The sequence below is a fragment of the Physeter macrocephalus genome, chromosome 15, assembly GCF_002837175.3.
Source record: "Physeter macrocephalus isolate SW-GA chromosome 15, ASM283717v5, whole genome shotgun sequence".
Classification (NCBI taxonomy): domain Eukaryota; kingdom Metazoa; phylum Chordata; class Mammalia; order Artiodactyla; family Physeteridae; genus Physeter; species Physeter macrocephalus.
The window spans coordinates 19,061,670-19,133,758 of record NC_041228.1 but is presented as its reverse complement, the minus strand read 5'-3'; the positions used below and the strand labels follow the sequence as shown (position 1 = coordinate 19,133,758).

General features: G+C 41.3%; 1 protein-coding gene across 1 annotated transcript; it reads left to right on the top strand.

The window, feature by feature from the left end:
* The first annotated feature begins 22,212 nt into the window (after positions 1 to 22,212).
* On the top strand, positions 22,213 to 48,746 carry MAL2 (mal, T cell differentiation protein 2). Its single transcript, XM_024129430.2, has 4 exons — positions 22,213 to 22,416; positions 36,012 to 36,182; positions 44,101 to 44,256; positions 46,548 to 48,746. The coding sequence occupies exons 1-4, from the start codon at positions 22,285 to 22,287 to the stop codon at positions 46,617 to 46,619; spliced, it is 531 nt and encodes a 176-aa protein (XP_023985198.1). The 5' UTR covers positions 22,213 to 22,284; the 3' UTR covers positions 46,620 to 48,746.
* Positions 48,747 to 72,089: the final 23,343 nt, after the last annotated feature.

The following is a 72,089-nucleotide window of genomic DNA, read 5'->3' as shown; positions in this document are numbered from 1 at the left end:
AAATCTCTTGCTGTAAAAATCCTGTTCCACTTACATCAGGCATACTGTATTCAGTGAGATATTAACAAGGAGAAAATCCATCACTACCTCACAAGGTTACTGGAAAAAGAAAAAATAAAGAGCAGATATGTGTGGGCCGGATGCACCCGATACAAATAGGTGCAACCCTAAATACATCACTTCTTTAGCTTAAATAATCACTTAAAACTGTATCAGACTTTCTCTTAGGCAGATACAGCCATGATATGTAAATGTTTCTAAAAACCTTGACCTCAAAATAGTTTAGAAATCAGTATAATTTTAATTTTTGTTACTAATAAGGGTGAATATTTTTCATCTGTTTATTAGACCTTTCATCCTTATTTTATGAATCATTTCTTCTTACCCTTTGCCATTCATCTATTTAAAATACCATTTTGACTATCAAGCAATTTTTTTAAATGGCATCATGTAATACTAGTTAGCAAGCAGTGAAACTGGCATTCTCATCCAAGATTGGTGAGAGTACATAACACTTTGGGAAGCAATCAGATTTATGTATCAAGACAGTTTCATATCCTTTTACTTAATAATATCACTTTTAGGAATATGTACTAAGAAATTCATCTGAAGCACATAAAATATTTAATGAACAGAGGTATTCAAAATATGAAGTATTTATAATAATGCAATACTGAAAACAGCCTACAAAGCCACAATAGGCAAAGTAACCTCCCATGAGTTTTCTATATACTATGAGAAATGCTTATATTTTCTAAAAGAAGTTCTTTAGATGCTATTATCACCACTGTGCAAATAAGCATAGGAAGGTGACTGGGAAGAAAAAATACAAGCATTGGCTGATAGGATTATGGATGATTTCTTTTTCCTCTCTAATGTGTTTTCCATATTGCCTGCAAATGAATGTGTATCATTTTTTTGTTTACTCTTCATAAGTTTCTTTAATTGGCAAAATATACACAACATAAAATTTGCCATTTTAACAATTTTTAAATGTACAGTTAAGTATCATTAAGTATATTCACATTGTTGTACAACCATCACCACTATCCATGTCCAGAACTTTTTCGTCATCCTAAACTGAAAATCTGTACTCATTAAACACCAACTCCCCATTCCCTTCTTTTGTCTTTTTTAACCTCTTTATTGGAGTATAATTGCTTTACAATGATGTGTTAGTTTCTGCTGTGTAACAAAGTGAATCAGCTATACATATACATATATCCCCATATCTCCTCCCTCTTGTGTCTCCCTCCCTCCCACTCTTCCTATCCCACCCCTCTAGGTGGTCACAAAGCACAGAGCTGATCTCCGTGCTATGCGCCTGCTTCCCATTAGCTATCTATTTTACATTTGGTAGTGTATATAAATCCATGCCACTCTCACTTCGTCCCAGCTTACCCTTCCCCCTCCCCCTGTCCTCAAGTCCATTCTCTACATCTGTGTCTTTATTCCTGTCCTGCCCCTAGGTTCTTCAGAACCATTTATGTGTATCATTTTTAATGAAACACATTTTCTGTCATGAAACCTGAGATGCCATCATTAGAATTGCATTTCTTTAGATCTTGAAGTATTGGATAACCAACTCCCATGTAAAGATGGCTTACTGATTGATGGATGGATGCCTGACTAATATCAATGGCAAGTGGAAAGTGGTAGGTAATAGGTTGGTTGTAGAAATTTTGTGTTAGAGGATGTATCAATTAAGGATCCTGTGTGCAATTGAGAGAAACATACTTTGACTATTTTAAACATAAAATGATTTTCTTAAAGGATACTGAGTAGCTCACTGAATCTCCAGGAGAACCCAAGAATAAAGGTAGTAAGTGATGCACCCCAAAATGACACTGAAAATCATTCTAAATCCCTGATGAAGACATCTCTGCTGCCTCCTCTGGGCTGCTTCACTGCCCTGTGCTTCACAGATAATCAAAGCTACCACTGCAACCACTGCAAATTCAGTATTTATGCTACAGAGACAGTCACTCTCATCAGGATAGAGTCTGTGTGGTCTCAGCTTCATTTTAACACTAGTTCTATGTCAAAGTTGGAAATGAGTGCATGTAATAGGTGGTACCTATGTAACTTGCTCCATCCCGTCTACAAGGGAGATTAGAAAGTATCTAAGTACCACATCTTCTTTATCCATTCATCTTTCAATGGACATTTAGGTTGCTTCCCTGTCCTGGCTATTGTAAATAGTGCTGCAATGAATATTGTGGTGCATGTGTCTTTTTGAATTATGGTTCTCTCAAAGTATATGAGTGGGATTGCTGGGTCATATGGTAGTTCTGTTTTTAGTTTTTTAAGGAACCTCCATACTGTTCTCCATAGTGGCCAGTGGGAACTGGCTGTATAGCACAGGGAGCTCAGCTCAGTGCTCTGTGGTGACCTTGATGGGTGGAATGGAGGGTGTGGAGGAGGGAGATCCAAAAGGGAGGGGATATATGTATACATATAGCTGATTCACTTCGTTGTATAGCAGAAACTGACACAATATTGTAAAGCAACTATTCCCCAATTTTAAAAAAAAGAAAAGAAAGAAAGTATCTAGCATTTTTAGCTTATACAATGGGAGGTGGGCTCTTTCTCAATGAGGGATGAAGTCCTGAAACTTAGGAAGGCGATTTCTGTGCTGTTGACGAAAATGAGAACAAATGTCCACAGCAGTGATGTATCACTCAGGACTTATGAGGCAACAGCTCCATCATGGTGCCCTAGAGACCTAGCATGCATCCACAGAGGCAAAGGCTTGAACCACAGCTTATCCGAGTCTTGGCAGAAGAACATGTGATTCCCCAGGTACATGAGGGGATGAAAGGTCTCTAAGAAACAGCTACTAGGCCATCGACCATTTGCCTTCCCATCTCCCTCCTTGCCTCCTGGGTTTCTAATGAAGTGTAGGACTTTTGCTCCATCCTCCTCAGAACTGAGATGCAGAATAGAAAACTCATTAGCTGTCACCTAGAACTGGCTCTTCAGCAACAGTGTATTTCACAACGTGGGTTTCTTTCATCTGCTCCTTTTGTTTTGATGTCATCCTTTATGGTGTGTGGGACAAAGACCTGGGGAGCTGACACCTTTGGCTTACTCTTCTGGTTGTTCTCTGTGTAAGTAATAAACTGTCTAAATCTAAAAGTGGTTTATTGTATCTTTACGTGTCATATCAGTTAGTCACCATCCTTGGCTTTCCCTTGTGTTATATGTGTGCCCAACCCAAACCTACTCAAAGAAGAGGAAATGAATTGACCCTTTTAACCGAAAACTGGATCCAAGTGTTCAAATTAAATTATGATGCATTCTCTCTCTTCATTACAGACTGTTTACCTCTGTTTGTTATTGCTTTTACACTATCTAGTGCCACAAGATGGTCCCAGGGACATCCAGGTTCACAAAATCTTTAGAGGTAATAATCCAGTGGAAACAGAATTTCTCTTCCCCAAACATTCCAATAGGGGCCACAAGATTGAACCTCACAGGACTGATTTGAATTATGAATGAAATATGAAGATAGGCTAAGACTCTGCCATGTTCTTACCCTTGTAGGTAAGAATGGTATTATCCCTGCCCAAGCTACATGGACTGAGATTTGGGAAGTATAGCTCATCAAAGGAAATGTAATTGCCTATTACCAGAGGGGAAAGGGGATGCTAAAGGGATCTAGGTGGCAAGCAGCACTATTTACAATAGCCAAGATATGGAAACAACCTAAATGTCCATTGACAGAGGAATGGATAAGGAAGATGTGGTATATATATATATATATATATACACAATGGAATATTACTCAGCCATAAAAAAGAACGAAATAATGCCATTTGCAGCAACATGGATGGACCTAGAGATTATCATACTAAGCGAAGTAAATCAGAAAGAGAAAGACAAATGCCATATGATATCCCTTATATGTGGAATCTGAAATACAAGACAAATCAACATGTCTATGAAACAAAAACATACTCACAGTTATAGAGCACAGACTTGTAGTTGCCAAGGGGTGGGGGGGCGAGAGGAGGGAAGGATTGGGAGTTTGGGATTAGCAGAGGCAAACTATTATATATAGGATGGATAAACGACAAGGTCCTACTGTATAGCACAGGGAACTATATTCAATATTCTGTGAAAAGCAATAATGGAAAAGAATTTGAAAAAGAGTATATATGTATATATGTATAACTGAGTCACTTTGCTGTACAGAAGTTAACACAATATTGTAAATCAACTATACTTCAATAAAATTTTTAAAAAAGGATCTAGGTGGCAGAAAATTATGATGGTCTAGTCATAGCTTCACTGACAATGGAAATCAAATCCTGCTTCTTGCTGTTGGTTTTGGTCTCTATGCCAGGGAGCACATACCTGATCGGGCAATTATGGATCTCATGGTCACTCCTTAGCCAAGGAACATTAACCTTTGTATCAATGAGAGAAAGGCAGTTCCTTAAAAGCAAAATTAGGCTGCTGATACCAGGAGGAGGGACAACGGATGCTGAATGGTCCTGCAAAGACCTAGGTAGTAAGGTGCTCAGGTAGAATCTGTCTCTGCCACAGCTGTCCGGGATCCCCATACCTAGGGTGATGTATGTAAAACAGTGCTACACAACCTCTTCACAGCCTATTTTCAAACACTTCTGTTTGCATTGAAAGGATTAAAAGGCACAAACCACGGTTAAAGTGTCCAGAAATCATTACAACGCAAACACTACGACAGGATCGGAGGTACCACACACTTTCCTGGCCTGTCCCTCAGGCCCCGGCCCCCATCTGGATGAGACTGTTTACTTCCCCAAGAGAGTGCCCTTTTATTCTCACAAGATCAAGTTGACTTTTGTCCCAGTACAGAAAGGTTTTGTGGGTTTAATCCTATGCTACCCTCCTGCCTCTTACTCACAGCTCTTCATCAAATCCCACGACCCTCTCAACCCAAGGTTCCATTTGGCAGAATTGCTAAGACCACAACAATATTAGGAAATGATTCCTTGTATTCTTTGTGTGTATTACGTGTAGGTGCTGCTCTAAGACTTCAGGTGTATTATCTCATTTACTGCACAATGTGGGATTTTGTGCTGGTCAATTTTAGCTAAGCTGGAACTTCATTTCCTAGAGTCCTTTACTTATAGAGTTCCAGGTCAAGATTGGCCACAAGAAAGATTTGGGTGAGATTTGGTGAGGTCCAAGTGAAGCTGCAGCCACTGTGCTCTATCATCATTGATTAGAGGTGGTGAGAAGCAGAGGCAGAGATGCTGGTGGATTCCAGTCTATTCTTGATTTTTCCTCTTCCATGCCAGCTCTCCATCCCAACTGCTGGCCCTGCTGGCCAAAAGGGACCACAGGCTAGGGTTGCCAGATTTAGCAACTAAAAATACAGGGAGGTCGAGCTAAATTTGGATTTCATATAAGCAGCAATTTTTAAAAAAGATTTGAGTATTGATATGTCCCATACAATATTTGGGACACACTTATACCAAAAAATTATTTGTTGCTTATCTGAAATTCAAATTTAACTGGGCATCCTGCAGTTGATCTGGTAAACTGTCAAAGGCCTACCTCAAGGGTCATTCCTAGAACTCATAGAGGCAGCAGCCACAAAAAGCCAACAACCTCCCATAGACTTTTACCAGCTGGAGGTGCCCAGCTTCTGGAAAACTTCTTCTCATTCACCCAAGATGGGGAAGCTGGTTAACAACTTTTTTCTGATCTTTTCTGACCTTTATTCCCCTGATTCTTCCCACGGTGTGTAAGAGTTTCTGCAATGCAGTCTTTATTCCATAGCACTCGTGGGTATCTACTCCCTGATTAAATGCTAATACTCATTCTGACATTAGGAGGAAGGTGCTATTATTATCCCTTTTCAACAGGAAGAGAAACTGTGACATGACACAAAGAGGTAAAGGTACTTGCCCAAAGTCACACACCTGCTAAGTGGTGAAACTGGGATTTAAACCCAAGCATTTTGATTGAATAGCTGCCTTAATTACCATAATTTATTGTCATAGCAGAATTTAAATATAGAGAGAAGTATTATATAATTTCCTTAAAGGTATATATATAGACAGATACAATATATATTATGTACATTTAGTATACATAATATACACATACAAAATATAGAAAATATAGCCTATATGATAGCATGCATTTCAAATATTATATTTCACATGCATACAAACTATGTAACTAATTAGATATAGATACAGATATTCAGCTTATATATAGAATTTAGCTCCAAAACGTCATAGAAACTGATTTTTCAACTCTTTTCACTGGTGGATATCAAAATGCCACCTGTGTGAAATTGAAAACATACATACACACGTACATACTGTCAACTGTATACCTTTGGTATTTTGACATCCATTAGTACCAACAGTTGAAAAACCAGTTTCTATAAACTTGTAGAGCTACACTGTCATTTAAACAAAAAGGAATGAGTGAAACTGCTTTTTTGGGTAATCCTGGTGACTACTGGTGACTCCAAAAAAGAAAGAAAAACACTGAGCTCATTAATGTTCAAATGAGAATGCCCTGGAATTGAGGTTGATAAGTACTTGGCATGGGAGGATCCCTGAGACAGTTTAAGGCTGTGAAATAGATCCAGTGTTTAGAAGAAAATGATAGATAATTCTACTTAATGAGTACACAGAATAATAATTATTATTATTAGGTTGATAAGTACTTGGCATGGGAGGATCCCTGAGACAGTTTAAGGCTGTGAAATAGATCCAGTGTTTAGAAGAAAATGATAGATAATTCTACTTAATGAGTACACAGAATAATAATTATTATTATTTTTGTGTGTGTGTGTGGTATGCGGGCCTCCCTCTGTTGTGGCCTCTCCCATCGCGGAGCACAGGCTCCGGACGCGCAGGCTCAGTGGCCATGGCTCACGGGCCCAGCCGCTCCGCGGCACGTGGGATCCTCCCGGACCGTCCAAGTGAAGCTGCAGCCACTGTGCTCTATCATCATTGATTAGAGGTGGTGAGAAGCAGAGGCAGAGATGCTGGTGGATTCCAGTCTATTCTTGATTTTTCCTCTTCCATGCCAGCTCTCCATCCCAACTGCTGGCCCTGCTGGCCAAAAGGGACCACAGGCTAGGGTTGCCAGATTTAGCAACTAAAAATACAGGGAGGTCGAGCTAAATTTGGATTTCATATAAGCAGCAATTTTTAAAAAAGGTTTGAGTATTGATATGTCCCATACAATATTTGGGACACACTTATACCAAAAAATTATTTGTTGCTTATCTGAAATTCAAATTTAACTGGGCATCCTGCAGTTGATCTGGTAAACTGTCAAAGGCCTACCTCAAGGGTCATTCCTAGAACTCATAGAGGCAGCAGCCACAAAAAGCCAACAACCTCCCATAGACTTTTACTAGCTGGAGGTGCCCAGCTTCTGGAAAACTTCTTCTCATTCACCCAAGACGGGGAAGCTGGTTAACAACTTTTTTCTGATCTTTTCTGACCTTTATTCCCCTGATTCTTCCCACGGTGTGTAAGAGTTTCTGCAATGCAGTCTTTATTCCATAGCACTCGTGGGTATCTACTCCCTGATTAAATGCTAATACTCATTCTGACATTAGGAGGAAGGTGCTATTATTATCCCTTTTCAACAGGAAGAGAAACTGTGACATGACACAAAGAGGTAAAGGTACTTGCCCAAAGTCACACACCTGCTAAGTGGTGAAACTGGGATTTAAACCCAAGCATTTTGATTGAATAGCTGCCTTAATTACCATAATTTATTGTCATAGCAGAATTTAAACATAGAGAGAAGTATTATATAATTTCCTTAAAGGTATATATATAGACAGATACAATATATATTATGTACATTTAGTATACATAATATACACATACAAAATATAGAAAATATAGCCTATATGATAGCATGCATTTCAAATATTATATTTCACATGCATACAAACTATGTAACTAATTAGATATAGATACAGATATTCAGCTTATATATAGAATTTAGCTCCAAAACGTCATAGAAACTGATTTTTCAACTCTTTTCACTGGTGGATATCAAAATGCCACCTGTGTGAAATTGAAAACATACATACACACGTACATACTGTCAACTGTATACCTTTGGTATTTTGACATCCATTAGTACCAACAGTTGAAAAACCAGTTTCTATAAACTTGTAGAGCTACACTGTCATTTAAACAAAAAGGAATGAGTGAAACTGCTTTTTTGGGTAATCCTGGTGACTACTGGTGACTCCAAAAAAGAAAGAAAAACACTGAGCTCATTAATGTTCAAATGAGAATGCCCTGGAATTGAGGTTGATAAGTACTTGGCATGGGAGGATCCCTGAGACAGTTTAAGGCTGTGAAATAGATCCAGTGTTTAGAAGAAAATGATAGATAATTCTACTTAATGAGTACACAGAATAATAATTATTATTATTTTTGTGTGTGTGTGTGGTATGCGGGCCTCCCTCTGTTGTGGCCTCTCCCATCGCGGAGCACAGGCTCCGGACGCGCAGGCTCAGTGGCCATGGCTCACGGGCCCAGCCACTCCGCGGCACGTGGGGTCCTCCCGGACCGGGGCGCGAACCCGGTTCCCCTGCATCGGCAGGCGGACGCGCAACCACTGCGCCACCAGGGAAGCCCCCAGACTAATTATTGTAATGAAATATGTTTAATTAAAAAGAAGTCTGCTTTCTAATAATTATACTGACTGTACACCAGTTTGGAAAACCACAAAGATTGATAAAGACAATACACATAAAGGTTGCAGGGAAAGTTTACACAAGGAGCGTAAATAAGTGTGTTTATAACTGTCGTTTAAAGTTAGCATTCTATATAACACTCCTAGGCCCTTTTAATATACTTTAAGGCAATGCTCAGTTGAACAGAGAAAAGAGCACTGGGAAATAAAAGAAAGTTGTACAAATATAATTTTAATACACTTTAATATGACTTTGGAGAAAATACATTTTCATACACATTTGTAGAAAAGTGTGAAATTCTAAGACTTTTCATTCAGGGTATTGGCGCTAAAATCCATTCATGGATCAAAAGATCAACCAAGCCCTTACAGCTCCAATTTGCGGTGGGACTTAGGAATAAGGTATAAAGCACATTTTCATGCCTACTTCAGTCCCAGCCCCACTGATGGCTCAGTGGGCAGAGTGTACTTTCTTCAAGCAGCTGGAGGACAGTAGAACTGGGAGTTTTGATCCAGGGCTACAAAAAGGTGACCCCTTCCGCCTCTGATTCCTATGAGTATATAATAGTGAGCATGTGAGTGTTGGAGTATGGGTAGTGTTATCAGACATAGCTTCAAGAAAATTTTGATCTGGAGGATAATCCATCATGATTCATTTCCTGGGCATTTTCTGCCCCTGAACCACCCACTTCTCTTGCCTCTTCCCGAATGGTGGGATAGAAGCAGTATTGTTCTGGAATCAGTGGTGTGCTGGGGCCAGCCTATACCTGCTCATCAGAGCTGACTGCCAATTTTTTAAGAAACTTGCAGGCTGCTTATTACATATAGCCATAATTAAAATTTAACTTATATAACCTTACAGGTAGATAAATTATACTAGAAATACAGGGAACAAATACTCAACATTTCCTAATTATTTTGCTATGTTTTATTATCTATGCTCTTGAGATTACCTCCACCTATCATACCTGTACAGTGAATATACAATGCGCTGCCTCACACCTCTTTATAGCTCCACTTTCAGTGATTTCACCTTGGTAATTTGAAGTTGACCCCGGCAGAAATATTTGCACCATGGAAATCAGCATGTGCTACAAATCAGAGCTCCCCTCTGCTCTGGATGGTTGTTAAACACTTACCAGCACACTGGCTAGAGGCCATTCTGGGAAATAAGTCATGCTGAAAAAACCCTGCGTTTGGAGGGTGGCACTTGAGCTCTGGTTGCTGTGTGGACCAGAAGAAAGTGATAACAGGTGAGTCTGCAGAAGAAACCAGATATGATCTAAATAGGTTGTCATTCTGCGGAAGCTAGGCAGAGAGAAATCGGAATCCTGGCTAGGAGCTGTTGAGATGAGAACTTAGAAAAGCAAAAAAAGCAAGAAGGTCTAAAGAACTGGGTGGGTGGTGAAACCACAGAAAAATGATTGAACTAAGTAGATTAGCAGGTTTCATAAGGTGGATCCTAGGCACGGACAGGGAAGAAGCATTAAAAGGCAGGGAACAGTGATCTCCACATTTACCCTACATCATTTCCAACAAAACCCTATTTTTCTGAAATTCTCTCTTCTTTCTTTATTCAAAGCTCTAAAACCTTCGGTGTTCAACCTCACATTAAAGAAGAAAGAAGCCAGATTAAAACAATTTACATGAAGGTATAATTAACATTCTTTAATACTAGAGCAGATGTTACACACACACACTCATGCATACACACCTCTGTACTCACACACCCCCCACATTCAGGTCAGCTAGAAAGCATTCACTGGGAAAAACTATTGGATATAGAATTAGTGGCATATATGTAGGTTCCCAGTTGTTTATTCATTGCAACAATCCCAGATGTGACTCCGACGACCCTAAACCTTGAGCCGTGAACTTGTAAGCTGCATGAATAGCACTGGCTTTTATACATTTTTAACTTTTAAGCACTGATTCTTCCCTGGTATGTTTCCCCGCTGCAATGGTGCAGAAACTTAGCTTCAACTGTATCCTGCCTGTTTAGTATTTATGGGGGGTGGGAAACGGTCTCTGCTCTGGGCGCTGGGGTCCAGACCTTACAGTTCCAGTTATATGATACAGCAAACTAGCAGTAGGAGTTTCAACATCAGGTCTATGCCTGTGGGAAAGTATCAGTCAGTCCTTCAACCAAAGGTTGAAGCCCAAGCCTTGCATTTGACTAGGATTGCTAACCCTAAGAACTGAGGTGTCACCAGCTACTATGGAGTTTGCAGGGGGCCAGCTCCTTTCCTGGGAGGCTAGTCTGCAGAGTACTGTTCTTAGACTCATTTATCCTTATTTCTCATTGACATATAGCCTGGAATGTAAGAGATTCTGGGAATGTAAAAGATGAGTTCATTAACACATTAATTAGTCTCTATTATATGGAAATTCAAGGATTTCTTGTTAAAGAAGACAGGTCTTCTGCTGCCTATTTCCTAGTCATTTTAGAATATCTCATCCCCCTACCAGAACGATTATTAGCAAATTAACACCCTTTTATGAACACCTAGAACAAGAATAAAAGATTTTTTTTCCCCAAGTGCCAACTTCTGATGTATCACTGATGTCTGTCATGGGTACCAGGTAGTAGGTAGAATAACACATGCCAAATATTTGTCATGTTACCTAACTTTTCTGTTAATTGTTTTTCCTTACTTCAAAAAAATGTATTTTTGTAGGCATCTGTTTGTCTCCTGAAAAACCGCAAGCTACAGATTTCTACTATGATCTTTCAAAGGGCTATGCCTTCATATGTGCAATAATTAGAGGAAAATCAGCTTAATAGGCTATATCTATTCTTGGATAATTTTTTAGTAAGGTCAGATCTGATTATGTCTAAGATTTGAAGAACATTGATGGTACAAATTCCCTGGGGAAAGATTTCTTTCCCACTTCCGGTGTGCTGAGGTGCTCAATGCAAAACTGGCCGTTCAAAATGGTTTTATTGGGGTTTTTTTCTCTAAAATATTGACTCTTGTCTTTGCAAACATTAACCAATTTCTCTACTTTATGGACTGTAAAGTCATTTTCTATTGGAGAAATTTAAACAATTACCAAAATGAAGAACCAACATTATATATATATATATTTATATTTTGGGAATAATTTATATGATGCATACATTATTACTAATGATGTTTAGTACTTATTAGCAGCTTACTATGTGTCAAGTACTACAATAAATACTCTACGTATATCAGTCAATCTGCAGACTAATACTGTCTCCCTATAGAAGTGTAGTTAAAAACATAGAGACCAGGGACTAATGATAATAAATGACATTCTGTAAAATGTAAAATTAGAATATTTTCCCATAAGTTTAATAAATTTGTATACCCTCCACCATGCTTAGCAAAATAATTGAGTGCTCACTAAATATTTATTAGAACATCATATTTGTGACCATTCTACAATTAGAAATCATATCTTCTATTTCATTTTACCTCACAATAACCTCAAAGATAGATAAATACAGGAAAAAAACCCACATTTTATGGATGAGGAATGAGCCTCAGGAAAGTTAATAGATTTGTCCAAGATAAGCAAGTCTTTTCACTCCAAAGTCTTCTAATTTTACTTCCTCACCCCACTGCTTGCCCATTTATTGTTGGATGATTTCAACATTTGAGTGTCAATTTATTCTTCACCTAGAACCCTGAGTTATCTCTTGAAAGCTTGTGCTTCATAAGTTTAGCCCTGTGCTCTAACCTTGCACTGTCCTTATAGAGTTATTAGGATAAAGTTCATAGACGTAAGCATGGCCTAGAAGGCCCTGGAAAGAAACCAGACCTTTCCCTAATTCCCTGGCTTCATCTCAAAGTCCGTGGATTTCACTCAGTTTCTGAACCCCAACTCCTTCTTGAAGGAGGGTCTTCACATATGCTCTTCCCTTTGTTTCTAACAACATTTTTCTCCTCCACACTTAGGTCAAGCCAGTTTTTATTCATCTTTCAGGTTTATGATTAAGTCACTTACTCATCAAAGATTTCCCCAACTTCCCACATTAGAAGACTCTCTGTAATTTACTTGCATGCACTCAATATATAAAGAAAACATTTGTCAAGGTCTTTTGGGCTGTGCTGTAGATGAACCAATTCCCTATTTGGTCAATTTCCTGAAGTATGAGTTATAGTGAGAGAGAGCCCACCTCCCATGATGGAACCCTCACATTCTTAGATTTCCTTTCAGCTAGAGTGCAGATGAATGGACTAGGTTTAGCAAATTATATACACCTGCTTCCAGGTTCAGATGAGAAGCTAGTAACTCAAAGAAGCATAAACAAAAGAGGATTTATTCCAAAGTGGTGAGAGTGGCTATGCTGACATCCAGTTTTGAGGGATCACAGAGGCATCAATAGCATTGGTGCTGATGGTAGAATCCTTGATCCAGTTCTGCCAATGTAAGGAGTGCCAAGTCATGGATTCCAGCGATTAATGGAGTCGGAAGTAGTGCCCTCACTGGACTAGGTCTGCAGCTTAATTGGGGGCATGGCTTTGGCTATGCAACCACCTTTATTCCCATCCACTTTCTGAGAGTGGTTTCCCAGACTTCCTGCCAGATCTATAAACTATCACATCTTTTTGATAAATTATATTTATATTTAAGTCAGCCAGGTTCATTTTCTGTTGCTTGCAACTTAGGACCCTGAAAAAACATTCTTGTTCTTTATAGCCTTATGATTTAAAATAAATACTTATTTCAGTGATGTCTGCCTCCTCCACTGAACTCCAAGTTTGAAGAAGACTTGTATCCCATCTATTGTATGTGCCACTGTATCTCTAGTGCCTAGCATTGGTTGGTCACATAGTAAATAGAAAATAAATTTGCTGAATGAGAGTGAATTCACATGTGCAAAGCACTGTGCCTAAATGATAGAGAGGGTAGGAGACAATAGGGCATACAAAGGAAAATCACAAACATGATCCTCAATAGGAAAGATATAATGAATTAATGTGTGTGCATACACAGACCTCTATCTATGAATGTGTATGTGTGCATATGTATATGTATATGAACTAATGAATGATGATTACATAAGATAGAACATGAAAGATGTTGGAAAGATAGGTCAAAAGGAGAACTGAAGGCGTTGTGAAAGAGCTGACTTTCAGGAAGAAGCTTGAAGCATAGATTCAAAGGTTGTAGGAGGGATTATTCAAGGGACTGGACAATCGGAGGTGTGAACAAAGGCACAGAGGTTGGAATATACACAGTTATAAGCAATTTGCCATTTACCTAGAATTTGCATCACTTATTTTTAAACTTTGTTATACAGTGCACAAATATCTAGGAGTTTTAAGTCCTCATGATGAATTGACCCTTCTATCATTATGAAATAACCCTCTTTAGTTCTGATAACTTTTTTGGCATTGAAACCTATTTAATCTGATATTAATATAGCCCCTCAGGTTTTCTTCTGATTACTCGTACTATGGTGTGCTTATTATACAATATTATTGAAAGGCATTTTTACTGCAAATAGAATTTTAGGTTGACAGTGTTGTTGTTTTTTTTCCCTATCTCTTTTTTTTTCTTTTAGTAGCTGACGGGTGGTGTTCTACTCTCTTTTGCTTGCATTGCTTCCGATGAGAAGTCTGTTTCCGTGCTTTGTTTCTCTGTACGTCATGTGTCTTTTATGCTGGTTACTTTGAAGATTTTCTTTTTTTTATTTTAAATTTATTTATTTTTATTTTATTTATTTTTGGCTGCGTTGGGTCTTCGTTGTTGCGCTTGGGTTTTCTCTAGTTGCGGCGAACAGGGCTACTCTTCGTTGCAGTGTGCGGGCTTCTCATTGCGGTGGCTTCTCTGGTTGTGGAGCACAGCTCTAGGCACGCAAGCTTCAGTAGTTGCGGCACGCAGGCTCAGTAGTCACGGCTCACGGGCTCTAGAGCGCAGGCTCAGTAGTTGTGGCGCACGGGCTTAGTTGCTCCGTGTCATGTGAGATCTTCCCAGACCAGGGCTCGAACCCATGTCCCCTGCATTGGTAGGTGGATTCTTAACCACTGTGCCTCTAGGGAAGCCCTGAAGATTTTCTCTTTATTATTGTTTTTAAGAAATTTGAATATTTTTTTGTAGTTTTTTTCATGTTTCTAATTCCTGAATTTATTAGATTGAATTTATTAGACCTGAAACTAATTGCAAATATATTAAAACATCTGAGAATATTCCACTGCTCACTATGCTGTTCATTTTTTAGTCTTTTTTTTTACTCAGTGTGTTTCATGTTATTTTCTATTTCTATGTCTTCATATTAACTGATATTCCCTTCTGTGTCTAAACTGCTGCTAATCCTCTGCAAAGTAGTTTTCATCTCAGACATTGTAGTTACCATATCTAGAAGTTCAGTTTGGGTCCTTTTTTAATTTTTATTTTTTAAACGTCTTTATTGTAGTATAATTGCTTTACAATGGTGTGTTAGTTTCTGCTTTACAACAGAGTGAATCAGTTATACATATACATATGTTCCCATATCTCTTTGGGTCCTTTTTACATGACATGCTCAATCTCAGTCTATTTTTTAAAATATGGAATACATTGATAATAACTGTCGTAATGTTCTTTCTACTAATATAATCATCTGTATCATTTCTTGGTCTGTTTATCATGGTTGATTCTTATCCTTATTAGGATTCATATTTCCTGCTTCTTTGCATGCCTGGAAAATTTTAATTGTATAATTGGATAAAAATTTTAACTGGATAAAAATGTTTAATTTTTAATTGTAAACCTTATCTTACTGGGTACTGGACGTTTTGTATTCCTTAATAGTCTTGATTGGGCTGTGATTCAGTTGAGTTAACTGGAAATGGTTTGAGCATTTTGAGGCATTTTTTTAAAGCTTTGTAAGGCAGGACCAGAGAAACCTCCGTCTAAGGGTGACTTTGCCCCAGTACTGAGGCAATACCTTTCTGAATACTCTGTCCAGCGCTCCATTTATTAGGTGATTTTACGCTCTGGATTGTGGACACTTGAACTATTTCTGTTCCTGTGTGAATTCCGGGGATTATTCCTCCGCTCCTTTGGAATGCTTCTTCCCTCGACTCAGATAAATTACTTCTGTCTGCTGATAAAAACACTTATCTGAAGATTTAAGGGCAATTTTGCTGATCTCCTAAGCTTTTTCTGCATGCAACTCTTTCCTCCTTAGTACTCTGTGAACTCTAGTTCCCTTCGCCTCCCTCAAATTCCCAGCTTTACCACCTCAACTCATAGAGATAGCTGCTCTTCACCAGGGTCTCCCTTCCTCTTTGCTCTGGAAACTCTAGAACCTGAGAAAACTATAGAGCTCCTGTCATTTCATTCCCATCTCTATGAGATCACTATCCTGCATGGCCTGATATGCAATATCTGAAAACCAGTGTTTCACATATTTTGTCTGAAATTTCACCGTTTCAGCCAGGAAGGTAAGTCCAGTCTTGGCTATTCTTTTTGGGGCAGAAGTCAAGTGTTGCTATTTTTGACGGTAAAGGAACTGGGATATGTTTGTAGAGAGGGAAAGATCGAATATAAATTGGAAATGGAAAAATCAAAGAGAGAGAAGGGAAAATTAATGGATTAATTTCCTAAAGGAAGTACGAAGGGGAAATAATGAAAAGCTGAGATGGGGCTCAACTTTGGATAGAGATAGTAACACTGCTTATGAAACAGGAAGGTAAGAGGAGCGCAATGGTGATGAAGCAGAGAAATTTAGATGCAGAGTTCATTTGGTCAGCTGATATTACTTGAGCTCCTAGTATGTAATGTGAATAAATCTCATCTTCTTCCTGCGTTGTGGGAGAGGTGATGGAGGAGGGAGAGAGCGAAGTGTGTTTCCCAGCACGGCTCCCCAAAATCACTCTTCCGTATTCTTGATAGAAGTGAGCGGTGGGTATCTCAACACTTGGTGCCTCCACTGAACTTTTCAATTTCGTACCCTGTTACACAACACTAGCTAAGGGATATGAGACAAGTGAAAATATAATATCAATTTAGTGAAGCAAGTGTTCTACGTGGAGTGAGCACATCAGGTTAGGGAAACACGTTGGGTGGGAAGGGGCCCTACATAATGTTCAGTAGCCAGAGAAATGCTGCCATAATGAATTTGCCTTTAGGACCCAAAGGAATTATCCAGAAAACAGATATGGGGTAGGGTGGTAAGAAGAAAGCATGTTCCATTAGAGGGAAGACAAGTGTAAAGGTCTGGAGGCAGGAGAGTTATTGGAACTGTAGATGGATTAATAGGTCTGGTGGAGGTAAGAGAGTGCATCAGAAGCTATACCCCAGAAATACCTTGAATGCATTCCAGGGTGTTTGAAATGGATCCTGAGACAGTAGGGAATCCTAGAGGAGTTTTAAGTAGAGGTGTGACTGCAATCAACTTTGTGTTTAGAAATCATTCTGATAGCATTGTAGAAAATACAAGAGAGGGGAACAAGACTGCTAAAGTATTCATCGTGAGAAGGAATAGCATCCTGAGATAGAGTGAGAACATGGGAATGGAGAGATCCCAATGGATATATCCTGGAGAATAAGATGGTAGGACTGCCAGACCTTATAACTGGTTAAATATGTGACTATCAAGGGAAACACCCAGATGTTTGTGTTGGATAACCTGATTGATGGTCCTGTTTTCAATGAAACAGGATTACTGTTAGATATCCTAAAACTCCTTGTAAAGTAAGAGAAAGGAGGGAAGGTTGGAATGGCTTAGATTTGTTTTCATACATTGAACATATTGTCTACTTGTGCCAAGCACAAAGACGGGCACAGTGAAAGAAGGTATGGGTTAATAAGTGAGAAAAATAGCAGGGAGGGGTGGTGGAGGAAATTGATACCTCAGAATCCCTAAGTCAAGATTAGATAACCTGAATTAATAATGGAAACAAGAGTCTTAATTGTGACATTTTAATTGTATAATTGGATAAAAATTTTAACTGGATAAAAATGTTTAATTTTTAATTGTGAACCTTATCTTACTGGGTACTGGACGTTTTGTATTCCTTAATAGTCATGATTGGGCTGTGATTCAGTTGGGTTAACTGGAAATGGTTTGAGCATTTTGAGGCATTTTTTTAAAGCTTTGTAAGGCAGGACCAGAGAAACCTCCGTCTAAGGGTGACTTTGCCCCAGTACTGAGGCAATACCTTTCTGAATACTCTGTCCAGCGCTCCATTTATTAGGTGATTTTACGCTCTGGATTGTGGACACTTGAACTATTTCTGTTCCTGTGTGAATTCCGGGGATTATTCCTCCGCTCCTTTGGAATGCTTCTTCCCTCGACTCAGATAAATTACTTCTGTCTGCTGATAAAAACACTTATCTGAAGATTTAAGGGCAATTTTGCTGATCTCCTAAGCTTTTTCTGCATGCAACTCTTTCCTCCTTAGTACTCTGTGAACTCTAGCTCCCTTCGCCTCCCTCAAATTCCCAGCTTTACCACCTCAACTCATAGAGATAGCTGCTCTTCACCAGGGTCTCCCTTCCTCTTTGCTCTGGAAACTCTAGAACCTGAGAAAACTATAGAGCTCCTGTCATTTCATTCCCATCTCTATGAGATCACTATCCTGCATGGCCTGATATGCAATATCTGAAAACCAGTGTTTCACATATTTTGTCTGAGATTTCACCGTTTCAGCCAGGAAGGTAAGTCCAGTCTTGGCTATTCTTTTTGGGGCAGAAGTCAAGTGTTGCTATTTTTGACGGTAAGGGAACTGGGATATGTTTGTAGAGGGGGAAAGATCGAATATAAATTGGAAATGGAAAAATCAAAGAGAGAGAAGGGAAAATTAATGGATTAATTTCCTAAAGGAAGTACGAAGGGGAAATAATGAAAAGCTGAGATGGGGCTCAACTTTGGATAGAGATAGTAACACTGCTTATGAAACAGGAAGGTAAGAGGAGCGCAATGGTGATGAAGCAGAGAAATTTAGATGCAGAGTTCATTTGGTCAGCTGATATTACTTGAGCTCCTAGTATGTAATGTGAATAAATCTCATCTTCTTCCTGCGTTGTGGGAGAGGTGATGGAGGAGGGAGAGAGCGAAGTGTGTTTCCCAGCACGGCTCCCCAAAATCACTCTTCCGTATTCTTGATAGAAGTGAGCGGTGGGTATCTCAACACTTGGTGCCTCCACTGAACTTTTCAATTTCGTACCCTGTTACACAACACTAGCTAAGGGATATGAGACAAGTGAAAATATAATATCAATTTAGTGAAGCAAGTGTTCTACGTGGAGTGAGCACATCAGGTTAGGGAAACACGTTGGGTGGGAAGGGGCCCTACATAATGTTCAGTAGCCAGAGAAATGCTGCCATAATGAATTTGCCTTTAGGACCCAAAGGAATTATCCAGAAAACAGATATGGGGTAGGGTGGTAAGAAGAAAGCATGTTCCATTAGAGGGAAGACAAGTGTAAAGGTCTGGAGGCAGGAGAGTTATTGGAACTGTAGATGGATTAATAGGTCTGGTGGAGGTAAGAGAGTGCATCAGAAGCTATACCCCAGAAATACCTTGAATGCATTCCAGGGTGTTTGAAATGGATCCTGAGACAGTAGGGAATCCTAGAGGAGTTTTAAGTAGAGGTGTGACTGCAATCAACTTTGTGTTTAGAAATCATTCTGATAGCATTGTAGAAAATACAAGAGAGGGGAACAAGACTGCTAAAGTATTCATCGTGAGAAGGAATAGCATCCTGAGATAGAGTGAGAACATGGGAATGGAGAGATCCCAATGGATATATCCTGGAGAATAAGATGGTAGGACTGCCAGACCTTATAACTGGTTAAATATGTGACTATCAAGGGAAACACCCAGATGTTTGTGTTGGATAACCTGATTGATGGTCCTGTTTTCAATGAAACAGGATTACTGTTAGATATCCTAAAACTCCTTGTAAAGTAAGAGAAAGGAGGGAAGGTTGGAATGGCTTAGATTTGTTTTCATACATTGAACATATTGTCTACTTGTGCCAAGCACAAAGACGGGCACAGTGAAAGAAGGTATGGGTTAATAAGTGAGAAAAATAGCAGGGAGGGGTGGTGGAGGAAATTGATACCTCAGAATCCCTAAGTCAAGATTAGATAACCTGAATTAATAATGGAAACAAGAGTCTTAATTGTGACATTTTTTCAGCACCCCTGGGCAGTGTGGATAAATTTATAGTACAGCATAAAATGGGAGGCGATATCTGGGACTATTACAAGCATCTCTAAAATGCACTCTCATAAGCACAGGATGGATAGAAACCAGAAAAGCCAGAATGGGGCCAATGAGAGAATTAGAAGGGAATGAAAGGCTGGAGGCCAATGGACTGGGAAAGGAAGAAGAGTTAGATGGACAGAAGATGTCAGCATTCAAGGGAAGAGTGCTGGTGAAATTCCAAGCAATAGGTGGGTCCAGAGGTGATTTCAGCTCATTGAAGGTAGCAAGTGGTTGTAAGGCAAAATTGTTGAAAGTGTCATGAATAGGAATGATGACATTCCAAAAAATGGGGTTCAAAGGAAGTCCGTGAGCAAGGTAAAAGTCATGCTGAAAGTCAGTAAACCATGGAAACAGGATGGGGAAAGAGCAGAAAAGGGAAACTGTGAAGAGCTCACAGTCGACTGTGTGGAGGAAGAGAGAGATATGGGATGAGTGCTTTTCTTTCTTTGATTCCAGAGCTGTTGCCCTCCATTAGAAGGAAATTGGTATCATCAAGAGTAAACAGGTTTTGGTAGTGGTCATGAGAGTGGAAAATCATTCTAGAGAGGAATGCATTTTTAAACAATATGTTACAATAATAGGAGAGGTCTCAACGATATTTTTTTTATTCCACTGGTCATCGTGGAAGCAGGTGGAAAGCAGGTAGAGTCGGGGATGGTGGGGGATGCATGGTGCAGCAAGGAGGGTGCTGGAAGGGACACAGTGAAGTTTTCCCCTTGGTGGTAATTTTTAAGACAAGCACAGCTGAGGCTTTTCTGAGTCACTGAGCACTTCTGGGAACTTCAAAGTCATTGTAGGCTTATTCATTGAAATTCTGGGGGTCCCTCACTATAGCTATGCATCTTCAGGGTAAAGAACTTGAAGAGGTCTTCCTTTTGGATGTACTTTGTTTATTGAGAGCTGTTGGGCAGAAAATAAAATAAAATAAAACAATCACGAAAGATCATTCCCTGACAATCTGGATCTAAACACAGAGAGGGTTCATTGGTCAACAAATGAAATTTCCTATTAAATAAACACCACACATTAAATGTCAAGAAGTAATGATTTTTGGAGGTGGGGAAGATCAGAGATTTACACAAAACGTTTCACTCACCCTGTTTTGTGGTATCTACCCTGATGCTGCCACCTCACCTATGAGTTTCGCTTATTAAAAGAATCAAGAGGTAGAATGACTAAAATCTGATGACCAGCGCATACAGCTAAACACAGTTCCTCAAAGGCTAAACCTGACGGACAAGATTAGTATTCAATTTGGAGAACGTCTGGTGATGTTGCCTAATATTTTTTCCAACCTGCTCTACATGTGTATGCTGCTGTGTGTAGTTTTGCTTATTTTCAGCTGATCTTTGAGAAAATTAATCTCATCTCCTTTATTTCACTTATTCAATGTTGACGTTAAAACCAAATATAAAATGGGGATAAACTGGGGCAGGGAATCCAAACCAGACACAGAATCCTTAAAAAAAAAAAATCTGCCTTTTAAACGTTTAAAAGACAACAGCAAGTCATAAGTTTCAGACAGGTGAAATCAATAAGTAAAGTTTTAGGTGGAAAATATAACCTATGCAACATTATGTGTACACAACAGTGTGATGTGTGCATGTGTAAAAATTAGAAAAATAGTAGTCATCGTATCAGCTACCACTTGAGAAGCACTTACTATGAGTTTCCTCTTTTTTTATGTTATATCATGTAATTACATGTAATATCATGTAATTCGGGTATCCATAGGGAGCAGATAACCTCAGCCCCATTTCACAGATGAGCACACCACTGGCGCGCACAGCATTTGGTTACCTGCCCGGCATACACTGCCACTAGATGTTGGAGCTGACCCATCTGACTTCAGTAGGCGACACTGTTCTAGTGGTGTTTCTAAAATCCCACAAGAGTCCCATTTTAAGCTGATCCACTCCACTTTTTAGGTGTGACTGATGACCTTGATTTCACCTTCTGAGTCACAGCTCCAAGACCAGTCTTGCAGTTAAATTGAGGGAAGTGGGGTAGGGGAGCTGTGAGAGTTGGGGGGAGGACAGGTGGAAGAGAGCAGGTGGAAACCAGGGCAGGGAAAGAAGGAACAAATAAAGGGCGGAGCGGTGAGCCGGGCGTCGGCGTCGAGACGTTCCAGGAGCGCTGGCCGCTGGCCGGCAAAGGGGACCAGAACAGCAGAGCAGGAAAGACCGGGCCAGGTGGCCGCCGCACCTGTGCACGTGACCCGCGCGGGCGCCGGGGCGGAGGCGCGCTCACCTGGGCCCACGTGACGGGGCGGGCCCCCGCCTGGCCGAGGACAGCGCTGCCACGCCCCCCTCCCGGGCGGCGCGCCCGGAGCCCGCGGACCCGAGCGGCGGCGGCGGCGGCGGCGGGAGCCCGGGAGGCGGAGGCAGGCGGAGGCGGGCGGAGACGCAGTAGCGACAGCGGCAGCATGTCGGCCGGCGGAGCGCCAGTCCCGCCGCCCCCGAACCCCGCCGTGTCCTTCCCGGCGCCACGGGTCACCCTGCCCGTCGGCCCCGACATCCTGCGGACCTACTCGGGCGCCTTCGTGTGCCTGGAGATTGTAAGTGGGGCAGCCTGGGCGAGGGTGGCGCCCCGGGTGGCGAGGATGGCAGCGGCATCCTGCCCCCGGGCTGTCTCCTTCTGCGCGGCCCCCAGCTCCCGTCCCCCCGGCGTGGCCTTCTCCCGCGCCCCTCCCGGGGTCCTCCCGATGCCCAGCGCAGCCCGCACCTGGGCGACGGCGCCACCGCCCTGGCCCTCTCGCCTGGCACCTGTTACGCTGGCACCTGCTCCTCCGCTGGCGACAGAAATGGTCCCGGGAGAGCGAGCAGGAGGCCCCGCGGGGCCGAGGATTGGGGACTTTGAGAGGAGAAGGCTCTTTGGAGTTGGGGTACTGTCAGAGACCCCCGGCGGTATGGCCCGGGGCCGCGCTGGGCTGGAGCGGGTGCCGGCGCTCTCGGCCTCGCCTGATGCTACCTGCCATTTTGTTGGGTGGTGCAAGGTGGAGCCAACAACCGGGTGACCGGGAGGCCGCCAGGATGTGGAAAGAAGGGGCAGGAGGTACCAGGAAGAGGAGGAGGAGGGCTAGAAGACCTGGGCTTTTTTTTTTTTTTTTTTTTTTTTTTTCCCTTTTGCCATTATGAGCGCCCTTTGGAATGGGGAGAGGAGCAGGGCTCAGGAGGCAGGGCAGGGAAAAGGTGAAGCCCATACGGTACCCTGGGCAGTGTCTAATCAAGTGGGCTGAGAATGGTAGGGTAAAAGTACAAACGTGGCTGTCAAGCTCCTCGCCGCCTGCGTTTGCGCCTTCTCCCTTCCGAGTCTACCTTTGCAACTCCAAACCCTCTCAGCGCACTCTGTTGGGCTTAGGTGACCGTCGGTTCACCCGGCCTGTCGTGCAGCCTTCTTGGGCTGCAGACTTGAACTTTTGAAAAGGCACTTTAATGGAGTTGGCAGGTTTTGAAGCTCGCTGGGGAAAATGTGCAAATATAAATTGGGCAACCTGAGGTTGCATCATGCCCTGAGAATGGCAAATACAGAGTGAAACGTTTGCCAGTCAGTGCCTTTCCTGCAGGCTGGCTTTGTTTGCTCGGTTTGGGGTTTTCATATCGTCCCCCTCACCCACACCTTTGAGTTTGCATAACCTGGATTTGGGTCGCTTCGGTTTCACTTTTGTGCTTGTGGGGCTGGAACGCCTTGTGAGCATTGGTTTTCCGCCCTATTATGCTAAGGCACCCTAAGTTAAGTTTAGCTCAGATTTGAATCTGAAAAAGGAGACAAGTGAGTTACAGGCTATGACATCAGTAATCGGATCGTGACTGCGAGGCTAGGAGAAACTGGTTTGAGTCTGAGCCCAGTTCGGAAGCATCTGAACGCTTGGGATGAGGTGCCGGGGCATCCAGGTGAGGAGAGCGGGGAGAGGGTGGCCTTGGGTGGGCAGCCCCACTGTGGGGAGGGAGACAGCCTGAGACCAGTGAAGCCTGGCAAGAAAGATTTTATAGGTTCTGGGCTACTTTAGTTCCGTGTTCCTCAGACTCCAGTTGTTTGCATACCTCTGTTAGAAGTTTTTGCCTGCCGTTTTCACCTGTTCTAGAATTTACAGATTGTGCACTTTAAATGCATTCACTTTCTGAACTTCAGTACCTTACCTTAGCCTCATCCTAAGCAATAAAAACATGAATTCTCAAATTTGATATGCTGGTCATATTTTTCTAATATTTATTCAAATAGATACCTATATGTTTACATATATATGTATATATGTAAAAAATGTGACATACATATATGTATATATATGCAAAGAAGGCCTAGCCATGTGCTATCAAATCAAATTCCATCTCAAGAACCACCGGTGATCACGTGACACTTTTGGAAACTCCACCTAATTCTGAGAAACAAAGTGGAAAGTGGTTTATTCTGTTTCCTCCCCCCCCCTCATATCTCTTTATTTATCTAGCCCATTGGTTAGTTCTCAACTCCTGCTATACTTAATTGCTTGGGCAGCTTTTTAAATCGCTAGGCCAGGCTAATTAAATCAGACTCTGGGGGAGCATCCGAGTCCATGAGATTTTTTAAAAAGCTCCCCCGAGGTTCTAATGTACGGTCATGTCTGGGAACCACCACGGGAGGCCTTTTCAGGGCTCTGTGGACAAGACAGCTCTCTCTTGCAAATGTGAATCCTCTCCCTCTGCTAGAACTTCTGACACTCCCCATCCCACGGGAAATCCCAGGCTCACAGAAGTATCCAATCCCTTCCTCTTGTCTCTTCATTTCCTCTGGCTTCTTAGCCCCCAAACACTTCTAGGATCCTTATCTAGATAGAACAGCATCACTTCTGAAAGCCGTTTCCGTTTAATTTTCACTTTATTTGGCCAAATATCTTGATAGGTTTAAATCATAGGCCTCTATTACCTTTTACTTGATATCAACCTCCTTCCTCCCCAACCCAACCCGCAAAAAAATAAAAGGACCAGAATATTCCAGTGAAACTGGTGACCTTAGAGAAACAAGAGACCACATTAGAGCCAAACTATAGCTCCTTCTTGGCCCTCACCCTTCTGTGCCACTTAGAGCTATTGGATCATGTGCTTTAAGAGAGCAGAGGTGGAGGCCACCTTGGTCCCCTCTCTCTACCTAGAACATCCACACGGAGGAGGTGCACAGATAAAAGCAAAGTAGACACTTTTGAAGCACTTTGGTCCCGGATTTCTTCATATCCCTCTAATTTTCTGATCTCTTGAAATTGTTCAGTCTCCCATGGCTCCTCTTCAGAAATATCTCTCTGTAAATTAAACGTGAGAATTCACCAGAAGCAGTTCTAAGCTCTGGGTGATGTCCTTTCTGGGGACCCCTTTGTTTTAGCCTCTGCCAGTGTTTCTCAATATGCCCAAACTCCTTAATTTTGACTTTCTATCGAATCCATTTGTCCTTGCAATTTCTTTATGTCCCATTGCTGTCTAAAACTGAACACCTGAAAACTGCATCCGACAAAGATGCTGGGCTATCTATAGTTGACTAAGCTAATGAAACCATGATCTTGGAGTTCACTTCTCGCACTAACCAGTAACTTAGCTCAATAATTTAATTTCAATTTGCCTTGTTGTACCACATTCACAATCTCTCAAGTGTCAGGCATTTGTTGGGGAGATAATTCAAAAGATACAGATATTGCCAGCCTCCAAACACCAGGTAAAGTAGTTTATAGCACTGGCTTTACAGGTGGAGATATTGCAACTTCACATGCATGGTGTGGTTTTCTTGAGATAGGTATGTTGTACTGCTAGACACCTAAGTTGTCTACCTCTGGGTTTTTGCACTCAGCTATACTTACCAATGTGTGCTTGCTATGAAGAGTTTAATACTAAGTTAGTTTTGCAAAGTGAAACCTTTTAGTTTAAGATGGAAAACATTGCCTTCAAAAGTTATTTTCAGAATCTAATGTTTTGATTCAGTGTTTCCTGAATTAATGTTTTGTAAATCATTCATCAGGTGTTTATTGAATACCTGTTGTGCGCCAGACACTATTCTGGGAACAAAGATATTTAAACTCTACCTCACTTGAAAGAGCTTATAACCTAGTTGAGAGGATATGCCCCCAAAATAACTACCATTCAGGGAATAAAGACACAACAATGGAAAGTGAACTATAGCTAAAGCACTTTCCAGGCAGGTGTATTATAAGAAAATGACATTGGAACATCTGTACTATTGGGCTAAACAAGCTAGTTCTGGTCCTTGTCCTCAATGAGTATTATGCACAAGAAGATTGGAAGTAACAGTATTAAACATGGAAAAGAAGAAAGGTTATTATTGAATTCAGTGTGTTTCACAGTTTCAGTATCTAGGAAGCTGTCTACATTCCCCATGATATTCCTGAACATTTCTCTTTATGGGAGATGGTCTAGGACTCTTATTCACAGGCTTCTAACTGCAGTGTTTTGGATGCGACAATAATTCTCATTTTTTCAACAAATAATTAATAACCTGCTATGCATCAGGCCTTATCTTATGCCCTGGAAATAGGATAATTGACATAACTCCTGCCCTTAAAAGAAAGTCCTATACAGTAAAGTAGAAATCCAAGAAAGAATTACAGTGCTGCATTTGAAGTGATAAAATTGGTTTATGAAAAGTACTATTGAAAAACAGGGTGGAGTACATCTGGCCACTGGGAAGGCCAGGACAGGCAGCTTTAATGGGATGGTGACATTTGAATTTAGCCTGAAATGATGAGTAGAGGTTCAGTAGACAAAAGTGGGAAAGAGAATTCCAGGTAGAAACAAGGGCATGTGCAAACCCCAGAGACAAGAAAGACCATGGCATGAAGTTCTGGCAATGGTTGGTGTTTTTCTGTGTGTGTTTTTCACATGACTTATGGGAAGGTGGCAGGAGAAGGAAAAAGAGCAGGTAGGGTTCAAGGTGTGGTTTGCTGAGAAATGATAGGCCAAGGCATAGCATTTGTTTTTGTCTGTGATGGGGAGCTGCTGAAGGACAGGGACAACTTGATTAGACTTGAAGAAATCTTTGAGTAATGAACTTTGGTTATAAAGCAGAGAGATTGAAGGCAGGAAGGTCAGCTAAAGGGCTTATTGCAGTGGTTTGCATGAGGGGTGAAGGGAACTAGAAGTAGGACAAAGAAAAGAAGCAGAGAAGAGGCACAGATTTGATATTTAGAAGGTCAACCGCATATGTAAAGTTTTGACATGGCCTGTAATGATCGTAGACCAAACTTAAGTATAAGATGTAACACAGAGGACTTACCCCAGAAAAACAAAATGTTAATGAAAGGATGGTGGGGAAGGAGGGGCTGTGGAGCAGGCATGTGCAGTCATGCAGATAATTCTATGGAAGGGATTTCAGGTTACTTTCAACCTGCAGCTTTGACTGTAGATGGACTAACACATAAATGTTCAGCTGTATAGAGTTCTCTTTTCTCACCCAGAAAATAGATTTCGGTTGCGAAGGGACATTGTGTGTCTGCAGTGGTGAAGGGGGGCTATCTGTGGGTATGTTTTCCCAGCTTCAAAGGGGTTTTAATTCTATAGGTAAAATTTTTACTTTGCGTCTGGGTTTACAGTCTCCATCCATGTGAAAAAAAGTCTTTAAAACTTCTTAAGAAAAAAAAGTGCCCCTGCCAAAGATTATTTTCAGCAGTCGTTTTCCCTGGTTGGCAGTTCCGTAAGAAATAGGAAGAACTGAAACATGGAAAACTTCAAACCAAGTTGCTGAAAACCTTGACCTTGAGCTCCAAAGGAAAAGGTTAAGGAGAGATTTGTCTTGTGGTGCCTGATAGAAATGTCGTACCTGGTGGTAGGAGCCATGGATGTGGCATATCTGCATTGATATAGCTGAATAAGAAAGACTGTGTAATGACATGGGACAGGAACCAGGCAGGTGTAGCCAATACCACGCACGTTGAGTACTTAACAGATGCTGTGTGATTGTTCTGTAGGACAAACTGAACAGTGTGAAAATAACCTAGAGAAACTGACTGGAGCGTGGAAGGGCAGCTTTGGAGTACGCCCTCTTAAGTCTTGCCCAACTTTTTTTTTTTCTTCTAGCATTTTATTTTATTTTTTAACTTTTTATTGAAATATAGTTGATTTGCAATGTTGTGTTAGTTTCACATGGACAGCAGAGTGATTGATTCAATTATACATATATATGTATATATATGTATTCTTTTTTTTACATTCTCTTCCATTATACGTTATTACATGATACTGAGTATAGTTCCCTGTGCTATACAGTAGGTCCTTGCTGGTTCTCTGTTTTATATATAGTAGTGTGTATATTTTAATCCCGAACTCCTAATTTATCCCCCTGCACTTTCCCCTTTGGTAACCATAAGTTTATATTCTATTTCTGTGAGTCTATTTCTGTTTTGTAAATAAGTTCATTTGTATCATTTTTTAGATTAGATGTATAATCTGTATCATATAATATTTGGCTTACCTCACTTAGTATGATCATCTCTGGGTCCATCCGTCTTGCTGCAGATGGCATTATTTCATTCTTTTTTATGGCTGAGTAGTATTCCATGTGTGTATATACCACATCTTCTTTATCCATTCATCTGTCAGTGGACACAGGTGTCTTCCATGTCTTAGCTATTGTCAATAGTGCTGGTATGAACATTGGGGTGCATATGTCTTTTCGAATTATGCATTATGTATTATGTATCTTTTCTCTGGATACGTGCCCAGGAGTGGGATTTCTGGATTATATTGTAGTTCTATTTTTAGTTTTTTAAAGAACCTCCATACTGTTCTCCATAGTGGTTATACCAATTTACATTCCCACCAACAGTGTAGGAGGGTTCCTTTTTCTTCACACCCTCTCTAGCATTTATTATTGCCCAACTTTTAAAATGTCATGACTCCTCTCCAGGAGTTTAAAGTTTGACCCTAATTTCCTGTGTCCTATTTTATATGAAAAGGGCCATGCCCTTTCATAGTCGCCATAGATGACATTCCTAACTTTTGTATAATAGCTTTCAGAAGAAGTAAGGTTAAAAGAAAGAAAAGAGGCAATGATTTGTACAGTCCTGGTTGATACTGAAGCATGGGCATGTGTGAACATTTTTAACCTAGGTGATAACTAGTTACCTATAAACATGAAAACCGGATTTTAAAAATCAAGGGAAATTATAAATAAGAATAAAAGAGGGCCAGAGCATACTTCTCCCCTATAATATGGGCTTTCCATTTTAAGATTAGTATCAGCTTGGTAGCCATGGAAGCACCAAGAGATGGCTTGGTAGCCATGGAAGCACCAAGAGATGGCATCCAGCCGGGGAAGTCTTTCTGGAAGACGCAGTACTGGAGTTTAGTTATCCAGCGAAAATTCCGACGGCAGCATGCCAAGCAGAAGCATGGGCCAGTGTAATAGACGCTTTGTGTGCAGGGGACGAGGGACAGAGGCTGCAGTGCAGAGATGGGGCGGCAGGGGAAGGGGCATTGCAGGGGAGAGGGTGAGCTTGGAGAGGCAGGCAGGAGTGTTCACCAGTGCTGGAGCCACTGGACTGCAGCCACATCATGAGTGACTTTACACCCTTATGGGCTGCCCTGTAAACACATCTATCAGCTACTGTATCTGTTGACTGAAGTATGTTCCCACTTAAAAACATTCTTTGGAATACCAGTTGTGTGCAACATGGAGTTATAGGTAATCTATTCACTAGAAGGTAAATAGTCTGAGCATGTTTAACATCCTTTAATCCTATTGTTTCATTTGTAGCACCCATTGAAATAGGAGGGGTTATCAAGAAGATAAGGTATTCTGAACTTTTGGAAGGCCACAAACCCCTTTGTGATTCTGATGAACATTGTAGACTGTGCCCTCAGAAAAACGTATATGCACTTATCTACCCAATTGGATATGATTTTGGAGAATCAGCCCTGCCCCTGCCCCAAGCCAATCCATGGCAAAAGTATAGAAACCCTGCTCTAGAATAAACACGAAACTTTGATGGGGACAAAGGAACATAATGTTAAGAGCATAAGCTCTGGTAGCCAGTTGTCGGGTTCAAATCCCAGGTCTAACATTTATTAACTGTATAACTTAGAGCAATTTATTAATGGCTCTCTACCTTGATTAACTTCTCTATAAAATGGTAATAATAATAGTACTTAGCTCTCAGTGTTTAATCTCTCAGTGTTAATCTCAGAGGATTAAATTGGTACAAATAAAACCCTTAGAGTAGTGCTTGAACACAAGACCTAGATAAATGCTAGCTCGTATTTCTGTTACCCTCACCAGCTTCGACCTCTTACTCAGATTAACTCTGTAAGCCAGGTTGGGAGACATTTTTTCCTCTAGTCTTTCGGATTTGTTCGTCCTCACTGATATAAAGTGATGAAAAGCCCAGTATGTAAGCAGTAGGAGAATTGGAAAGAGAGGGTCGTATGTTATACACAGAAAGTTCTAAGTATTGAAATGTTTCTCCTTAGGGCCCTCTAACCAGTCCTTTATACCTTCAGCTTCACTTACCTTTCCCTGGTTTCATTCCAAACACTGACTGAAAATAGGTCAGAGTAGGAATTGGCCTGTTTACTTAGTGAATAATAAGAGTATACTAAGATGAAGGTGTCCAAGTGGTTTGAAAATTATTAGCCAAGATGTCGGAGGGCATGTTTTAAAAGCACGCTATTAGGAAATAAGTGACATTTGAAAAGAGAAAGGGTGTTTGCAAAAGGAATCCTTTGGGGACATAGGAAGACCATCCAGATAGGACTCAATTTGAGAAGTCTGTAATCCACGCAGCCGGAATTGCTGCTTGCTCAAGACCATGGTTTCCCGTGGGGCTACATATTTTTGCCAGTCCACAGTTTCTAGAGAAAACATGTTTTAGCTCCAGCTCTGAGGGTTCCGTTCGGTGTGATGTGTGGATGAATAATACTTCCATGGCTTTCTTACGGGAAGGCTTCAGCCAAGGTACACCCTTCTGCCCTGCAGGAGCCGAACTGAAGGGATGAGCGTACACTACAGTAAGCCACAAAGGAGACCGTGGGCTTTGGAATGGGTAGCAACTGAATCACGGCAACTCGGGATATATTTGAGCACTTGAGGTGTGTGCCAGGTACACCTAAGTTTGAGCTCAGGAGGTGAGGGGTCGCAGGGGAAGACTGATATCTACTTGAAGACGTGTTGGCCTTTGCATTACCTGGAAGTCGGGTTGTCTTTTTGTCAGAGCTTGAGATTCAAAGTCATGAGCCCTGACTTGGTTCCTTACAGAAATTTCAAAAGGTGGTGCATTTGGGAGTTTTGTGTGTAATTATCAGACTTTTTAAGACACCAGAGAGTGGTGGAAGGCCGTGATAGACAAGGGGTCAGAATGTGGATTCAGTTCACGGTGGGTGAACAGGAATCCCAGCCTTCTTCAGGGTGTGCGCACTCTGCAGTTGCTACGAAACGTTATCAACTCTTCTCCCTCAGATTTTAACCATTTTTGTGCTCTGCGTTTCACTTCTAAAAACAGGCTACCTCCAGAGCCACCTCTGCTGAACAGGGATGCTGATAATTAACATGAGCGATAAATACTCTGAGCTTCGTAATGTGAAGAATTAGGTGAAGGGAATATACTAAGCATGGGTAATGTTATTAAAAGCTCAGTTTTTAAAGTTGGAGCTAGATTGGGAAGCTCAGGAGAAAAGGTAGCTTTTGGCCAAAAGCAAAGGTAGCTTATCGTAAAGTAAGGAGAAATAACTGTGTCAAGGCCCTAGGGACCCATTCACCAGTGTGACAGTCTTGCAACGAGGAAGGTGGATCTCCAGCGTGGGATTATTTCTCTTCTCCGGGCCATCCTCTATGTTCCAAAGCTCCTGTGCTAAGGACGACTTAAATCTGTATTTCACAGAATCTCTGATCTAGGGGTGTAGTGTGTGTGTGTGTGTGTGTGTGTGTGTGTGTGTGTGTGTGTGTGTGTGTGTGTGTGTGTATTGGGGGCAGGGGAGGCATCCATACACCTTCCTGCCTCCCCTGCCCCCTTTCCAGCCACACACACACCACAAATGGGGAGGCAAGTCTGTTCTCTTTTCGTATACACACTTAGTTCCCTCTCCAAGCCTTTGGGGTTTGGGAAGGGCTGTAGTTTTGAGTCCGACAAGATGAGTTCATCTCTACTGTTTCACATTAGCATCTGCTGTCACAGCCCTCGTCTGCCTTGAAAGCCTGCTTCAAAACCTGCCTCCCCTGCCCACCGTCTAGAGTCCTCCCGTTCTGTTTCTTCTTCCCTCTTGCAATCTCTCGGAGCACACAGTGTTGAGCCCTTTTTATAGCACTCGCCACAATCTGCTCCTGAATCAGATTTGATGGTGTCTATTTCTCCCTTATTAGAGCTCCTGGAGATAGAACCTTGCCTTTTTTTTTTTTTTTTTTTTCTCAGTGTCCTTCTACAGTGCCTGGCAGCAGATTTGAGGCTGACCAGTTTGAGGTCCAGTCCAGGTTTATTACATGTTATGTTTAATTCCAAGGGATCATATAGCCTCTTCTTCAGAGGTGAGAAATTATCATAATCTCGATATAATATAGTTATGCTTATCTATCTGAGTCTGCCTGTCCCTAATAAACAGTGGCCAGTTGTTCTTTATTATTCTTTATACTGGCATCTAGAGTTTCAATAAATGATTCTTGAATTAATAGATATGTAATCATGATGTCTATTTCTTAAAGAGTATTTAATGTAGCTTATTTGTGCTGGGAGAGTAAGAAAAGTCTACCAAGAAGAGGCTGAGAAATAAAGAAAAAATGGAAGATCTTATCACCTTCAACTATTTATTAAACAGTATGAAAGGGTATAGACTCTTTTACCAGGGACATTGTTTCTTTCATAGCTACTAATAAGGTTGTGGTTACATTTTTTTAATGTGCACTATTACCCATGACTTAGATTTACTTCCTACAACTTTCTGGGTCGATTGTTCATATTTGATTTGGAATAAGCACTTGAGATATACCTCCACTATTATCAATTTATTAGGTTGGTGCTTCTGTTATCATTGCTCAAGTGATAATTCATTAGGCTTTCCAAAATGTTTTTCAGAGTACTAAGGAATTGTATGGGCCTTTTTTAAAGAAATACATTAATACTTGTTTTTTTTTTTTTTTGCGGTACGCGGGCCTCTCACTGCTGTGGCCTCTCCCGTTGCGGAGCACAGGCTCCGGACGCGCAGGCTCAGCGGCCATGGCTCACGGGCCCAGCCGCTCCGCGGCATGTGGGATCCTCCCGGACCGGGGCACGAACCCGTGTCCCCCGCATCGGCAGGCGGACTCTCAACCACTGCGCCACCAGGGAAGCCCCAATACTTGTATTTTTTTTTTTTTTTTCTCTGTAAGTGGTAGTGTTACAGACTGTTTTTATTTTACTTGGTATACTATTTTCCCATTTCTTTTTTTTTTAATAGGACAGCTGCTAATTTATTATTATAAATATTCTCAAGATACAGTAAGATTCATGAAATAAACATTAAATTGCCATTAAAAAAAATGGGGCCATAGTTTTATGTGTACCATTTATGACTTAAGTAGCTAACTCAAATTTAGTTTCCTGTTCTGTGAAATAAGATTAATAATCTTTGCCCGATATCCTTGTGGATTTCTCAGGAAAATAAAGTTGAAAAAATTATTTGAAATTATAAAGCACCACTCAGATATTAGGTGGCATTATATAGGCTTACAATACTTGTATTTTTAACCTTTAGTGACTTACGCAGTTTGGATATTATCTAGCAAGATTCACATGATTATTGGTTTTTAATATTTGGTGCTCCAACTGTTCTCATATGGGAACTAGGAGTTTGTTCACTCAGCAAATATCTGAGAGCCTTCCATATGCCAGGTGTACCTGCTTCTGTGATATCGCCTATATTGTTTGGGGAGATGGGGGCCGGGGGGTGGGCAATCGATTCCCACTTGCCTGTCGGTGTCTCCAGGCAGGTGTACAATAGCCTAGGTTTTTGTGTTGCCAAATGTAGCACAGTGCCTGACTGAGGGTTAGGAAAGAATTATTATGTAGATTAATAAATGACATGGGATGCAAGCCATTATAAGGCAGCATGCTGCCAAGAAGATCTAATAGTACAGTTGGACTGAAAGCCAGGGGCGTCAATTGCAATGTTTCCCGTCAAGGTAACAAATCCATAGTAGGGAGCTTGCCCAGAGGGCAGAGGGGGGCCTGAGCATGCGGTGGAACTCAGGAAGGACCTTTAGGTTGATGTGCTCTTCAGGATGAGCTGTGCATGGGAGTTTCTGAAATACACATGGGGAGGGAATGACTTTCTGGGCCAGCATCTGTCAGGCCACTCAGATGTGAAAGAGCTTTGTCTCTGGACTGTTAATTTCTTTCTCTATAATGTGAGATATGAGGGCTTTAGTGGCAAGAGGCAAAAGTATGCACAAGGCAGCTTTGCTCATAAAGGTCCTGGAATGCCACGTGGAGGGTGTGTAGCCTTTATCTCTCTAGTGGTAGAGTGTGGACAAGGCTGTTGCCATCAGGTTCGTAAAACTGCCTGTCTTCACCCCTAACCACTTCTCCTCCTGTGTCTTCTCACTCACTCCCAGCTGTCCCAGCCAGAAATCTGGGTATTTCCCTTATCTGTTCTTTTGCTATCATGTCCCACATCTGATCAGCCACCAACCACCCTCACATCTACTTCACAGTTTCTCTCTGAGTCACTCACTTCTGTCTGTCCTCAGCTCCTTGAGTCTACTTTACACTCTGTTGTCGTAACTGTCAACGCTGTGGTCCCCCAGTCCTCCGCCTGTTCCCCTCCAATGCACTGCCACACTCCAGCCAGAGAGAAACTCCGAAATACAAACCTGATCACGCTCATTCCTGCTCAGGCTGATCTGAGGCTTCCCGTTGCCGTTGGGTGAAGTTCCTCTCCTTGACCTGACCTTCAGGACCCCCCATGGCTGCGCGTCCAGCTCACACCTCTGGCCGTTCTGCACATGGTGCCCGCAGCTTCGGTCAGCCTGAGCTCTGCCCTTCAGCTCTGCCAGGCTGTTTCTCCGCTTCCCCAGACCGTCTTAAGACTCACGCCCCTGCCCTGGAACAGCCTTCTCTGCCCTCTGCTACCCTCCCTGGCCCTGTCCTTTGGGTTCTTGCTTCTAGGGAGTGTTTCCTGACTCTTCACATCTGGATTTAGAGCCCTCATTGTGTGGACTTGCAGCGTTTGCCCAGCTGTGACTTGTGTGAAGCAGCATTTTAGTGACTTGCTTAATTTTCTCTTTTCTGTAAGAGACTGTGAATTATGTGACGGTCGGGACCATTGTTTACCGTTTTATTCCTAGCACCCGGCACAATGCGTGACAGTAGGTATTTATTGAATATTAGATCTGTGAATATCTCAAGTATCTATTCTCATGCCCAGTACATAGAAGAGTGTCAGTAAATGATGGGAGATTTTATTGTCCACTGTCATGTATGATAGCTGCTATTCTATATATAGGCAATAATCTCACCTGTACAAATAGGTCATGATAAGGACTGAAGCATGGCCATTAGAAGTGACAAGTTCGGAAGCTGTGGCTGATCTTTGTTAATCGCCTCTCTGAGAAATGGTGAGAGCAGAAACCAGTGGACAGCGGCTTGAAAAGCAACAGCAAGGAGAGGAGGTGGACGCCTAGCAAAGATGGATTTGTAAAAATGGTGTACTGAAGAGGGAAATCCTTAGAGAGGGCAGTAGTTAGAGAGGCAGCAGGGTCAACGGAAAATACTTTCGTTTACTTATTTTTTTTTAATGTTTATTTTATACTGGAGCATAGTTGATTAACAATGTTGTGTTAGTTTCAGGTGTACAGCAGAGTGATTCAGTTGTACATATACATGTATCTATTCTTTTTCAAGTTCTTTTAAAGGAAAATACTTTCAGGTGGTGAAAGAATCCTGAGCCTGGTCCTGGGCTGAGGATGAGAGTCCAACAGGAAGGCAGGTGAGAAATAGGCGTGGAGTCGGATCAGGTCCCAGAGTAGAAGTGCTGGCCTACACCTGAGAGAAGAAAGCTCTCCAGTTATGATAGAGACAAGTGGCGGCGGGGCGGGGTGGGGGGTTGCAGGAACACGTGCAGGGGTCTGGGGAGGAGCAAAGGCGGTGGTAAGCCTGATGCAAGCATGTTCAGTTCTACGGCCCAAACCTATTACCGTGTTTCGTTTTCCCTTTAGGTGTTCGGGGGACTCGTGTGGATCCTGGTTGCCTCCTCCAATGTTCCTCTACCTCTGCTGCAAGGATGGGTCATGTTCGTGTCTGTGACGGCTTTCATCTGTTCCCTCCTCTTCCTGGGCGTCTTCCTCTCTGGCGTGGTGACTCAGATTAATGCCAATTGGAACTTCCTGGTAAGGGATATTTAAGTCTCTTTCAGGAAAATGTGAGAAACTTATAAATATCTCATTCTGTCCTGAAATGCTGATGCCCTGTTCTATCTGTTGCCTCTAGTGGGAGAGAAAAGGTCAGAGCACAGAGGCTGCTGTGCTGCCATGTGGCCGGCCTTGCTGGACAGCAGGGTCCCAGCTTGTTCAGTCCCTGTGGTGACAGAGCTGAGCCATCTCTCTGTTATTCCTTTATGAGTTAGATGACCTTTCCGCAAAGACTGTTTTCTTTCATACAACAAATGAATCACATTTACAGTTATTGAACTATTGAACAGATGCCTTTGGGAGATGGATGCTGTGCCGTATATCTTAAAATTTTCCATTGATTCCTGCTTCAGATATTAAATACATATATTCTTTGCAGAAAACAAGTAGCTCTATATTTTACTCTCCAAATACTTAGAAAAGGAAAGGGGATATTTTATATTTATTTTCAATGCCTGTCCTAGACTAGCAAGAATTGATACGTCTTAAGAAATGAATTTCCGATCGACACCATTTTAAAAATTATGACACCATTAAATTGGGTCAACTTACTTTCCCTTTTTCTCATATAATATAGGGAGCCTCTTGCATGTTTGTGGTTATTCATTCTCTGGGACTGTCTCCAAATGGTCCCCAGTGGAGCATGAATTCCAATGCACGGTGAACAGTGCTTTAGTGACGTTCACGAAGAACCACCATTAGGTTTCCTTCACACTTTGGTGGTTAGGAACGTAAATCAGACCTTTAGTCGGGCTTTATATATGTTCCTTTCCAGTGTGGTAGTATTTTATTCAGCAGCAAGGAAAATATTTGTTCTTGTCTTATTTATAGACCATAAAGAGAACCATCATCCCAAATGTTATCAGCAGTGAAGTCTAAGCAAATGGGGCTGTCCATTCAGTCAGCCCGGGGCCGATGGCATGGGCTGGTGTAAAGCTAAGGAGGAAGAGTGTAGTGTGGTGGTTATAATAATGCACAGGCTTTGAGATCAGTCTGCTTACTAACCATGTAGCCTTGGGCAAAATACTGAACCTCATTTCTTCCTCTGTAAGAACAGTAATAATCATAATACCAACCTCACCAGGTGCTGTCAAGGAATAATGGAATTCATGTGGTATAAAGGGCTCAGCTTTGTGTCTGATTTATAGTAAGTGATCAGTAATCATCATAAGTCCTTAAACACGCTGAGGCTTGCAGTTTGAAACTTTGAAAGTCCTATTTCTTAGGTTGCTGATACAACGTATTTCTGCATTTTCGCCTTGATTTCTCATTAACGATGAGAAAATATTTCTAATAATTACTCAAGTGACGAAGATCAAAAATCCCTGTTGAAGTTACAAATAGATGCTTAATCGCCTTTTTCTAAATGCCTGGCTTTCCTAAAATAATGCATGAATGAATCAGTCAATCCCTAATGTTGGTGAGTGCCACCAGGCTATTTTTTTGTTTTTGCGGTACGCGGGCCTCTCACCGCTGTGGCCTCTCCCGTTGCGGAGCACAGGCTCCGGACGCGCCGGCTCAGCGGCCATGGCTCACGGGCCCAGCCGCTCTGCGGCACGTGGGATCTTCCCGGACCGGGGCACGAACCCGCGTCCCCTGCATCGGCAGGCGGACTCTCAACCACTGCGCCACCAGGGAAGCCCACCAGGCTCTTTTAATATCAGGCTTGAAGATGCTATTTGGCCAATATGTACCAGTAGTATAGCCCTGCTGGTACTTTGGTGCTGGTTAATGCATAGCCGTTTCCCCAATCTACTGCGTCTTCCTAACTGCTTTGCTCCCTCTCACCCTGGCCCTTTCTTTGAGACCTTCCTGGACCTCCTAATAGCCCAGCAACTGAAGAGATAATATCTGGAAAAGTAGTGAGTCTCCAGGATCCTGCAGTGCTCAGCGTTCTGTCTAACTGGTTGATGCCTTACCAATGTTTAAATATTTTTCCAATATCACTCCTGGTTTTATTAGACATATGTCCATACCCTCTTCTTTCCTTTTGCTTATATTGAGTCTTATCTTCAGTATTGAGTATAAGCATTAATATTAGGTTTCCTAAATTTAGTAGGTTTAATTAGGTTTTCTAAATTTGTATTTCTTTCCAATTTGTAGCATTGTGTCTGATGTTCAGACAATAAAACGTTGGGTTCTTTTGTTTTTTTTTAAAAAATTAAACCACTTGAGGAAAAGGGACAATTGAAACTGCCAATCTGTTCCATAGGTCACCTGCAACGTTTATCTTACGGCTTTCTAGCTGGAGTAGTCCACTCTTACTGAGGGAAAAATGGGGACAGCAACACACAGGACACAGTACAGTGGTTGTTAGTACACAATCTTGTCATATGGTGGACATACTTTGTGATTTTCTACATACTTAGTCATTTTTGACCGCATGGCTGCTTTTGATAGATTTTTAAATTTATCTTGTACACTCAGCCAGGTAAATTTTTGAGCCATGCGTATCATGGAGTTGTCACCAGATGGTAACAATTTTTAATTGCTGCATTCTGGAATTGTTAGACATGAATTGCTCAAAAAATTATTGCTTCCCACCCACCCCGTGATAACAGTTTAATGTCTCCTGTATGCCATGCGTGAAGGAAGAATGCGTGTTGATAAAGAATTTATTTTCTAGAAGTATTCATTGTGAGATATTACCTACAGTATGTATAGCTTCTAGTTTTCATTGATCATGAGATTAAATTAGTATTCATGGCTGATGTCCACAGTATTTTTCCCCAAGCTTTCTAGTGTTGCTGTAAATGGTGAAATAAAAATATGATATGTAATAACATATATTAAGTGCTAAAAACTTGCCCCCTTCTAATTTGAGGAAAGCAGCAGATTTTAATTTTGAGATGCTTTTTCTTCATTGTTTTTATATGGCCTGGCAATAATACCATTTCACCTAACTTTAAACAGATGTCATATATATTTTTCCCTTTTTGGAAGATGGAGTGTTAAGGAAAGATATATGTTAGAGAAATAAAAGATACCAAAAAAAAAAAAGGCCTTGTACAATTAAACATGTTTCTTCCCTTTCTCCCCCAGAAGTGTAGCTGGCACACGTGATCATCTGCCTAGTGTGGAAATCACTTAATATTTTTAAAATGTCCCGAGCTATGTTTTCTGTCCCCACATTCATTTACCTGTTTGACCTTACAGAAAATGATTGTTGTTCTCATTTTTACAAGTGAGAAAACGACGCCTCAGAGTGACTTATTATCCCTTTTTCATGCTGCCATTGTGTAAAACAGGATCGCCCTATATACAGCGTGGCTTTTTTTTTTTTTTTTTTTTTTTTTAATAGTTAGTGAAACTTTGACCTTGAGCTGAGAAGCAGAACTTGGGCTGGAGATAAGAATGTGGGAAAGAGTTACCTGCTGCTGAAAATATTCAAGGCATGCTTGAGGCTGAGTTTACTTGAGGTGATGACAGGTGAGCTGCGCTCTAGGGTGCGTGAATGTTGGGAAGATAGGCAGAAAAGCAAGAGCATGTGACGGAGACTCGGAAAGGGGTTGGGCTCCTCTGCTAATAGGGGAGGGCCAGGGGCTTCGGACAGGTGGTCCATAAAGGGTGGTCCCTGCCCTGCAGCACCAGCATCGCCTGGGAACTTGTTAAGAATGCAGATTCTCAGATTCCACCCAGACACACAGAGTCAGAAACTCTGGGGTTGGTGCCCAGAAGTCTGTGTTTTAACAAGCTCTTCAGGTGCTTCTGATACACACTAACCTTTGAGAACCTCTGGCTTAGAGCAAAGAATCTGCATTGTCCAAAACAATGAGTGAAATTGTGAGTGAGGAAGACCTTTGTGCACACATCCCACACATAGCAGGGTGGCCAAATATAAACGTGGGTGTAGCTCTCCAGTGGTGGAGGATATTTAATGAGCACCTGCTATATGCTTGATCCTATGGTAAGACCTAGAAATACAACGGTGTACAAGGCAGGCCTGGTAGTGGCTCTCAAAGAGTTTGTTGGAGTAGACAGTGGCAGTGAGGAAACGATTACACAACTGACAGAGCAATTATAATTATGTTAATGGCCAAGAAGGGAGTAAGAAGAGTGTACGTATCCTCTCTGGGCCACTGGGAGGCAGACTTTAAGATGGATTTAGAAGTATAAGAGATTTTTTTTTTTTTTTTTTTTTGAGGGAAAGGGGAGGAGATAACACCTTCAAAAGAGGGAGGATGTAGGATAAAGCAGAAAAGTCTTAGAGAGTGATAAAGTCTTGGCCAAATTATTGAGAAGCTCCAGAGCACAGCCTTCCCTTTAAGACTCTTGTGTTGGGGGAAAGTGACCAGGCATCGAAGTCTGTTCTGGGCCGTCACTGGCTGAGGGCGGCCCAGCAAGAACGCGACCTTAGTTCAAACACAGCAGCAGATCTCAAATCCACTGGAGCCAAAGCTGTCAGCTAGCTGTGCTCCTCACAGCAGAACGTCAGGTTCTTTCTGGAAGGGACACGTGTGCGGTGCGTGCCATGGATGCTCCAGGCCTCTTCCTGCACCACGTGGTTCCACTTCTCCGTACGTGTTTGGGGCCTCGCTCCTCCGGGGTTCCAGGGTGCCTCGCTTCCTGAGGCAGAGCTTAAAAGAGAGAGGCTAGAGGGACAAACTGCAGCCCCTCTGACTGGAGTTGGTCTCAGAGCCACAGCTGGTCTTGGTCACCTCCCCCCTCCACGGACCATTTTAAACTCCCCTTGCTCAGCACTCATATCTGCTGGTCTCCGAGGTTTACCTGGTGGTGTAATGCAAACCCTCCCTTGTGAGAGAGTGTAAGCCCCCTGGTAACTTTATCCTTTCAGGCCAGTATTGCTGCAGTTCTCCCTTTTAGTCACAGCTGGGCAAGAGAGTTCTCACAGGGCCCCAGGTAGATCACCCGAGTTCCACATAGACTCCTTCCCGCCCTCCTGTGTGTCAGCAACCCTACCTTCTCTTGTCAAGAGGGTGACCCCTCCTCTTGCCTTTGAACCCTGAGCACAAAGAATCCCAAGGACACAGGCAGCAGCCATAGCTCGTCGTTCAATGGGATGCTTGCCGTATCCTCTAGCAAGAGTGCCTGCCCTGGGGACCAGGACCTCTGATCACGCAGAGCCCAGAGTTGTGGGGACAGCAGTCACAGTCTTCCGTGAGGTCGGTGGGGGTGATGGCGGTGAGAGGAGAAACTCCTTCCCCACTTGGTTCTCACTCTTCCAGTGAGGACACACCGCCATATTGAAAACTCTTTTTGACTGTGTCTATCGCATCCTGAAAGATGGCCACACATCCTCGCAGGGTAGCGCCTCCAGGTGTGCCTGCAGCCAGCCATGCTGTCATGCTGGCAGGCCAGCGAGTTCTAGATGGTGCGGCATACAAGACAGCTCACGGTCGTGGGCCTGTTCCCACTCCTCCTCTGCTGAGAAGTTGGTCCCTTGGTCAGATGCTGTGTGGAGTAGATGCCTATAAATCGGGCATTCTGTAAGTCCCTGGATAGTCTTGGAGGCTGAGGTTCTGCAGGGAAGAAAAGCAAATCCATACTCAGAATGAGTGTCTGTTTTGTGAGAATGAAGCATTATGTCTCCCAGGGAGGTAGGAACTGAGTTTCGTCAATTTGGTACCGGGTGCAAATAGTGCCGGATCAGGGTCTCAGAGTCAGTCTCTGTTGCTGGCAGGTTCAGCATTAAGAAAAGGCGGTAGCTAGGTCAGCTTTGGCAATTGGGAGTCCGTGCTATTGGGCCTCGACGTAGCCTTCTCCTCCTCCTAGGCATGACCACTCTGTTCTTGTACCCATAATGCCACTAACCGCGTAGCTGGTGACAAAGCCTGGTTGCATCCGCTGGCCAGGTCGTTTTCTCTACGTGCCATCCCATGGCAGATGCTTCTGGTGGGCGTGACCGTGTAACAGAAAGGTCACACTTCACACTGTATGCTTAATCCCATATGTCCGTCTTCCTGCTCCGTACTTCCTTGTCTCTAAACTTGTAGCCTTTTATTCTCCATGGCCCTGACTAGCCTGCCAGACCATTCGCCACTGACCACAAGTCTCTGTATGTTCTTACCTTGGGCCGCTTTGCTTTCTTCACAAAGTGTATGACATGCTGCACCGCTCATCGTTCCATCCATTCGGAAAATATCCCCTAACCTCTGTCTTTCAAGGCCCACCCTGCATGTGGCTATAATGCACGTGTAATGCAGCTGCTGTCCCTTTTCACCTTGCAACAGCATAGCGTGCCATCAGAAACAAGCACAGGTGTTTTCTTTCTCCTTCATCTGGACCTAAGGGCTCCCCTCCCCCATGTGGCCATAGGTGTGGGCTGAGGAAGGAGGGCAGTCCCATCCTGGTGGGTGACATGGGGGCCTGCGCTACCCCCTCACGCAGCGGACTTGTGCCCTCTAGCCCAGCTCAGCTTGATCGCTGATGTTCCCTTCCCATCTGAAGAAGCAGTGCTATGACTTTATGAGTTGGTGGCTTTGATAGAACTCCATTCTTAACGAGCAGTTCCAGGTACTTAGTCACTTGGTGTCTCAAGATCAAGTGTTTCTTCTCTCCGACGGCCCAGGAGGACACCGGGAGCTGTAATTCCCCAGTACAACTTCCATGCCTGACTTTAGAACCCCAGGAGCCTACATAGTGATTTTGTCACCACCATTGCCATGAGTTCCTTACTACGTCTTTTCCTCCATCACCCTAGGGTGCATAGGGCCCTAAGGCTAGTATGGATAGCTGGGTAGTATGACCCAAGCCATACAGAGTTGGGCGTGCAAGAAGTTTATCAGATGGTAACACCTATGAAAGCTGAAGGGGGAGGAAACAGGACTGGGCAGGGAAAGCCTTCGGCACAACTCAGTTCTGATCCTCCTGTAAAGGAGGAAGGAGGCAAACTTAGGCAGGAATAGAAAGGTGGTGTTACTGGGCGGGATGGTGTGCAGGGCTGGGGGACAGGCGCAAGTGGTACTTGGTTGCGGGAAGACTCTTTCCAGTCAGAGACGCTACCATGCGTCAAGAGTATCAGCCCTGAGGTATAGAGTGATTCCTAGGGACCGAGATGAGACCAGAGGGGCTGATGTTCAAAGAGGGAAGAGGGTGGCATCAGATGAGGCTGGTGAAGAAGGCACATCCTACCGAGAGTCGCAGGCCATGTCACCCCGCGTTTCCCGTTCCTTTTAAGATGAAAACTTCAAATGGAAATAACAAATGGTGACTGTAAGGTGTATAATAATAAATGGTAAGTACCTGCTGTAGGAACTGTTAACAAAAATACACAGCGGTGTGTGGATGGTATATTAACTCACGTAAGACGATATGAATTTTAAGAGTTGCGTGTCACGTCAATGCAGCGAGAGATAAATAACTTAATCACAACTGAGTTTTGTATGAAAATTTCCTCTGCTTTTTGTAGAAGTATATGTTTGTTTTGTTTTTTTAGAATATCGGGAGATATGGTATTGAATTCAGCGATTTCATAGGCCCATGGTGTATGGGACGACAATCTAATGGATAAAAATGATAATTGCTCAAAAATAAAATGATTATAGGACGTGTATATAATTATATAACTATATAATAGACAATAATAAAATAGATATTATATAATAACTCTAACAAGATGTAATTTAAATGCTATTTTACTTGAATTTTAAGGACAGGAATTCTATGGTACCTTAATCTAAACTGAAATTATATACTTTATTATAAAATTCAGTGGATCTGAAGGTTTGCCACCGTGCCAATTACAACGGGTCGGTTGATTTTCACTGGGATTCTAACAGCTTGACATTGCTGAGGGAGCCAAAAGAAATGGCAAATGCAGTTAAAGACTGTTTAACTGTTCTAGTTTTCCTGAACGTAAACTTCATTTGAAATAAGGAACGGAAGGAAAATCTCTTCTTTTTCATTGTAGCTGTCTCCCTTTTCCACCCTCTTTCAGGATCTCGCTTACCATTTTACAGTGTTCGTCTTCTACTTTGGAGCCTTTTTGCTGGAAGCAGCTGCCACATCGCTGCACGATCTACGTTGCAATCGAACTGTGACTGTGCAGCCGCTCTTGAACGATAACCAGTATACCATCAACGTGGCAGCCACAGTAAGTGTTTGATGAATACAGTTTACCAGCGCTTCCCCTCCCCTGTCAAGGTCTCCAAGAAAGTCCTGCGGCAACAATAGTTTTCTCTAATAATAGCCATCAGCGTTAGACATATAATAGCTGTTTATCTGTACAATCACCTTATGAGCCAAGTTGTTACCCCAGTGCTGTGGATGATGAAACTGAAGCACCAGCAGGCTGACATCCGTGTAAGATCATACCTGTCAGCGGTGGTAGTTGACCTTGCACAACAAAGTCTACTTTGTGAAAAGAATTAATTGTGCTTTCTACTTGGTGTAACTTCAGACATGGTTAGGGAGATTTGTCCTTCCCTTTCTCTCTAAGTGAAGCTGCCCTAGTAAACCTCTACATGCTTCCGGTTCTACATTAATCCCCATTTCATCCATACACTCCAGTAGAAGTAAATCTTTAGTTTCTGAGTTTTAATGACAGAAGCTAAATGCATGAGCCATTCATTTGTGGCATTCCATTGAGTCCCTCACTTTTCTTTTTATTTCAATATATCTTAGAGAGAGGAAAACTCCTTTTCCCTAGGAATAGGTATCAAAAGTGGTCATTCATGCAGGGGCCAGGCAGCCCAGTGTGGGTGAGTGAAATCAGCTGAGCTGACTCACAGCAGGGGAACAACCTCTCTGATCAGGTCATCGGATGAACAGAAGCGTAAGCGAATTCCTAGTCAAAACAGAAACTCTTTCCTTTCGGGTGTATACTCAACATAGAATTAAAAATGCACCAGGCTTTTTTTTTCTTTTTTTGATGGGAGTCATTAGAGGTAGAATTTATCAGAATTCCTGTGCTTATAAGGCACAAACAAGAGCAGTACTATAAAGAGAACTGAGGGGAGCCACGTGTATGCAGCCCCCCAGGATTCCGATATCAATGAGGAGAACATAAATTCATAATCTGCCACTGCAAAGAAGACATGGAGGACAATTGTAACTACACGTGAGCAACTCAGAGTGTAGTTAAGATTTACACTTTGAGATTCCTCATTTAAGAGTATCATTTGCTCAAGGAATTTTGAAATGTCCTGAAATTTTATAAATCGTGTATGAAATGTGATAGAGGGTTTCCCAAATTTGACAAACCTACACTGTTTGCATGTCATTACAAATACGGTATAAAACTGAAATAAACTTTCCTAAGTTATTGAAATAAAACAAATTTTGATCAACCATGCAAGAGGAAATACTAGATTTTCTCCAAGATTACAAAGTCTCTAATGCCGCTGTCTTATGAGGAGCACACTGTCTTGTGAAAAGGATATCAAAGAAAGTGGGTTTCCAAAGATAAGATGTATCAGGCAGGTACAAAAAAACAAAAATATTGTTGTTTTCGATTTGGGAATATTTGTGACATTTGTCAGCTTTTCAGAATTCATGGTTGTTGTGATTTCTTGTTCTAATTAAATATTCACATTTGTACTTTAAAATAAAGTGGTCATTCTCATTCAACAGAAAATGCCTAGATCAGAGATGTATCAGAGAGGCAACCAGCAGAAGAAGGGTGGGGAAAATAGCAGAATGGTAATTATGCTGTAAAAATGTTCTGTAGGTGGATCTGATATTCCTTCTCAGTGCTCTGGTTTCCTTGTAAAGGATTCCTGTGCTACATATAATGTTTTAACATATTTAACTGCTCTGATAGTTTTCTATGAATCATAAACCCCAAAAGGGTGAGGACAATACCTATTATTTGTTTATATGTACCAAATGTACTGATGTATGCATAGTTGGTGCTAAAGAAATCCTTGTTGAATACAAAGGACAGTGATTCAGAGCTAAGTACAGACTTGAGGACTATCTCCCACGCCTATCTGATGATTCATTTCTGTGGGTTTTCTCTCTTCAGCTCTAAGGTCACTTTCCATTGTCACAGAAATGATTTGCTACATCCTCAAGTCCTGATAGCTGCACTTTGCTTGGCTGTGAGATCACTGTGCAAATAGACATCTCATCGTGAAGTTTTGAGTATGTACCATGTTAGGGGTTTCACCACTGCTTAACAAGTGAGTCCAGTACGTGAAAAAAGGCTCAACCTAAGGCTGTCCACAAATGAGAAAATTATTAGGGGCTAGAACGTTTAAAAGAAAGGTTAATGGTGTGAGGGGATAAAATCATCAAGAAAAGAGAGGAATATAAACGATTTTCATTAACGTTGAAGTATCTTTAAGTAAGCTGGTCAGTCTTCAGACGGTTGTTCTTTGGACGAATGTTTTCTTAAAGTCAGGGTTATGAATCTGATGTGAATTGTTGTTTCTTTTTTCTTAGATTTTTGCCTTTGTGACGACAGCTTGTTACGGTTGCAGTTTGGGTCTGGCTTTACGAAGATGGCGACCGTAACACCCCTTACAAACTCACTGCCTGTGTGTTAGTTTCATTTGTGTACTTTTTATGTCTGATCAATTTGGATACCATTTTGTCCAGATATAACAACATCCCCAAAGTAATTTGTTTAGTGTATGGAGAGAATCTAAGTATAAGTTTTGGTTCATTTCATGGATAGAATTTTAATTTTAGTATGATGTTAAACAGAGAAATAGCCTTTAGTTTTACATCTGTCTCTTTCTCTTTTTTTCTTATTTTAAAGAAAATTTCCCTTTACAACCATAAAATACACAGATATCGTTCATGAAAAAAGGGGTATCTCTTGTGTTTAGTTACTGAGTCACCTGAACCTTAATTTTAATAGGTAACTAAAACTCCTGAAGAAAAACACGTTTCAAATAAACTTCCCACTGAACTCTGTGTTTTAGCGTAAAACGGAGATCGACACTCTTTAAAGGTCCAGATAGTAAATATTTTAGGCTTTGTGGGCCATTCAGTCTCTGTCACAACTACTCATCTCTGCTGTTACTACATGAAAGCAGCCATAGACAGTAAGTAAACGAGTGAGTGTAGCTGTGTTCCAATAAATTTTTATTTACAAAAACCGGCAGCAGGCTGGATTTGGCCTGTGGGCTGCAGGCTATTGTTTGCTGACCGCTGGTGTAAAACCTTGGTTATGGGTTCTGTATTTTTTTGAACTGATCCTGAAAGGTATAAAGCGAATTAGAGAAGCCACATAGTATTTAGTCTCATGCAGTAATTACATTGCCTTTAGGTTAATGGTCAAATACTTACCCTTGAAGGGGCTATAGTTTCTCAAGCTAATTCAAGCAGAGTCTTGGGTACAGGAAAAAGTAATTTATGAAGTGAACCCTAGTTGCTTAATCCACCTAAGTGTTTCCTAACAACTGAGCAAAATGCTCATCTGGCATCCTTAACATGAGAGCCCCAGAGACCACTAACCACTCCTGGAACTGGTATCTAGCTCCTGATGTCTTACTTTGGGTTTATTTATGCTTCAAATACAGCTGTTTACCCTGTGCATGAATATACAAATATTTATGTGTGGATATGTGAGGCTTTACCCAATAGAGCTCTCCAAAGGGTGAACTTTTTACTTCTAATTCTTTTACATGACTGAGTTAAATTTGAATAGAGTATGAAATATAACTTAAAGTTGTAGATCCTCACATGTTTAGAGAACAGTCCTGACATCTATTGAATATGAATAGCACAGAAAAGTATTTTAACCCACCTCAGAGACCCTGGTCGTGGTAACATGCCAAAATGGCTTGAAGGGGAGAACAAGTTAGAGTTAGGCCCCCCAGCTCACACCACCCGTCCAAACAAGATACTTATCTCTTGCTTCAAGAGGGCTACCTCTGGGAAAAGAGGGCTTTCGAATATTTTATACTTTCAACCCTTTGCTTTTTGGCTGAATCATCCGTTACAAGTGCCATGTATAAGCTGGGCTGTTAGATTTCATGGAACATAGAACATTCCTGAATGAGTAGCATAATCAATGCTCAGTGATCAAATCCTGTTTATGTGATAATCCCTTAGAAAGAAGAATCTGATTAGGGTTTGGTTTGTGATGTAATTACAGAGATAAAAGGTATATTTACTATGTGGCAAGAGGATATCAGTCTTGTGACTTTATACTGATGTCATCGCTTTTCTATAATGTCCAACTTCCCTGGTTTTTCTAGCTCCATGCCACACTCTTAACCCTGAATTATGAATTGTATATTACAGAGTCATATATGTGCCATAAGGATATATTGTCCATTCCGGCTGGAATTGTTAAAAGTTAGTCTGCTCGATTTAGTTGTGAGATTGTGTTTTTGTTTCCAAGGTATAACAGGTCCATGCTTGGTGGCATTAAATTAAACGATTTCATGAAACTGCTTTGGTGACACTTTTGTAAATGGATTGCTTCTAGAACATTAAGAACCAAGCCTAAAACTCATCTAACTGTGAATACTTAGAATTGTAAATTAATCACGATCTAGATTTGTGAGTTGACTGACAAAGCACTTGAACAAAAATTATGGCATTTGAGAATTTCTTTATATATCTTATCTGTAAAAATGAGAAAGTGTTGGTTGGTTTTAAAATCTGGTAACTCCATGATGAAAAGAAATTTATAAGTGTTATGACTCTAATAAAGTATCCATTTGATTAAAAAAAATCAACACATTTGAAAGCATAAATGAAACTGCAATTTTCTCAAAAGATTGAATTATGTAAGTCAAAACAAGGCCAAAGAAAAAAGATTTAAAAAAAACCCAAATATATAGAAGACCTAAAATTTCTCTCAGAAGCAGATCCCCAAGACAAGCATTTGGGTGCGAGTAACTTATACAGGACTTGACCTCCCAAAGCACCGACTGGGAAGCGGAGAAGCAGGAATGGGAAGAAAGTTTTTGTGTGGGTTACTGCTGAGGGCAACTGGGGCTCAATCCCACTGGAGACTCTGGAAGGCTGTGTAGAACACCGCTCAGAATTATCGTGCCTGAGAAGCGAAGAAACTAGGCTATTTATCCACAAACTCTCATTTTTCCTTTGTTGAGGGTTACTCTTGGGTGTGTTAGTTCCCTGGAACTTGTGGCCTGCTCTGCACGGAGCCAGAGTCTGCAACCAGAGAATTCCAAGTGCTCCTACTAAGCAGCAGTTGGCATGCACAGTGCAGATGGATTATGGGCAGGGTACCAACAGCCTGTGCTGTAGTATCTATTCTTTTTTTTTTTTTGTATTCATTTGATAATCTTTTGGGGTCATCTATTTTTTATACGATTTACTTTGAAATGCAGTTAAAGGTTTGATATAAACTTGACAGATTTGGAGCTTCTAGACTCATAATATATAAGAGTTCTGCTTTAAACATTTTTATGTTTAATGGAAATGCCAGTAAATCTTTTTTCTTTGGTGAATATTCAGGAGGTGAGTCTTTGGAGGTAATATTATAAAGGAAGTTTAAATTTACTTTATTTTTTAAAAAAGCACTTATATGCCAGGCAGTGTTCTAAGCATTTTTTCAAATATTAACTCGTTTAATCGCCATCGTGACAACTCTATGGAATAGATATTATTGTTGCATTTTAAGGACGAGGGAACCAAAACACAGACCTTAAGAACACCCAGGGTCACGTACCTAGCAAGTAGGAAAGCTGGGATTTAGACCTCAGCAGTCTGGCTGCAAAGTCCAGGCTCTTCATGGTTGTGTATCACTCAGTTCTCCCGGATTTTACATATTTTATATATCCAAAACTATGACCCTTTTCTCCCAAAGAAGTTTTTAGAAGAATGTTGAATGCACAAAACTGTTTATGACAGATGTCATCTTTTAGAACTTCTTTTTTGTCACAACCAAGGGCTCATGAGTTTAGCTGTAAGAACTTAGGCGAAACCTGCATGATAGGGAAAAAGTTAGGCCGCTTTGGTCTGCAAAGTTCTCCAACGCACTTAGCTGCCTGAATTATTTCTCTGGCCCATTAATTCTGGTTATGGACTCTGCGGCTTCAGTCTGCTCCATTGCCTTGCATCAGGTCAGTCCTTTCCTGAATGGGCTTGCCTTTCTGATCACGCCCTGGAACTGACATCAGAAGGGTTTTCTAGTCTGAGATACACCATTAGACCTTTACACATAGAGTATGAATTTACACCTCTGCATATGTCAGAATCTGGAATTCTGGGTCATAATCACAAAGGTTCTGTCCTCAACATCATGTTTCAAGTTTGTGACTAAGTGAACCAGTGTCTTAGGTGGCAACTTAATGTATTCGTGGGGGAGGGGTCCAGGGTTTTGGAGAGAGGTGATCATCTTTAGAACATACGTGTGTGTGTGTGTGCGTGTGTGTGCCTGTGTGTGTGCCTGTGTGTGTGTGTGTGTGTGTGTGTATTTTAATGTTTTGAAAGCTCAGCTTTATAGAGTGAGCCTGTATTAAGCTGTGCCCCGGGCAGTAGATCAATACAAGTTCCTCTCTCCAGAGCCCTGTTTTCTCGAGTCTTTCATGGCTTACTTCCTCACCCTGTTTGGGTCTCAAGTCAGTTGTCACCGTTGCAGGGAGGCCGTCCCTGAGAACTGAGTTTAAACTTGAATCTCACACCAGCATTCCCTGTTCTTATTTTCTGCATTTTCTCCATGGCACTTATATATTTTCAATATAGCATATATAACATATATTTTGTTTATTTTGTTTGTCCTCTTCTCCACTGGAGTAGAAGACTTATAGAAAGGAATTATTTGTTTGGTTCACAGCTTTATCCTCAGTGCCTAGAAGAGAGCATGGCAAATAGCAGGTACTCAGTAATTGTATATTGAATTAGAGAATGAATGAATATTAATGACAATACCTTACTCTTGTGTTCCAATCAATATATTCTATAAAAATTGATCTTATCAGCACTTGAAAATTTCTGGTATAAAATGGCTAGGTGTTTTTCACCTGGCTCTGAATCTATTTCAAGTGAATCTTAACCTTATAGGTTGTCTACTAATTAAATATATGTATCAATATATTACAAAAATGTTATATAATCAGTCTTCTATAGCAGAGAAAATAATTAACATAAAAATTAAACAGTCCATGTAAACTCATTAGGTCTTTATTCAAACATTTTCAAAGATATCACTGGGCCCTCAACTGACTTAGATAATCCTGAAAGCATCTTCAGAACTAAGAACTAATTGTCAAAGACTGTCATTTTTCTATAATTATGATGGGAGTGGAGGGCTATGGCTAGTAGTTTTGGCCAGAAATTATGATAGTTACTGTTGTAAACCTAACAAGAGGTGGAGGTATCTATATAATGTGGCATTTTGATTTTTCATTTCTCCCAACCCCAAGCTTTATCCTTGGATATGTATGTGTGAGAGATATTCTAGATGAAGGCTATTGTTGAATTCCCTGTATATATTTTAATGTGCCATTCTAAATAGCCCTGATGTCCTGAGTCAATGTACAGCTTAGCTGAAGCAATGACATTCTGATGTGTCAGTATACTGGGCCGCATTGCTTTTTCATGAAATTATGCATGTTATTGATCATTAAATATGCCATCTTGCTGAATACATTAAAACTTCTGTGTGGAAATTTTTTGAAGTGTGACTAAATTCATTTATTTATATACATAAGCATATAAAATATTTAACAGTGGTTGAATAAAGATTTGTTACTTTTAGGCAATTTATTTTAACAGTTGTCTCAATTTTTGAACATAATACCCTATTTATGTGTATGAAACGTATGAACTAGCGTCAACCCATATTACATATTAGTAAAGCATTTTAAATCATAAAGCATAGTTAAAATATTTTCTTTCATCATTCTGTGTAAGATGTTATCTTCAATATTTCTTAAGGTGCATGTGCTCATTTTAGAGGCCACAGAAATGGATCATTGATTTGGAGGTCAGGAAAGTGGATTTATCTCCTTTCCTAGTTTGACAGACGTGTTAAATAAATGTCTTACTTAGACACTTATTTAGATAAGAGAGAGAAGGTGTCTATTTTAGGGTCTGGCAGCCATAGGCATTGACTTTTATCAATACCTTTGCTTTGGTTTCCTGGTGAGATGATAGCTACTCCATTTCTTTTGAGTGGAAAATTGTCTAAATCTCAAAAATTAACTCTAGGCCAAATAAACTTTTATGGGACAAATAAATTCTCAGCACATGGATATGCTACGTTCTCTCGCAATGCTAGTTGAGTATGAGATGCCGCAGACAGTTTTTTTTATAGTTATGCTTTCAGTGTTGATTAGGAAAGTATAATTGGCACATCAAAGGTGTAGTTTCATGGATATTATTCAGCATGAAACTAAATAAACATTCAAATAGGAAAAAATATATTCCATTAAGAGCTGTATGGTTTGAGGTGAGTCCATTTATCCAAGCCTATGTTCTCATCGATCAATGGGGAGCATATTTACAGACCTGTGGCAGTAGGTCCTTCGGGAAGAAGAACCCAAGACAGAGTCAAAAGTACAAGCAATTTGTTGGAAGTAATGCCTATGAAAGATAAAGAGGAAAGGGAAAAGGAAGTAATGGTAGGCAGGACGAGTTCCAGACTGGGTTCCAGCTCTGAGGAAGTCTCAACCAAACGCACTATGGAGCTCCAGCACCAAGGTTGCCCATAGAGGAATCCCCCACTAGCTACAAGAGAGGAGCCCTTGTACCTACTCCAGGCATGGGCTGTGGGTTGCCCAGAAAGAGTAGGACCTCAGATCACTGCCTTAAAAGCTAAAGGAAGATTGAAGGCACCTGCAACTGGAGGCTGTCAGATACCTGCACTCCCTGTGGATGGCTCTTTGTTGGAATTCAGTCACCCTTGGTGACTGCCACTTTCCACTCCTTGTGCCAGATAAATCCGCTTCTCCATGCATGTCACAGGAGCCACTTCTCCAGGGTTCCTGTGGGCCTCTTGTCCTAAGGGAAGAATTAGAACAAGGAAGTCAGACAAACTACTAACCCCAGCACTGCAGGTGGTCTTGGGACCATAACCGATGCTCGTAATCTCGCTGTGATTATCCACCTTGAATTCCCCCCGCAGCTGTCACCTTCCTCTCCAGGTCTTGGTCATCTCTCCAGTACTGGGGCCCAAATCCTCATCCCTGAGGGGTCTGCACCATCCCCTGGGGTTAAGGGATTCATTCTTTTCCAGTCTTACGTTCTTCTCTTGATCAAGCATCCTTCAAATCCAGTGCCATTGGTACTCCCCTGGCTCCTGCTACCACATGCTAGTTAATTTTTTCAACTGCTTTGGGGTAAAATCTCTTTATTTTGTGTCAGAGCCAACATGAATTCAGCTGCGCTACCCTGAGGGAGATGTCCAGGAGGAAGGTGGGGACACGTCCTCGGCCAGAGGTCTCTGCAGGGGAAGGTAGTAACTGAATAAGGAGGGATTAGCCACCTCTGCAGCTCCAAGTATTTCAGGGAACTCCAGAGGACCACAGTCTTTGACAGTATCTGTTCAAACATCCCCATCCCATGTTTCAGTGTCCCAGGCTTTCCTCACCAGGATGCTGATCTTAGTGTTACAGATTTGCCCTAGTGGAGCCTCCTTTGAAGTTCAGTAGACCTGTCAGATCTTGAGTGTGTGCTTTTAGCTGCGTTTTTCTCCCATGGTTTCATTCCATGTGTTATTTCCTCTGTTTTCAAAAGCCTGAATTATCATGTCGCCCAGAGTATTCTTCTCCACTGGGACATTCTCCTATGTTAGGGAGATTATATTTACCCAGTAAGATATTTGTGATTTTTATTTTCTCAGCACCACTGACTATTCTTACAGAATTGAATGTAAATGTATAATTGTGCTTGCTACTAATCCAAAAAAGCACTATTTCACTCTAGTTTATCATTGCTAAATTTGTTAAGATTCCGATAACTAACCCTAAAGGTTTTAGTCCAGAGATTTGAGTAGATTTGTTTTCCAAACATAGAAAAGAAATCCCGATGACTCGCTAAAACAGAGCTGAGGAAAGATGTAAGGGCTTCTCCCAAATTAGCATCCATCGCCTTCAGACAATTCTGTGTCACCTGAAACCATTCACTTTTAAATCTACTTATGGTATTTGTTCCTTTTGTTTTGATAGTGAACACTTTCATCTTGATAAATTACAAGGGGTCTCCTCCTGCCTCTTTCTTCTCTCTTTTCTTTCTCCTCTTCCACTTTTGAATCTACTGGTTATTTCAGCTAAGTCTGACAAGGGTATTTAAATTGTTTAAATATTTCATGGTGGTTAATTCAGGGGAATGCAAATAAATTGTTAGTATGTTGAATGCATTCACTAGCTTTTTAAAAGCTAACCTCGTTGGGTCATTTATGTCATTGACACTGGATTTCTTTTTTGTCACTTGTATCAGTGGAAGAAGTAGCAGACTGATTTAAGAGACTATTCATTCATCCACTTATTCAACACATATTTATTGAATTCCTTTACATGTCAGCTATGGTTCTAGATGCTACAGAGACAGGGAAGAAAGCAATGTTCCTGTCCTCATAGGGTTTACATTTTTTTTATTTATTTATTTTCTTTCTTTTTAAAAAATTTTTAAATTTAATTTATTTGTTTATGCAGCACATTTTAATGTGAGTAGAGAGACAATAAACAAATGCAAAGCACCTATATGAAATGTTAAGATATTCATGAGTGCTATGGAGATAAAACAAGGTAAAGAGTATAGGAGGGTCAGAGGAAGCAAAGTTATCCTTTTAAATAAGTTGGGTAGGGAAAGCCTAGCTTAGAGGCAATGAGCGGAATCCTGAAGCTAGGGGAGGGATCCAAGCAGGTGTCTAAGGGAAAAGGCCTTAGAGATTTGAACAATCCCTCCAAAGGACTGAGTTCAGGGCATGTCTGGTGTGATCCAGACTCAGCCAGGAGGGTTGTGGGTCCAGAGAGAAGTGAACAGGAGGAGTGGGGTGAGATGGGGCAGGAAGCAGTGCCGGCGGATGCAGCTTATATAGGGTCTTGTATTCAAATGAAAGGACTCTACCTTTTTCTGTGTTGGTTGCGAAGCCATTGAAGGGTCCTGAGCAGAGGGGCTGACATGATCTGACTGAAGTTTGAACGGGATCATGCTGGCTGCTGGGCTGAGAACGGGCTGTACAGGAACAAGGGTGGAAGCAGGGACACTCGTTAAGGGACTATTGCAATAAACCAGGTGAGCGAGATGCTGGTGGTCAGACCAGAGTGGAGTAGTAGAGGTGATAAGTGGTTGGACTCTAGGCACGCTGTGAAGGTAAAGGCAGCAGAGCGTGTTGATGGATTGGGTTCGGAGTGTGAACAAGAGAGGAAACAAAACTGAGATCAAGGATGAAGTTGCCATCTTCCGCTTTATAAGAGACTATGGGAGCAAGTGGTTTAGAAGAGAATGAAATGTTAGGTCTGGGCCACTGTATTAGTTTTCTAAGGCTGCTGTATCAGAGTACCACAGACTGGTGGCTGAAAACAGCAGAAGTGTATTCACTCACATTCTGGAGGCTAGAAGCTTGAAATCAAGGTGTTGGCAGGACCCTGCCCTCTCTCAGACTCTGATAGAGTTCTTTCTTGCCTCTTCTAGCTTCTGGTGGTGACTGGCAATCTTGAGGTGCCTTGGCTTGCAATTGCATCACTCCAATCTCTGCCTCTGTCATCTCAAGGCATTCTCTCTGTATGTTTGTCTCTTCTTCTTAAAAAGACACAGTCACATATATACACTCCCCAATGTAAAATAGACAGCTAGTGGGAAGCAGCCGCATAGCACAGAGAGATCAGCTCGGTGCTCTGTGACCACCTAGAGGGGTGCGATAGGGAGGGTGGGAGGGAGACGCAAGAGGCCGGGGGTATGGGGATATATGTATACGCATAGCTGATTCAGTTTGTTATACAGCAGAAACTAACACAGCATTGTAAAGCAATTATACTCAAATAAAGATGTTAAAAAAAAAAAGACACAGTCACATTGGATTAAGACCCACTTTAATGACCTCGCTTCACCTGATTGCATTTGCAAAGACTGTTTCCAAATAAGATCACATTCACAGGTATACTGGAGGTTAGAACTTCAGCATAATTTTTTTCAGGGGGGAGGGACACAATTTAACCCATACAGACATGTCAAGTTTGTTTTTAAGTTTGAGATTCCTTAGGTATCCATGTTGAGAAGTGGTTGGATATACACGTCTGGAGTTCAGATGCAAGATCCAAGTTAGAAGCGGTAAGGATTGTCAACTCTGGCACCCACTTGTTTACTGAATAAGTCTGGGCAAACTATAAAGCAGTCATAATTTCCTCCTCTATAAGATTGGAAAATACAATCCCTGCCTGTAAAGGGCTATTGTGAGAGTCTAATAGGACAGTGAATGTGAAGTCCTCTAACACGTTTCAAGTACCACAGAGCAAATGAATCAAAGCCCCTCGTATTTTGTAGGTAGCTCTGCATGCAGCTGTCATTAGTTGGAACAAGTATTTTCAGGGTATAACATGCTTTAGTATATCACTGGTTGTATTTAAAGCTAAAATGTCAGCTTGCTTCAGGGCAGCTGTTGTATACAAATAATGATAAATTATTCATTGGTGGAGATTCTTAAAAATAAAAGAGAAGGAGGATTCTAGAGCAGTTGTTGACTTCAGGGCTTTTAAAGTGTTGACATTTCCTTAAGCAATGCCCAAAGGGTGACCTCACCACTAAGGTAAAATCAACCACCAAGTGAACCTCTCAGGTAGAAATTCTGGATTATTCCTAAGGAAAGTAAGAGAGTCTTTTCAACCATTCAAGATATACATTGAGAACCTATTTTAGGACAGGCATTGTACAAGAGATGAAACTATGATGATGAATAAGACCCAGCAACTGTCCATAAGGAGGGGGAGTCTATAAATAAATGTGCAATAAAGATAGAAAAAGCTAATTTTAGAGATAAGCACAGGATGCTATGGAAGCACGAGAGAAGGCTAGCTAACCTGCTTGTAAAGGGGAGAGGTGTTAGAATGCTTCTTGGTGGAAGTGATACGCAAGGGATCTGAAGAATGAATTAAGAGTTAGTCGAGAAAGTATCAAGACAATAAGGAGAAGGGCATTCCAGACAGAAGGACCTGAAGCCAAATCTGGCTTCTGTACCCTGACACCGAATTAAATCTTGGAGACAAGAGTTTTGGGTGAAGTAGAAAAGAATAGCTTTCATTGCTTTGCCAGGCAAAGGGGACCACAGCAGGCTAATGCCCTCAAAAACTGTGTGTCCCAACCTGGAGGGCGTAGTGAGGCGTTTTATCGTAAGGGCTCAAAGAGGGCGTGGTCAGCTCGTGGACATTCTTCTGATTGGTTGACGGTGAGGTAAGTGGGAGTCGGCATCCTCAACCTTCTGGTTCCACCAGGTCTGGGGTCTACATGCTGGTGAGCACCATACCCTTAACTTCTCCCGCCTGGTGGAGGTTTCAGTACCTGCAAAACAGCTCAAAGATTTCGCTATGTATATCCCTTGAGGGGGAACCAGGACCCTGACCCAAGGCTGCACTATTGTTTCTTCTGACTGTTCCTCCCCTCTTCTCTGCGTCTTCTCCCTTCCCTAGTTAGTGTCCGTTCGAACCTGCCCTTGGAACTCATGGAAGGTCTTGGAGGCTGAATGAAGCCTATTTCCTGTAATCAAGAAATGGGGGATGGAGAAAGGCTTTTGTGCCCTGGAGCCCCACAGGGTCCTGCTCGGTATCAGACTCACTTGTGTAGAGGTCCAACAGAAAAAGAGATGCTGTGTTCAGGAAGCAAAGTGGCTCGGCGTGGAGGCAGCTTGGAATGTGAGATAGTGACGGATGCCAGGATGCTGCTGGAGCTGTTAGCAGGCTCCCATTATGAAGGTCCTGCCGTGTCACGCTAAGGAGTTTGGGCTTTGCCCCAGGAGGCTTAAGCCCACTCTAAACCAAATGGCACCTGCCCAGCTAACTTGTCATAAAATTCTCTTTCTTCACACATAGAACTTTTTTCTGCTTCAAGCGAGTGTTGAAATTTTCCCGGTGGCCCTGGAAGAGTTTGTCCAAAAGTCTTGGCTGTACCACGTTAGTCTGAGAATTTTAGTGCTTCATTTCGGGAACACACAGCAGTGCATCCTCTGGCAGTCAGAGAGAGCCGGTCCTATTTTTGAAGTCCATCTTCCTTTCTCTTTCCACTAACTCACTCTCTAATCCCCTGATCGGCTGCCAGCTGTCCGGTGTCCTGGTATTCGAACATGGCAACCTCACCTAGCACACAACTATCCTTTTTTTGTTTCTGAAATGAAGAATGGCCAGAAATCCCTCTCCCTTTTCAATTTTTGCTAACAGATTCGAGAGCAAATGTGCACATCTGATACGTGGTATAGTCACGTGCCAAGTCTTCTTTAGTTTAAACGATTGGGATGATGCTAAGATAAAAGGCAAGCACATATGGGGTCAACTTCCTGTCCACGTGTATAAGTGAAGCCCTTGAGGGGTACTTATCATTGCCTGGCCATTTTGTTTAACGTTTTATTTTATATTGGCATATGGCCAATGAACAATGTCGTGATAGTTTCAGGTACACAGGAAAGGGACTCAGCCATATGTATACATGTGTCCATTCTCCCCCAAACTCTGCTCCCATCCAGGCTGCCACATAACATTGAACAGAGTTCCCTGTGCTATACAGTAGGTCCTTGTTGGTTATCCATTTTAAATATAACAGTGTGTACATGTCGATTCCTAACTCCCTAACTATCCCTTCCCCCCATCCTTCCCCTCTGGTAACCATAAGTTCATTCTCTAAGTCTGTGAGTCTGTTTCTGTTTTGTAAATAAGTTCATTTGTATCATTTCTTTTTAGATTCCGCATATAAGGGATGTGACATTTCTCTTTCTCTGTCTGACTTACTTCACTCAGTATGACAATCTCTAGGTCCATCCATGTTGCTGCACTGCACGGCTTATGGGATCTTAGTTCCCTGACAGGGGATTGAACCCGGGCCCTCGGCAGTGAGAGTGCGGAGTCCTAGCCGCTGATCCTTTCGGACCATGTTTTTCTCCGGATATAGGCCCAGGAGTGGGATTACAGGGTCATATGGTAGCTCTATTTTTAGTTTTTTAAGGAACCTCCATACTGTTCTTCATAGTGGCTGTAGCAATTTGAATGTGCGTTTTTCTTTTTTTTGCTCTCTGAATATTAGACACGTTAATGTCAGGGAATGATTTTATGGCTCCTCTGTGAATGAAGCTTTTAACAAAAGTTCCCTCTCTTTTGACTGTAGAATAATGTTAGCAGCTAACATTTATTGAACATTTACTATGTGCTAGTCACTGATCCAAGAATATTGGATGTATCATACTTAACCCTCCAAATAACCCAAGACATACTCTTATGATCACCATTTTCCAGATGTGGAAACTGAGTTCGCTGAAATTTGGGGACTTGTGTAAAGGCATGCAGTTAGGAGCACTGCCACACCTCCAACCCAAGCGATATGGTCCAAGAAGCCAGGAAGTACTGGTACCTAAGACAGTTTACAATTCTGAATCTAGTGCAATGAGTTGAGTAAATTTATACTTTTTAGATTTTATCATGGCCATGAATTTGGTAGATAAACACTGGAGAAATGTGAGAGCATTTTACAGTGAAACACAGAACATTTTCCATGGATCTTCAGCTACCTCTGTTTTTGCACTCCAGCCCAATACCAATCTTTTCATCTGCCATCAGGGTTCAACAAAGGGCACCAGGCTATGAAGTGAACAAATGAATGAAAACAAATGCAACATTGGTGTCCCAAGCCTCCATTGCATCCTGTCCTACAGTTTAGGGGACCTGAGACAAATCTACTCAGAACTCAGATGAGCTCTGGTCACTCAACAGTCGATAGCTGTGGGACAACCTTACTGATCAAATGACCCTAAAGCAAGACTTCAGTCCAACATTGGGATGCTTTTTCGTGCAATTTGTTGAGTCTGGGTTTATATTTACACTGCAAAGTGACAAGTGAGAATTCTTTTTCTGTCCCATTGTTTTTCCTCTCTTGACCACTTGGTAGTTTCCATTTCTATTAAATTCAGATTAATCAAAGAGCATTCAATGCTGTAACCATTGTTCATCACTTTTCTTTTCTCTGTTCTCCCATCCAACCAGGAGAGGGCAGTCCGAGTACATTTTAGAGATGATAGGCAGCTGCTTAAGGGTGGGAAACTTCAGAAAGATTTTCCATTTTAATATGACATACTCTTGAGTCCCTTGCCTCAAGGTAACGTGTAAACCCACAGTTTCAGGCCATATGTAACATGCTGTTCTAAGTAAGGGCTGAGAGTTACGGCTCCCTTTAAGTCATTAAGCCAAAATTTAATCATTAAAAACATAGATAGCAATAAATGTCATCATAATGCCTGTTTCCACTTGGTGGGGGTAGGGGTGTGAGGGGAGACGCTAAAAACATCAGTGCCTTTCATGTCCTTGAGACACTCACTATATTACAATTACAAATCATCTTTTTCAACATCTTTCAGTATTTTTCGCGGTTAATCAAAATACGATTTGGGAACATAGTCACTGGGCTCCCCGTTTGCAAATCTTGGTCATTCCTTCTACTGAGGATGGGCACTGCTGTCAGCTTTCACTTACAGCCTTAGCGGTGATTGAATTATTAATAACACACATTTAAGGCCAGCACACATGTTATGAAATAAGCAAAGTAAAAAGAAAAAGTGCTGCATCTTGTAAACTTCTACTTTTGTCTTTGCCCTCTTGATTGAAGTCACAGTTATTTTCACAACCAGCTTGGTTGGGTGGTGCCGTGGAAGGAACACAGAGCTGGGAGCCAGGTAGAACTTGTTTCATATTTTGGCTCAGTCGTGAGATTTGGGGCCAGGCTCGTAATTTCTGGGTCAGTTTTTTCTGCAGTCTGGAAGATGAGCAGTGCTCTGATTTTATTGAGCAGGAAGAATTGAAGCGGGGGCTGCTGCTGCTGTTTTTGCCAGTTATTCCGCCAAACTAGCTGGGTAAAGACCTGCGACGTCCCTCCAAGGGGTGGTGCGGCCTTTGCGTTGTTCTAGTAACACAGACATTAGCCCAAATAAATCTGGTTTTTATCAAACAAGTCAGTTTTCAATATAAAGGAGAAAAATTCAAATTTGTTTTCACGCACCCCCAAATAGTCATATTTCTGAAATTACCTCTTCTCTATAAAATCCCTTTCTTCCGTATGCCTTCTTTCCCTTTGGGAATACCAACAGCAAAAGCAACAAGAAATAATAATGAAAAACCTTCTCCATACTTACTTGCAGTTGACTCTGAGTGTAATGGTTACTTACATCTTAGAAAAGGAACCTCATTTGGTCTGGAAGAAACAATGTTTTCAGCAAATACCACAAATATAAGGAAACTCTTTCAACATGCGTTGCATATTACACTATGTTTTATATGTGCAAATTGCAGACAGAACTCAAACTATCAATTTAAACAAGACATTTTCACAAGTGTAATTTATTTACAATAGTCTTCTAAGAAGAGAGGTATTATTCACAATCTACCAAGAAATAAACAGACGCTAATGGATCACACCATTAGCTCTGAACAGGTCTCAGAAGACAGATTTTCCGATTCCTAGTCCAGTAGTCTTGCTTCAGTACAGCATTGTTTTTATAGCCTGATTTCAGGCAATTTAAGTAAAGGTACATTCATAAACAATCAACAAGCGTCCCACCCCTGTTCTCAGCAAGTGCACCCGTGTGACATCCTTGATCACCATAATGCTACACAGCATATCCAGCAATCCCACTCCTGGGCATATATCTGGAAAAGACAAAAACTCTAACTTGCAAAGATACATGTTCATAGCAGCAATATTTGCAATAGCCAAGACGCGGAAGCAACCTAAATGTGCACCGACAGATGAATGAATAAAGAAGATGTGATATAACTTCCCTGGCGGTCCAGTGGTTAAGACTCCGAGCTTCCACTACAGGGAGAACGGGTTTGATCCCTGGTCAGGAAACTAAGATCCACATGCCGAGAGGCAAGAAAAAAAAAAATTATGATATCGCTTATATGTGGAATCTAAAAAAAGGGTACAAATGAACTTATCTGCAAAAAGAAATAGAGTTACAGATGTAGAAAACAAACTTATGGTTACCAGGGGGTAAGGGGGGGATAAATTGGGAGATTGGGGTTGACATATACACACTACTATATATAAAATAGATAACTAATAAGGACCTACTGTATACCACGGGGAACTCTACTCAACACTCTGTAATGGTCTATATAGGAAAAGAATCTAAAAAAGAGTGGATATATGTATATGTATATGTATATGTATATGTATATGTATAACTGATTCACTTTGCCATACACCTGAAACTAACATAACTTTGTAAATCAACTCTACTCCAATAAAAATTTTTAAAAATGTGCAGCTGCAGGTATGAAATAAATGTTAGCCATCCACCAAAAAAAAAGAATATGTGGTTATATATATATATACACACATATATATGGGTGTGTGTGTATATATATATATATATAAACATATACAATGGAATATTACTCAGCCATGAAAAAGAATGAAATAATGCTATTTGCAGCAACATGAGTGGACCTAGAGATGATCATACTAAGTGAAGTAAGTCAGACAAAGACAAATATCATATGATATCACTTATATGTGGAGTCTAATAAAATGATACAAATGAACTAATTTACAAAACAGAAATAGACCTACAGACATAGAAAACAAACTTATGGTTACTAAAGTGGGAAGGGGGGTAGGGATAAATTAGGAGTTTTGTATTAACAGATAAATACCCTATATATAAAATAGATAAACAACAAGGTCCTACTGTATAGCACAGGGAGTAACTATGTTCAATATCTTGTAAGAACCTATAATGGGTAAGAATCTAAAAAAGAATATATATGTGTATATATATATATACATATATGTATGTATAACTGAATCACTTTTCTGTACACCTGAAACATTGTAAATCAACTACACTTCTATTAAAAAAAATACTACACAGCATAGTGGATTTATAACACTCCATCCCTGGTACCTAAAAAAGGCAAATTCTTTGATCTTCAAAATAATAGTAACTTTGAGTGGCTGCTTAACAGTTGGCAGTCACAGCGAAGCTCCGTAAGACTGAGGACTATATCATGCATGCCATCATTTGAAAGATGAGAACTAGAATTATTACCACAAAGAACTAAGTTAGAACTATCTAGTTTTTCAATATGATTGATGAGCATGTGTGTGTTTGTTACAATGTTCTTTATGCTCAGGGTATCCTAATGAGTGAGGGATGCCACTGGCACACTACACAGGCACTGATAAAAAGAGATTGCTGGGCTTCCCTGGTGGCGCAGTGGTTGAGAGTCCGCCTGCCGATGCAGGGGACACGGGTTCGTGCCCCGGCCCGGGAAGATCCCACATGCCGCGGAGCGGCTGGGGCCGTGAGCCATGGCCGCTGAGCCTGTGCGTCCGGAGCCTGTAAAAAAAGAGATTGCTAATGAGAGTGTCATAAAGGTGTCATATGTATTTTTAACCATGTGCCACAATAACATCAAGAGCCCAACCGTATGTCAGGGCAGTGTCCTAGGGGCTTTTCATATATTGTTTCATTCAATCTTAAAGACAACCCTAAGAGATAAGGACTATCATTATTAAGCCAAGACAGATAAGACACAGAAGACTCAAGGAGGACCCCTTGTCAGGGAGATAATGAGAAAATGAGGTCACAGTGGAGGTCAGGGACAAATGATAACAGGTCTTGGATACTAAGCTATAGCTTTAATATTTTATTCTGTAAACTCTGGAGAAACACTGACATGCAAAAGAGTGTTTTAATAGGATTATTCTAGCTGTAACGTGTGGAGACGGATTGAAGGAGGAGACACGGGATAGCCAGCAAGCTAGTACTGTAATCCAGACACGCAGAGGTGATGGTTAGGGTGATAGGTGCAGGGAGAGGAAGGAAGGAAGGATTCAGATGATGGGGTATGTGTGGTGGTCCCGGAAGGGATGGATTGGGAGTTTGGGATCGACATGTACACACTGCTATATATAAAATAGATAACCAACAGGGACCTACTGTATAGCACAGGGAACTCTGCTCAATATTCTGTAATAACCTAAATGCGAAAAGAATTTGAAAAAGAAGAGATACATGTATATGTATAACTGAATCACTTTGCTGTATACCCGAAATGAACACAACATTGTTAATGAACTCTACTCCAATATAAAATAAAAATTAAAATACAAAAACAATACAAAACAAAAAGATGTAAAAGCTGAGAGAATCAGGGCTTCTGATGTAGAAGAAGTTGAATAAAATAAATTTATATTGATCTAGAAGTTGCTTTTTTTTTAAATCAACATGTGATATTAAACTGTGTGCTTTTACTCATAAATCTGAAGTTCTAAGTGTGGAAAAACAAACGAAATGTCTTCATATCTAAAATTCTGCTGGTCCTCACATACTCCAGATGTTTCACGATTTGGGCACATGGTGGGCTTGTGCTGCTTAAGGCCCAGGTGGCCTCAAAGATTCCAGATTGCTTTTTACTGCAGAATAACCCCACCTACCCTGAATGATATACTAGTCATCTGAGTCATGAAAAATCAAAAAAACATTTCCCAGATTTAACGGGCCAATAGTTTACATTTTAGCAAAGTAAAAGGACGTATTGAATGCCTTATAGGAGCCTTAATATGTGGGGTGTGAGTGTGTGTGTGTATATGTGTGTGCATGTGTTCATTCGTTCCTTCATTCAACAAAAATTTATTGAGGGATATTATGGGTCAGGCATTTTTCTACATAATAGGGTATGAACTTCTTAGCCTCTGCTCACAAAAAGCTAACAATCCCGTGAAAAACCATAGACATTATAAAGTATGTTGTAATAAGGTCATAAACAGAACGCTCTAGGTGTGCAGAGGAGGACCCTGCTCCCAGCGGGGAATGATCAGAAAAGCTTCCTGGAGAAGCAGCTGTCTGAACTGAGTCTGAATCACAAATGTTAGTTAATCAGGCATTTGAGGGGATGAGCGACTTAGAAAGTGAGGCTATCGTGGACAAAGGAACAAGGCAAGATGGCTTGAGCATGTTGGAAGAACTACAAACAGTTCTTAGGATTGGGGCAAAATGTAGGAAACAGAAGTGAGTCTAGATATTAGAGTCTAGTTCATTTGGAGTATTTTCCATATAAAGAAGTTTGGGCTTGATCCTGAGGGTGAGGAAAGCCACATGATTTGAAACAAGAGTCGTGGCTTGATAAGATTTTTGCTTGAGAAGGATTTCTCTGATACTGATGGAAGTGGTAACTGGAAACAGGGAAGTGAGTTGAGACCCCTGAGTCATCTAGGCAAGAGATGATGAAGTTCAGAATGAAGACAGTGGCAGCGTAAATGACGGAGAAAAAGAAATATATAGGGAAGATATGAAATAGGTACACTCGATAACTTAATAGCTCTCAGGATTCTGTCTCGAGTACCTGAATGGATGGTGGTACCTTCCACTAAAGCAGGTTGCGTGCATGGAGGATAAGGGGAGGCAAGGTTCCTGCTGAAACTCAACTGCACATTTGAATTTGGAAATGCCTTCTCAACTACTGGTTCTGATCTCAGAAGAACCACAGGAACTAGAGACACAGCTTTGGAGATGTGAGCATCCAAGCGGTGGGCGATGCCTTGGGTAGGTGATCTATTAGCTCACCGTTGAGAAATGCGCAGAAGAAAAAGAAAGAGAAACACCAGTACGTAAGGGTGGGTGGAAGAAAAATAGCCCAAGAAAGAAATCAAGGAGGATGAATCAGAGATTTAGACACAGTGTGGCTTGACACACGTCAGTGAAAGATAGAGCCAGAAAAAGGGATCAGCTTGTCAAATGCTGTAAGGGCATGAACCTGATGTGGTCCATTCAGTGGAGAAGTTGAAGTAATGGTAAGAACACAGCCAGTGAATGGAAAGTGTTCATTTCACAAAGAGTTACTGAACACCTACGAGAGACGAGGCACAGATGAAAAAGACAAGGATGTAAATTCTATGTCCCTTGATTTTAATAAGGGAAAACAATTCAATGTACTCACTAATACTCCAGATTCCATCTCTTTTCTTTATCTTTTCCAAAATGATCTCAATCAACTCCAGTACTTATAGGTCCATAGTTAGCCATAACTCCAAAATCCAAAAAACTCTGAAAACAGGTTCTGTTTCTGTTTTCAAAAATCTGACCTGACCTATTAAGAGACTATTTTTAGTCTTTATTTATCTCTCAGTGTGAACATTGATGTGTTTTACTGCAGAAATATTGATAAGATGATTACAGAGTGCTACACTATATCTCTCTTTTGGTAATATATGGTACATGTTCTGTATTTGTTTTTAAAAAAAAATTGCATTCCAAAACACATATGACTTCAAGGATTTTATATGAGAAATTGTGAACATCTAGAATCATAGCACTTTATTAAAACACCTCCAAAAATATACATTTTTTTCCTCTCCGGATTAGGAACTGCTGATGGGAGCCATATATAATATTTATTCTGAGTGTGAAACTTTCTGGCGGAAACCGAGTTATTGCACCAAACAACAGTCTATTTATCCCTTTCTATGGCAACTATCACCACTGCTCCAGTGCACTCACCCCCAGAGTACTCGGCAGAGACTGGAGGGTGCTCCTCAGCTTGCAGAGAGGTGTCCTGTCCCACAGTTGACCCTGCACCCCCGGGCATTCTCTTTGCTTCATTCACTCTATGGCCCAGGGTCTGCTGGCTTTTTTCTGCCCTGCACCTGGGCCTGCTTCCGTTTCCTTTTCCATGAAATCTTAGGCCAGAAGAATCTTCCCATTCTCATTTGGCAAGCTTGGGATCATTACCATTTCAGAGCTGGAAGAAAACTCAGAGAGAACATAAAGTTCAATCCCTTCCTTTCAGAAACGAGGATACTGAGGTGCAGGGAAGTGAAGGGACTTGGCGCCATCAGCAAGGTAATTTATGGCAAAGCTAGGACTTTGATCCAGGCTGCTATTCCACTTTCCCAGTTCAAGGGATTCAAACATCAGATGAATGTGTGCAGGAGGTTCTAGGGTGGACATTTTTGTTTGGCTTTGTTTGTTGGAGTATTTGTCTTACTCTCCAATTTTCCTCTGGAATATCACCTCCCCGTCTCTGTCTCTGTGGTTCAAGCAAAATTCACTCAAATCCCTAGCTCCGCATAACTGGAGCCAGGCCAATCAGAGAATCACACCCTTCAAGCACAGTGACTGGTTCAGAAATGAACTCCTGACCCAATCAGAGATCTGGGGAGTCTGGAAACTATTGCCAGAACGTTCGTTAGGGTTTTTCCATAAGGTGCTACTGAAAAATCCAAACGAATTTTTTGGCCAACCCAATATAACTGAGAAAGGGGCATGTGTGTCTCTTTAATCCCCCATTGGACTTCAGTGGAACCTAGGAACACGTGGCTTCAAGCTACTTAAAGCCACCTCGCTATTACAAGAAGCCAAGAGAGGAAGCCAAAGCTTAGAGGTGGAAGGACACAAAGTTCTGATGACATTGCTTGTCTCTAAATTCTCCCCTGCCTGAAGCTCCCTTTACCTCTGACTTTTTCAGTTGTATAAGCTAATTAATTTCTTCTTTTGTTTAAACCCAGTCTGGGTGGATTATCTGTCACTTGCAACATAGAATGCCTTAACCAATAAAATGACCTTTTACAAAGTCTCTCCAAACACTGTCAGTTTATGATTTGATAATTTTTTTCTAAAGGTCTGGTATTTCTGGAATCTCTGAAATTCAATAACTCACTGAACTGAGGTGAAGTGAGAAAATATGCAGAGTGAAACTCTTGCATCCCAATAACATATTATAGTTTTCTACTCTACATAAAAGACACCATTGCTCATTTTACCAAAGTCTGATTTTCTCATTAAACCATGAACGTGTGAATCTATTTGCCTAATTTGAAACTTACACAAGCACCATCACTTTTTATGTTGCAAGCTGAACTCTAGCAACAGGCTTTTCTGTTTGTGTTTATAAAAATTGTAATTTCCTGTTCTTAAGAACAAAGAGAGCTAAAAGGGCTTTTAAAAGTTAAATAGTTGTTTTTCAAAATAAATGTCTCAAGAGGTTTCTTAAACTTCAAACCACTGTAAAAGAATGCTATGCTAAATGTAAATGAATCAGAACCTTCCAGATTAAATTTGCCTTCAACTCCATATGAGTTTATAAACCAAAGGGAAACATTTTGATTTCTAAGAAACCCCATGGGAAGATGGATAAAATTTAACTTGTTTGTCTACACTACATTAGGACATTTTATTGAATAATTATCTTAATTGCATATGGAAAGTGTCTTCCCACGGCCTCCCAAACAGGAGTTTTCCTGAGTAAAATCAACAGAGGAAGGTCTGAATTAGAGAAAACAACTCATATACCACTGCTCAGATGGGGTGAGCCAGAGGTTATAAGGCAGTTTCAGGTTTAGGAGAAAAGGACCTGGGTTACTTGAAGACAACAATAGTAACTGAAGAAAAGGAACTTCACCACTCTCATTCGGTTGCCTGCTCATTTCTATTGTCACTCCTGGTTTTGGCCACTTGCTTCTCCAACTTTACTCCACGCCACTCTCTGATTTTTACTCCTATTTAGCTATATATTATCCCCCTTTTTGTATCTTGAACTTGTCAATCTCTTTCATACCTCAGGGCTTTGCATTAGCCATTCCTGCTGCCCGAAAGACTCTTTCCATGGCTCTTTGCAAATTTGTCCGTATGTTATTCTCAGAATGACCTCGGCTCATCCCATCTCACATAGCCCATACCCCGTCATTCTCTCTTATATCATCCTGTTAACATTCTACGTAGCTGTTATAACGATTATACATATCTTATTTATTTATTTGTTTTACTGTCTCTACTTTTAGAGTATAAACACCTAAAATGCAGACATAATTTTCTTTCCGTTCACTTCTGTATCTCCAAAGCCTTGAATAGTGCCTGCCACGTAATGTACAAACAATAAATATTTGTGGAGCCAATAACAGGGTAAAGGAATGAAGGATGAAACTGAACAAATATGCCTCTTTTCCATCTTTCTCCAACAACATTTCCCGTTCACCTAAAGAATTGTTTGTAGAGGGGAGAGTTTACTGTACTTAAATATTAACTAACATAGATAGGGTAGAAGGAAGAAGACTTTTCTTTACCTGTTTAGCTTCCATTAAGTTCCATTAAGAAATGCAGCATGTATCATGATCTCTTGTCTCACAACCTAATCTAAAAAGATTAAAACATCATAGTGAATTCTTCCACCAATGACCATGTACCGTTCAATTACCTCTACAAATTAGGAAAAATCAAATATCTAGAGTTCTAGGCTACTAGAACGAGTTCTGTGATTTTCCCCCTGGACTTTCACTTAGGGATGAACCAGTTGTAGGTTTACCCCTAGGTTTGAGGACAAATAACAGTTGCCCAGAGGAACAGTGACTCAGTAGCAATGAAAAACAGGAAAGGTATCATGCTGGATATTGTCCATGATGAGGTCAATCATTTTTAAAACATATTAACTGACTTTCCCTTCTATGTGCACTCACAAAATAAATTCAGCATGAACCACAATACATTGTTTCATTTGACTTTGTGATAACTCGAAGGGCAAATGTAATAGTATTTCATATGCCCATTTTCCATAGGAGAAACTAACCTCTCCTAGGGTCCCAAGCCAGGAATCCTGATGACTTACAACAAGGTTCCTACTAAGAGACCAGAACACTAATGATATCTGGAAGCCAAGTGAAAAGAAAAGCCTAAAAGAAAGAGATAATAAGGAGCTATTCTTTCTATTTCTTATATAATTAAAAATCTATAACTTACTTTGTGTAAAGTTTATGCCAGCTTTGGTGGGTGATATAAGAGCATGTAAGACAAAAATTTCCTGACCAGGAGCCGTCAGCCTAGTTGGTAAGATCAGGCAGGCATGCATGCATAAAAAATTTTATAACACTACAGAGCATATACTGTATACTGTACTGTAGAAAGAGAGTCAGATCATCGGTGTTAAAGGAATTGGGAGGAGGTGAGAAAGAAGGGCACCAACTCCAGACTAGAGTAGAAAATGAAAGCACTTCATGGAGAAGGAGGATATTCAGCTCAGCAGAATCAACTCAGACACAAAACTTTGATGGGTAAAGTCTCAGCATAAACAAACACAGTGACAAGGGAGAATTGTGCCATGCTTCAGGAAAGGAACTGACTTGGACAAAAGTCCACCTTGGTGGAGAGGAACTGGGTTATAAAGGACATTGAAGCCAAACGACAGAGGTCAAGTTTCCCCGGGGGGTGAGCTTAGAGGAAAACATGTATACAGCAGCGGAAGGGGAAAGTGAGAAGTAGGAAAAGCCATTGACAAGAAATGAAGGAAGGAGAGTAGAAGGGGTGGAAAAAAGAAGGGAAAAGGAAGGCAGGTTTATGACGGAGGGTGAAGCTGATTTTTAGAAACCGCCATCTTTCTTCCAAGACACCATGTTTTCTAAACCAAAAACACGGGGACAGGTGACTGAACTGTTTTAGGAAACCCTGAATACACAGCTACCATGTTCATAGGTCACACTTCCTAAGTGTGTAGCCTTCAAGGCATATGATTTTAGGTTAGAGCCTCGTGGAGTTTTTGTTGTTGTCATTGTTTGAATCGATACATGCATTCTTCAAGCAACTATAAATCTTAAACATATTTTTCAGTAAATCAGGCTGTTCTTGGAAACATCTACTTGTATGTATCTCGGCATTAAAGGAATGTGAAGTGGGGGTAGAGGCACCAGAAAACTGGGAATAGGATTAGGACCACCTAATTTGGAAAAATGGAGAGCTGACCATGGGAGGTGGACCTGGGCAGTGTGCTCTGAAGATGAAGGGATTAGTTGCCAGGGAAAGGGAAATCAGTTATTGAGGGCCTCATAGGATGAGTGCTGGGTGAACTTGTTCAAGATCACATGCGAAGTGGTAAGTCCAGTCTAAGTCTTAGTATTTGAGGAATCCATTCCTTCCTGCTCACTCTCAACTCCACCATTTTGTTCAACTCACTATCAGCTCTTGCCAGGATTTCTACAACCTTTCACCAGACAGTATTCCTGACTCCAGTCCTGTCCCTCTTCAATCTGTTCTCTATTCTGCAGCCAGAGTGAAACTGTCAAACCAGAAATCAGATCACTTCACCGTTCTTCTGAAACCCTTTAAGGACAACATGTCTTTCTCTGACCAAAAGGGCAGACTTCTTGGCATTAGCTCTAAGTGGGCCAATCATAAAATGTATTACCCAACCATAAAATATATCATTTTTGAGAGTGAAAGGAGAGTCTATTAAAATTCATCTGGGGCAACAGGCGTGAGCCAGGTTTGCCCCAGGTAAATTGTCACATGGAGTCACTCCACTCTAGAGCTTTTCATGATATATTCTTAACTCTCCAGTCTTACCCTTCACCAATTTCCTCATGGCCTTCTTGTCTTCATGCTGTGTTAAGCTACTGGAAATCTCTCCATCATGTTATTTTTACTTCTGGGGTCTTGGCATACACTTTTTCATCATCTCAACCCTCTTTACCAATTTTTCTTCACCCATTTAATTGCTACTGTCCTTTAAAACCCAAATCAGAATTTACTTCCTCTGAGCAATTTTCCCCAACTCCTCAAGGCTGGATTCAGTACTTTTTTTTATGGGTTCCATTTCACCATGTGCATGCCCCTAACAGTACGTTTAATAGACTACAGCAAAATTGCCTATTTTGTTGTACATCTTCTCTAATTGGATGCCCTTTTAGACCGTGATTATTACTGTAATTATACACCTGGCACATAGTTCTACTCCTAACATACAGTAGGTGTTTATATAGGGAGATTTAATAAACATACATTGAATAGACAGATGGGTGGATAGATCAATGAAAAGATAAATAAATAAAAGATATTTTCCAAACTTATAAACTTCTAGTATGATTCAGTCTTTGTATCCTTCA

Coding starts and splice junctions, on each gene's coding strand:
- MAL2 (XM_024129430.2), top strand. CDS start 22,285: ATGTCGGCCGGCGGAGCGCCAGTCCCGCCGCCCCCGAACCCCGCCGTG. Junction 22,417..36,011: donor CCTTCGTGTGCCTGGAGATT/GTAAGTGGGGCA, acceptor TTTTCCCTTTAG/GTGTTCGGGGGACTCGTGTG. Junction 44,257..46,547: donor CCATCAACGTGGCAGCCACA/GTAAGTGTTTGA, acceptor CTTTTTTCTTAG/ATTTTTGCCTTTGTGACGAC.